General features: G+C 37.8%; 1 protein-coding gene across 1 annotated transcript; it reads right to left on the reverse strand.

Annotated features, from left to right (window-relative positions):
- Window positions 1-1331: 1331 nt before the first annotated feature.
- LOC122749721 (sulfotransferase 1C4-like) lies at window positions 1332-46060 on the reverse strand. The gene is made up of 7 exons (XM_043996212.1): window positions 45881-46060; window positions 29932-30054; window positions 22206-22303; window positions 17505-17631; window positions 14906-15000; window positions 7912-8086; window positions 1332-1648 (listed from the first exon to the last, which is right to left on the reverse strand). Exons 1-7 carry the CDS (start codon window positions 46056-46058, stop codon window positions 1536-1538), a joined length of 909 nt encoding a protein of 302 aa, XP_043852147.1. The 5' UTR covers window positions 46059-46060; the 3' UTR covers window positions 1332-1535.
- Window positions 46061-61162: the final 15102 nt, after the last annotated feature.

The raw sequence follows: 61162 nt of genomic DNA on the forward strand, positions 1-61162 counted from the left end.
TGGCACACGGTAGACCCCAAAGCTAATTCAGTTATGGGCTTCATTAAGAGAGGCAAAATTTACAAGAAAATGGAGTTAATAATCTTTTGCCCTAGTCAGGCAACTTCTGAACCATTATGTCCAGTTTTGGGTGTGACATTTTAGAGATAAAATTGATAAGCTGGAGAATATTCAAAGGAATCAATTATAATGATTAATACCCTCAAGTCCATATTATATGAAGATCCAGGGTAGCTTGGTGACACAGTAGATAGAACACTGCCCCTGAAGTAGGGAGGACCTGAGTTCAAATCTCATCTCAGACACTTACTAGCTGTGTGACACTGGGCAAGTCATTTAGCCACAATTGCCTTAAACATCCAGGGCCATCTCTAATCATTCTGATATATATCTTGCCAGTGGAATCAGATGGCTCTGGAGGAGAGAGTGAGATTGTTGACCTTGTACAGCCCTGCCTTACTTAAATCCAATTCAGTGCAACTCATGACATTACCCTGCTGTCATGATTCTCTTTGAGAACGAAGGACAAACAACAATACGAAGATCCTTTGAAATGGATGGTGATTTCTTGCCTGGAGGAGAGGAGAGAATTCAGGGGGATGTGATTCCTCCCCGCCCCAAGCTGTTGAAAGGTTGTCACATAGAAGAGGGAATATATTGATTGTTTTTGGCCTCAGAAAGCAGAACTAGGAACTATAGGTGGAAGAATTTAGACTTGGTATCAGGAAAAAATTTCTGATAATTGATGTTGTCAATGAGCTACCACAAGACATTATAGGTTTTACCCTTATTGAAAGTCTTTAAGACTGAATAACTCTGTGTCAGGTGGATTGTATTATGGAAACAAGTTCATTTTGGGGTACATATTAATTTTAATACTATATGGCTGCTAAATTCCTTTCCAACCCTGAAACTTTGTGATTCTAAATTTTATTCCCTAAATTAATTGTAGTGGAAAGTTACATGAAATCAGTATCCATAAGGATCAGGATGGGTTTATTTATGTAAAATAAAACCTTTTTGGTACACAGAGAACCAAGGAATCTCTGAATCCTTCCTTTAGATTGGAGAGTGACTTGGCAAAAGTCATTATGCTTTCTAAACTTATTCTTTATTTTTCATCTTGGGGCTTATTTATGGAGTCTATAGCTACAAAATGGTTATATATAAATTTGGTGGACTGTAAGTTATGGTGACAATCAAAGAGGCTAGCAAGATAAATATAAGTAAATATACATATATATATCAATGTACATGCCAGAAATATACTATATTCAACTTTATTATGAGTAGTATCATGGAAATGCACCTACATTAAATATCTAGGGAGAGGGACATGAAAAAATAGGATAGTTCCTGGGATAATTGGAGCCAGTGAAGACCAATCTAAAAAGGGCAAGTTAGCCTAAAATTTTTACTTATTTTAAGTCATTGTTATGAGAATAATGTGTAGTTAGTAGCAATTTCTTCAACTTTAAACCTTTGGGTGAGTACAAAATTCTTCATCATTTTGTCTCAATCCCAAATTTTCCTTCTTAGTATTCCATGGAGAAAGAGAGTGTAGTATCAGCCATCTTTTCCTTATAATCTTCATTAAATCTCTCATTCTGAGCTACAGTGAAATGATTTTTCCAGTCTCCAACCACACCTAAAATATAGCAACGAAAGTTTTAATAAGCATATTTAATAAAAACAGATGATTCTAGATTCACATGCTACACTGTTATAGTGCTACCTTGACATCAGGAAGACAAAGCTTCAAATCCCAACTCTGACACCAGACATGTAATGATGAATTTAATCTTTCTGAGCTTCAGTTTCCTTTTTTTATAAAATAAGGATACTAAACCTGTTAGTACCTACCTTATAGGTTTATTGTGTGATTGAAGTGAGATAATATAATATATGTAAAGTGCTTTGAAAACTTTAAAGTGCTGTATAAAGGTAGATAATTACTATTATTTTCTTTCTTCTCAACAGCATGTTGAGTTTTCATAGCTATATTAATAGGAGTAAAGATTTAGAGCTGAAAGGGACCTTAGAAGCCAGCATGGGTCATTTAAGTGACTTGTCCACAGTCACACACATAATTAGTGACAGAGGCAAGATTTAAATCCAGGTCCTTTGACTCTAAATGTTGTCCCAATGAGAAAGGGAGATATTATCAGTCTTATTTTATAGAAGAAACTGAGGTTAGAGAGTTGGTCTAGAATTGAGTCTAGATTGCTACTCATGACTCTCTAAGATTATGCTGCTATCATGTTAATCATTAAGGATGCTATATATTATATATTATAATATATATATTATATATATTCTATCCCACATTTATAAACTGCTGGTACCAAAACATGGAAAGAGCAAGCCATTAAAAAAAACAACAATCATTTCTACTTTTTCTAAGAGCATGTTATTATGACTCAACTCATGTCACTTCCTACATGAGGCCTTTCTTGATTGTCTCAGCTGTTGGTGCTCCCTAACAAGTTATCTTTATTTTATTATTTATTTATTCTCTCTCTTCTCACTCTCTGTCTGTCTCTTCTCTCTCTCTCTCTGTTTCTTCTCTCTCTCTCCATATCTCCATCATCCATCTATTTATTTATTATTATCTGCCTTATCTTTATTTAGTACATATTTTTAATTTACCTACATATGCATTTCCATACTAGAGTGAAAGTTCCCGGAACACTTTTGTTTTTGTCATTGAATCCTCAGCATCTAGTGCATTATAGGATCCCTAGCACGGAGTGTAATATTAATCATACATACTGCTTAACAAATGCTTGCGGGTTGTTTGAATGCTTGAAAATAATCTTGTATAATAAGCTAACAAAATGTATGTGGGTTAAAAATATCTTTGGGGGGACAGCTAGGTGGCGCTCTATCTGCTGATAGAGCACCAGCCCTGGATTCAGGAGGACCTGAGTTCAATTCCGGCCTCAGACACTTGACACTTACAAGCTGTATGATCCTGGGCAAGTCACTTAACCCCCATTGCCCTGCAAAAAAACCAAAAACAAAAATAGCTTTGGGCTCATACAAACTAGCTCATGAGATCTTCATTGGTTTCACCCATACTGGTTGGTGGGACTGCCTCTCTCTATCTTCATTACAAGTATGTTAATATAAAAATGTAAGATATTACTATTAATAATTAAATAGTTTTCATTAATAGCAACATACCCAATACATGCTAAATTTTAATTAATTAAAAAAACAAGATTCAAAATATGCTGATTTTTATTTTATGGGAGGGAAGGAAATAAACATTTATTAAGCACTTACTGTGTGCCAGTCACTGTGCTAAATACTTTACAAAAATTAACTCATTTGATCTTCACAAAACTCCTGAGAGTGGGTGTTATTATTACCCTCGTTTTACAGTTAAGGAGACTGAGGCAGACAGAGGTCAAGTGACTTATCCAGGATCATACATCTGGTAAGCATCTGAGGCTGGATTTGAACTCAGGTCTTCTTTATTCTAGGTCTGTTACTCTATGTATTTATGCCACCTACTTGACTTTATTTTAAAATTTGGTTCATTTAAAAGTTCAGACTCTTGTTTATGAGATGTCAACATTTTTTCCTAAGTGGATTTTTTATGAATTTTCCTAAAAATTTCATGCAGAAAATAATTCACATATGTGGATGTGTATTTAACAGGGGTGTTTCACTTTTAAAGTCAACATGAATGATGGTAATAAAGAATTATAAGAAAAGGAGTTTTGGGTAGAATATAAAGAATTAAGATTTAATTTGATTTGGGAATAGCAAATTCATTACTGAGTAATCAAATATTTTAAGGAAGATAGTTAAAGGACTTGTACTTTCCATATCTGGCTGCTTGAACTTACAAACTGTCTTAAAGCAAAATTAGGTTCAGCTGTCCATGGATCTTTATGCTCCTTTGACAAAAGGAAAGGATCTCTTAATAAATTCAAAGTACTATTGTTGAGAGCCCTAGGGATCAATGCTGTAATCCGAAAGAAGAGGTATTAATTATTCTACCCAGTAGAAATCTTAACTGGAGGTTATTATCAGTTATATACCCTGTTAACTAACAGGCTAATTAAGGATAGACTACTTCCCACTCAATGCTTTGCTTTTTGCTCTTGTGACTCTCTCCTTATATTGCTTCATTGGGGAGGAGAAGAAAATGAACTGTGCATTCTTTGTCTTTGGTTGACACTTATAAAACATTTGAAGTTGGGCCTTGCTCAAATAATGTGGGCTAGCACTATAAGGGACTTCACAGCCCATTTAGTTCAAACCTTTCATTTTACAGATGAAAAAAAACCCAGAGGCCTAGAGAGGATGAATGACTTGCCCAAGGTCACAGATAGTATTTAGGATGGGGTATGAATGAAAATCCTTTGACTTCAGAGTTAGTGAATGTTCTTTCCTCTGTGCAATTCTGCCTCCTCTGTATTGAGACTTGGAAAGAGTTGCAGGACTGGGGAGTAGGGTATTTGGAATACCATGATGGGGAAGGGTGGGAAATAACATAAAATACCAGCCCATAAATTTTGAGAAAAGAAGAGTCAATGAGAAGAGGTAAAACAGCCTTTGTTCTGCAGCCATTTTCCTGTGATAAAGCTTAAATGAGAAGGCTATTGGAGAGGGGTAGATTCGCAGGGTCAATGTGAGAGTAGAGGATGGTGACAGGGAAGTGTGGGTAGAGGAGGTGTTATCATATCAATCTACATTGCTGGTTGCTGCCCTTTTGGGGGAGTCAGAAATGAGCTGAGGTACCTCTATTTCCTGAGTTCCCCATCTGACATGATGGTGACCCTTTGACAGCCCATGAGAAAGGCAGCGGGGGACACAGGTCATTTTCTAAATTAAACATTGAGTGAGAGTTCCTAAGGTGCCTGAATTATGTCAGTCAGGTAACTTCTGAGTTTGGGACATGCTTACAGTTAGGTTGGAGATAACCTGGATTTGGGAAAAGTCATGGGTGACTCGCCTATGTGATGGCTGTTTTAATGAATTTCAAGTCTATTTCCTTTTTTTCCTTTGGCCCTGAATAGGGTATACAATTTAGCCATGTTTCTATGTGAGATAATTACTTCTTGATCCTGCATTTTATATTTGATTTTACTCTGTAAGTGATTTTGTTCTATAACCATATTCTGTATTCTATGTAACAAACCTAAAGCATCTTCTCTGTCTCTTAGTGAAGAAGCTCATGTGTGCAAAAATTAAAAAGAAAAACTCCATTCTCAATAGTCTAATAAAAATGACACACAAATCTTGTGTGTTATACTTGAGAAGCTGGATGAACTGACCTCCCATCTTTAGCAATTAAGGTGCTCTTATCTATTCTTTAGGTGCCAATGATTCTCTACACCTGGTCCTTATCAATACTTTCAGGATGCAGTTGGAGATAGAGAGAGGTGATGTCCATTCCATTTGTGGACCATGACCACTTTTTTTTTTTGCAGACAATGGGGGTTAAGTGACTTGCCCAGGGTCACACAGCTAGTAAGTGTCGAGTGTCTGAGGCCAGATTTGAACTCAGGTACTCCTGAACCCAGGGCCGGTGCTTTAACCATGACCACTTTCTTTGATGTAACAAAAAATGAGCCCTCACCCCTGTGATGCTGGCCAGCAATATGATTTGTTTTGTTCTTTGCTCTGTTTATAAAAATGAGTTGCATCTTCAATTTTGGGTCTTCTGTGTAGAGGAGGTGCCATCCTTTATTAAGGTGCACCCATCTTTTATTATCAGGTCACATGACCCTGTTAATAAAGATCTTTCTTGGAGAATTGCCTCAGTTTACCCCTTTGTTAAATTTCACATGTGATATATGGTTGATTCTAGAATGCTATATTCATGTGATAAATGTTTGTTGTAATACAACAGACTAGGGGTGAAAGTGCGGTTATTCATTTGAGTGGGGACTTGAGCCAAGAATTTAATTGGATAAATTCCTACTTGAACCCTATTCCCCAGAATAATGCAGTGAGTAGCTGCCACCCATAAAAGGGGCAGATTTGGGGGTTAGAGGCAATTCTCTATAAAACAGAGAGCTTGGCATTCTCCCTAATTACCTTCCACTAGTATTTGTCGAAGTATGCTAGAGTGAGCATGACCTATCCAGCATTTAGCTAGATGGTACAGTGGATAGAGTGCTGGGCCTGAAGTCAGGAAGACTCATTTTGATGAGTTCAAATCCAGCCTCAGGCACTTGCTAGATGTATGACTTAGGACAAGTCACTTAACCCTATTTGCCTCAGTATCCTCATCTGTAAAATGAATTGGAAAGGGCAAATTGCTCTACTATCTTTGCCAAGAAAACCCTAAATGGGATCACGAAGAGTTGGACATGACTGAAACGAATGAACAACTGAAGTATTGGGTAATCGGGGAGTAGCACTTCTAGTGGCTAAAATCTATTCAGTGCTATGTAATTTACCACCATTCATTGAGCATGATTTTTTTTTTTTTGGTGAGGCAATTGGGGTTAAGTGACTTGGCCAGAGTCACACAGCTAGTAAGTGTTAAGTGTCTGAGGCCAGATTTGAACTCATGTCCTCCTGAATCCAGGGCCAGTGCTCTATCCACTGCACCACCTAGCTGCACCTGAGCATGATTTATTAATAAGAAATGTTTTAATGCTCAAATAATTCCCCTCCCTCCCTTCTTCCCTCTCTTCTTTCCTGCCTGCCTCCTTAGGTATCTAGCAAAAGTTTAAGATACATTCTCCTTTATCCCATTAGACATTACTTATCGATGCATTTTCCTTTTTTACAATGTGTGTAAGTGATCAGTAATTCTAGAATAAAGCAATGTTTTCATTTGAGTTTAACCATATTTTATACTTTGTGCTATCTCTAGTTTGAAAGATAGAAAAGTGCTTATGAATTAATATTGGTATTTAGAATCTTGAGCAACTTAATGGGATAGTGGATAGAGAGTTGCCCTAGAAGCCGAGCCAAGAAGACTTGAGTTTAAGTCCTCCCTGTGACACAGTCTGGCTGTGTGACCCTGGGCAAGTCACTTCAGTATTCTGAGGGACTGTCTGAGACTCTAAGTTGCTGAGAAAGTGCTGAGCTGCGCTGATGGTCAGGATTCCCTCACCTAGGAGTTTCCTATACCAGTGAGATCACCAATCCAACACAGTACAGTTCCTAGTATGTACTAGTCACTAGAGGTTGCATAGTGGATAGAGCTCTGGGTCTGTATTCAGGAAGGCCTGAGTTCAAAATCTGTTCTCAGACACTTTTTGCTGTGGGATCTTGGGCAAGTCACTTAACTCCTGTTTGCCTCAATTTCTTCATTTGTAAAATTGGAATAATAAGATCACTTACATCCCAGGGTTGTTGTGAGGATCAAGTGAGATAATAATTGTAAAGCACTTAGCACAGTGTCTGACACTTAGTAAATGCTATATAAATGTTTATTTTTGGGGGCAGCTAGGTGGCACAGTGGATAAAGCACTGGCCCTGGATTCAGGAGGACCCGAGTTCAAATCTGACCTCAGACACTTGACACCTAACTAGCTGTATGACCCTGGGCAAGTCACTTAACCTTCATTGCCTTGCAAAAAAAAAAGTTTATTTTTTATTATTATTACTACGGCTAGGTGGTATGGTGGATAGAGCACTAGGCCTGGAATCAGGAGGACCCAAGTTCAGATCTGGCCTCAGGCACTGATTAAATGTGTGACACACTGGGAAAATCACTTAACTTCTCTGTGCCTCAGTTTCCTCATCTGTAAAATGAGCCAGAGAAGGAAATGGCAATCCCCTCCAGTATCTTTGCTAAGAAAACTCCAAATGGGGTCATGAAGAGTTGTTTATGACTACTCACTAAACAAGTTATTATTGTTATTATTATCATTCATTTAAAGCATTGACAATAATCCAGAAACTTAATTTTCTAAGTGAAAGAACATACATTACCTTTCCTCATGAATGGGGAGATAGAATGATTCATTGAAGAATCGTATGTATAGTTTGACATGGGATTCTTCTTCATTACATTAAATGAAGTATAATAGATAATTTTATCTAAAACCTTTTCATCCAGGTTTTTCCCCAGGAATTTCATCACCTTCCCAATTTCACATTTGGGGTTCTGCAGAGAGAATGGAAGGAGAAATGAGAACTTCTTTATTCTACATTAAGATCAAATGTCATAGCTGGCATACCAGCAGAACACTATTCATCGGAATTGCAATGCATCTCTTTACAAACCTGTTGCCTCTACTTACATGTTTTTCTGAAGACCTAAGTCAGTTGTGGGGGTAACTGAGATTTGTTAAAGGAAATTCTTGGGCAATGCCAATTCCATGAGAAGTGAGCTTTTGATTCTTGCTTTGTGCTTAATTTGTAAACTTACAATTTTATTTTAACTTAAATCCTCTTTTATGCAGCATATTCATGATAAGGGAAAGGGTTGCTGTCCCACAGCTTAAGAGGTATATATGTAACAGTCTTTTTTTCCTGTGTGGAGAGGAGGAATCAATCCTTAAGATATTAGATGTTTTTCTTCTGCCCTTTGAGAGGTACCAACCAGGTGGCACAGTGGATAAAATACTGCACCTCGAATAATAACAACAATGATAATAATGAACATTTACTATTTATTTACTATATATTTACTATATGCTATGCACCATGCTAGGTGCTTTACAATTGTTATTTAATTCTCATACCCACCCTTGGCGGAGGTACTATTATTTATCCTCTTTTTACAGATGGGGAAACTGATGCAAAGAGAGGTTAAGTGACTTTCCCAGGTCAAACAGCTAGTACATATCTGAGGCCAGACTTCAATCCTGGTCTTCCTGACTTCTCTATCCACTACACCACCTAAGTTTAAATACTGCCTGAGAAACAAGATTAGCTGTGCAACACTGGCCAAGCCACTTAACCTTTGTCTACCTCGGTGACCTCATCAGTAAAATGGGAATCATAATAGCACTCACCTATTATTGAAGATGGATCATGATGATATTTGTAAAGTGTTTTGCAAATCTTAAAGCACAATAAAATTCCATTATTATTATTATCATTATTATATCCCTTACTCCATTCCAGGATTATCTATTTACCTTTAACCTACTCCATCCTATAATTCCCAGGCTACCCATGTTTTTGATTGGCAATTGCTTCAGTAGGAAGAATAGAAGAGATTTTCCATTTCAGGTAGGATTTGCACAAATTGCAAGGCATCCTTGTTGCTGGTGCCTTTAGGTTGGCTCCTGATCTGCTTTCCTGATTTGGATTGGCTTTAGTTACTCATTACTACCATTTATACTATAGTATAGACAGATATCATCTATAAAAATAACACTGGGTTCCCATCCATAGCTGGTTATCTATACTGGCTTATGAATTGTATTTCAGACCTTGACACCTCTGAATTTCTGAGAGCAGTTTTGTTGTATGAATAAGTGACTTCAAGACCATTTTTTCCTAGGGTGTCTGGAGATCTCCTTCCTTATTCCTGGTATTGTGAAACCTTTAAGTTATGTTCCAGGGGTTAAAGCACCTCCTATTGACTGAGTCTAAGGACATGAACCTTTATCTTTATAGGGATTTTCATTGGGGTCCATATGTTCTTGGGGGAGGGAGTTAGAGCCATATTGTGGATTAGTTTAGTGGGATACCTGAAATCACTGGCAAAACTTGTCAGAGTTAATATAATTTTGAGGTAATATGTTCATTCTAAGCTGGGTATGCAGCCTACTCTTGACCAATAGGGGCAAGCACAAACCACCATCATATTCCAAATGGGAAGATAATGAAGTGCCTCTGGAGATGGAGGCAACAGCAGGACAGAGACAAAATGGGGATGGAGGAAAATATAAAAGAGGAAAATCTAGTCAATAGTAATGGAGAAGAGTAGCTAGTGAAGAAATTTAGGATACAGACAATTACTACATTATTCAAATGTTAGAATGAAAGGCCATAGAAAAGGGTTTGTAGAGACAAGGAATTAGAACTAACATAAAACCTGAAAAGGGATGGAGATGATCATAAACCTAAATACAGTGGGAATGAAAATGCTGTGTTTTAAATGGATTGAGTTGAGTGTCCCTGGGAAAGAGCCAAGGGCATTTTCTCTCCCCAGCAGATATATGATGTAATGAATGGCAGAGTGGTTCCTTGGGAGCTACTTTGTTGTATGTTACTAATAATACTTGAAATAATAATATAATATTAATATAATTAATATAATATTATAATATAATTAATATAATATAATATAAAATAATAATACTTGAAATAATAGGCCCTTGAAAGACACTAGAAACTTGGATTTTTAGAACACTTCTTGGTTCTAGGTTTTTGTATGTTGCATTCCCTATTTGGAGGAACCTAATTAACCTGAACACAAATTAAAATTTTTAGGAGGTACAGATTCAAGGCAATGTAGGCCACTTTGGATTCATATTTAGCTTATACAGATTGCCTTGGATAAATTATTTTATCTCTGGGCATCAGTTTCTTCATATGTAAAATAAGGAGGTTAGACTAGTTAGTTAGACTAGACATTTGTTCTCAAAGTATAGTATGTGGACCCCTGGAGATTATTTTTAAAAAAAATTTATTTAAATTATTTATTTAGAATTTTCCCCACCTTACATGTAAGAACAAATTGTAACATTGATTTTTAAAACTTTGTGTTCCAAATTGTCTTCCTTCCTCCCTATCCCCTACTAAAGAACTCAAGCAATTCAATGTTATACATGTGCAGTCATGCAAAACATAGCAGACAAAAAGACTTTAGAAAAAAGAACTAACAACAAAATATACTTCCATCTGTATTCAGATACCATCAGTTCTTTCTTTGTAGGTGGATTGCATTTTTCATAAGTCCTTCAGAGTTGTCTTGGATCATTGCATAGCTGAAAATAACTAAGTCATTTGCAGCAGATCATCTTAAAATATTGCTGTTATTTTGTATACAGTACATTTCACTTTGCATCAACTCATGTAAGTCTTTCCAGGTTTTTCTGATAGCATCCTGCTCATCTTTTTTTTAATAGTAAACTATTTACAAAGTACTTTAAAGGGAGATTTCCTTGCAAAACACCCATGAGGTTGATTATTGCAACAATAATAATAGCTAACATTTATATAGTATCTTTTTAAAAAAATTAATTAATTTAATTTAATTAAAAAAATTTTTGTGGGGCAATGAGGGTTAAGTGACTTGCTCAAGGTCACACAGCTAGTAGGTGTCAAGTGTCTGAGGCTGGATTTGAACTCAGTTCCTCCTGAATCCAAGACCAGTGCTTTATCAACTGTGCCACCTAGCTGCCCCTATATAGTATCATATACCTGACAAAGAATTTTCTTCCCAACATCCCAGCAAAACACTATCATCATCATCATCATCATCATCATCATCTTACATTGCTCTTGCCTCTGCTTCAAATTTTCCCCCCAGTTACTATTGCTGTTTCCCTCCATCCTATTCACCCCCCATGATATTTACTCTATTTCTATCTTCTTTTACCCTTTACCTCCTCAAAAGTGTTTTGCTTCTGACTGCCCCTCCCCCAATCTGCCCTCCCTTCCTTCACCCCCCCCCCATTCCCTTCCCCTCCCACTTCCCCACAGGGCAAGATATATTACTATACCCACTTGAGTGTGTATGTTATTCCCTTTTTGAGCCAATTCTGATGAGAGTAAGGCTCGTTCACTCCCCCACTCCCCCACCCCCCATCTTCTCCTCCACTCCATTAGCATTTTCTTGCTTCTTTTATGTGAGATACTTTACTCCATTTCACCTCTCCCTTTCCTTTTTTCCCAGTGCAATTCACTCACCCCTTAATTTTATTTTAAAGATGTCATCATGGGGTAGCTAGGTGACACAGTGGGCAAAGCACCCGCCCTGGATCCGGGAGGACCTGAGCCCAAATTTGGCCTCAGACACAAGTCACTTACCAGCTGCTTGGCCCTAGGTATGCCACTCCACCCTGACTGCCCTGCAAAAGCCAAAACTAAAACACAAACAATAAACAAAAAATAAATGCTTTACATATATCACCCCTTAATAATCAATTCCCACCTGTAACCTCTGTCTAAATTTATTCCTTTCAGCTGTCCTACTACTGAGAAAGTTCTTATGAGTTAGAAGTATCATCTTTCCATGTAGGAGTGTAAACAGTTTAACCTTTTAATCTCCCTCATGATTTCTTTTTCCTGTTTAGCTTTTCATGCGTCTCTAGGGTCTTGTATTTGAAAGTCAAATTTTCTATTCAGTTCAGGTGTTTTCTTCATGAATGCCTTAAAGTCCTTTTTTTCATCGAAGCTCTATTTTTTCCCCCCAGAAAGATTATATGCAGTTTTGCTGGGTAGGTGATTTTGGTTATAATCCCAATTCTTTTTCCCTCTGGAACATCATATTCCATGCCCTCCAGTCCTTTAATGTAGAAGCTGCCAGATCTTGTGTTAACCTGACTGTGGCTCCACAGTACTTGAATTGTTTCTTTCTGGCTGCTTTCAATATTTTCTCCTTGACCTGTTAGCTCTGGAATTTGGCTACAGTATTCCTGTAAGTGTTCCTTTTAGGATCTCTTTCAGGAGGTGACTGGTGGATTCTTTCAATTTCCATTTTACCTTCTGCTTCTAGAATATCAGGGCAATTTCCCTGACAATCTCTTGGAAGATTATGTATAAGCTCTTTTTTGATCATGGTTTTCAGGTAGTCTAATAATTTTAAAGTTATCTCTCCTAGATCTACTTTCCAGGTCAGCTGCTTTTCCAAGGAGATATTTCACATTGTCCTCTATTTTAAAAATTCATTTGGATTTGCTTTATTGTACCTTGATTTCTCATAATATCATTAGCCTCCATTTGTTAAATCCTAATTCTTAAGCAATGATTTTCTTCAGAGAGCTTTCATTTGGCTTTTCAAGCTGTTGACTTTTTTTTATGACTTTCTTGTATCACCCTCATTTCTCTTTCCATTTTTCCCTCTACCTCTCTTCCTTTATCGTCAAAGTCCTTTTTGAGTGCTTTTATGACCTGAGACCATTTCATATTTTTCTTGAAAGCTTTGGATGTAGGAGCTTTGACTTTGTTATCTGCTTCTGAGGGTACATTTTGATCTTCCTTATCACCAAAGAAACTTTCTATGGTCTGCTTCCTTTGCTGTCTGTTCATTTTGCTAGCCTATATTTTGACTTTTAATTCCTTCTTAAGGTGGGGCACTGCTTTCAGGATTCACTGTCCCAAGCTTCAGGGAGTCCCATGTTGTACGATTTAAGGAGAAGCACATTCTAGACTCCCCTGGTCTGTGCTCTCATCTGTAAATAAGCCCAGGCCTACTTGCTCTTTAACCCAGAAATAATAAATCTCTTTAGCTGTGGTTGCTAGCTCCTGTGAGTTTGTGCCCCTCCCCCAACTGGGCTGCAACTCAAGACTGCTTCCTGGTTCACAACTCGGGCAAAACAACAGAGTTTTACCTCAGTGCTAGCAGAGATGCTTGTAATCTCCCCCTGGCCAGCCAATTCAGCCCTCTCTCCAGACCGTGAGCTTAGTTCCAGAAGAAACCACCACTTCAGCCAATTCAGAGGCATGGCTTGCCTGGGGCTGGATCTGTGTTGGTGTGACAGTGGGGCTGGGCTCTACTCCCACCCCAGTAAAACAGATCTTTCCCACTGACCTTCTATGCCGTCTTTGGCTGCAAAATGATCTTACACCATCCTTTTGTGTGTTCTGCTGCTCCAGGAATTGTCTTATGGCATTATCTAGAGGTTGTTTTTGTGATCGTGTGGGGAACTCTGAGAAGGTACTGCCCTTCTTTCACCATCTTGACTTTGCCTCCTACCCCAAGTTCCCCTCCCTGGGAGGTTTTTGAGGCCCTTTCAGGGGGTTTGTAAGGTCAAATTTTTTTTGGGGGGAAATAGGGCAATGAGGGTTAAGTGACTTGCCCAGAGTCACACAGCTAGTAATTGTCAAATGCCTGAGGCTGGATTTGAACTCGGACCTCCTGAATCCAGGGCCAGTGCTTTATCTACTGCACCACCTAGCTGCCCCCAGGGAAAAGTATTTTCATAATAATTTGTTGTCGTTCAGTTGTTTTGGTTGTGTCTGACTCTTTGACCTCATTTGAGTTTTTCTTGGAATGATAGTGGAATGATTTGCCATTTCCTTCTCTAGCTCATTTTCCAGATGAGGAAACTGAAGCAAATAGGATTAGGTGACTTGCCCAGGGTCACACAATTAGTAAGCAGCTGAGGCCAGATTTGAACTCAGGAGGATGAATCTTCCTGACTGTAGGTCCAGCACTCTATCAACTGTGTCACCTAGTTGCCCTCTCATATTAATAATAAGATATTATTTACCTATGAAAATATTCTTTCCTTTTCCCAATACATATCTATGTGTGGCCAGATTTCCTTCATAGATGTCAACCAAACAACATATCACAACAGATTAAATGCAGAAGCTGTTTTCCATTAGCCAGATGTTACCTAGATTTGCAAAACTATGTTAAAAAGTGCCATTCTTTTCTCTATTATGTTTTGGTTTGGAAAATGTTTTTTTTTAAACAATGAAACTATATTATTTGAGTTAATGTGTAATGGTTTCATTATTTTAAAATAAATAAAATAAATATTTAAAAATTCTAATGTGGTAAAAATCTACAGACACTACTCACATTTTTTTTTTAAAACAGCTCTTTGGGGTCTTCAATAATTTTTAAGAATATAAAGAGAATATGCAACCCAAAGAGTTTACTAAGGCTTAGAGAGGTTACTTGAATTGCCCTTAGTCACAAGTTAGTAAATCAGAGGCAATATTTGAATTCAGGTTTTCCTGACTCCATGACCAGTTATTGTGACATGTTGTGTCTTAGTCTTTTTCATTAGTCTCATAAAATTGAAATGGTAGGTAGACTAGCTATATAGTCAGATTAAAAATTATTATATACTTTCTTAATGTCTTCATAGAAGAGGTAGAGAATGGGGTTTGTGTCTTTTGCTTTCCACCATCCTTTTACATGGTCATACCAGGATCCCCACACTCCTGAAAGAGAAGAACAGGGTTATCTTGGTTACAAGTAGTTAAAGACAGAATATTTCCTGCTACTTATTCTCTGGGACAAAAGGCAAAGAGAGTGCTTGCCGTAAGCAGACTTCGAGTATATGGTCTGTTCCTGCCTCATCTAGGAACTGACCTAGGCCTTGGTCCCTAACCCTGCAGACCCCATGTCCTCAGACTTTCTGGTTTAAACAATTGGCCTTGATTCTAACCATCTTACTGCTTTTTTCTTCTTTTTCTTCTGACATCTTGCATCCTAGCCTCTGCTTCTGGTGTTTAATGTTCAACTAACTCTTATCTTCTAGCAACCTTGGATAAACCTTGCCTGCTTAATGCTAGCTGGCTGGACTTGGCATTTGGAATACCCATGTGAGAGCAGGGTTGAGTCCAGCTAAAGTTATAAAACAAGATGTTTGCTTTAGACCTTATCTCTTCTTGTTGAGTACCTCACTTTTTTCATGCCAATACTCAGAACTTGGCACATGCAATATGCCTCCACACTTCCTTCCATCAAAATGTCTGTTTTACATCCCAGAGGGTCATTTTTTGTCACTTTAGACAGCAATATTACAATACCATTCAAACTAAGGCATTAGTGACAGAGTAATGCCAGAGGTATTTGCATTCCAGTGTTTGTAGGTAGACTATTGAGCCAGTCTACTGCTAGTGCCATTCCTCTGATATCACCTCTACTGTACCCTTCAAATATCTTGTATGTACATTGTTGTTTTCATATTGTCTCCCCCACTAAAATATGAGTACCTCGAGGGCAAAAACTGAGATTTTGCCTTTTTTATATTCCCTGCACTTAGCACAGTGCCTGGCATATAGTGAACACTTAAAAAAATGCTGTTGATTGATTGACTATAATGATTGACAAGTCCTGTCCTAGGGGGTGTGATATTTTTGAACATGGGGACTTTGGCCACATCTATTAAATCACAATATTTAGGTGGTTACCTATTTCACCTATACATAAATTGGTCTTACATGAATGATATTTTTAACCTGTTATGTCCAATAAGGTATTTATTGAATGGTTGAGTTGATGCTGCTCAGTCATCAGCTTTCTGACACTCCTTAAGGAATTCAGGACAGCTCTAAAGGCATGGATTATAGCTTTGGAAACCCCCAGGAGGTTTATCTTCAATACCTCAATGAATTTGTGATCTCATTGCTTTAAATTATCCCTTTAATAATACACATGGCAATTGACCCCTTCATCCCTCTCCACACTATGAGACTCTTGTCTATGTCTTGTGAATATGATACTGGGGAGTCTACTAGATATGCTGAGTAAAGGAGGGGTCCTTTTATATCTCTTGACATTGCCTTGATGTCAGTGGAGTATGTGGCATATTCATTAGTTAACTGTTTCTCTTTCTATATCTTTGCTTTTTTTCTGGTCAAACGTGTCTTTCATGATATGTTTGTGTAACAACTCCCATGCAATTAATTAAAATAATGTGTTGCAGTTGCTCACACCTATAATGTGCACTCTTTTTTCCCCCTTTGGGTGATTTTAAACTTTAAATTATTGGAGATTGTGGAAATCTTTGCCTTGTAATTGGAGCTGTATGAAACTTTGCCAGAAGAATAGGGTGTTAACAAGATAGACCTCAGTTTCAGAGAAGATTGAGGTCAATTAAAAAAAAACTGCCTAAAAACCTCTGTATGCCTTTATATGTGCACATATATTTGTAAAGCACATTTCAAACTTTAAACCACTGCATAAATGCTAGCTATTATTATTATCATTATAATTATGTGCTTACAGATGGGCTATGTGGATTGTTTGTCCAAGTGCATATCATATATTGGACTATAGACATTTTCTATCCTCTTGGTTTTTATTGTTAGGCTAATCTTTTGAATTATTAAGAATCCTATGGGGAAACTAGGTGGCACAGTGGATAGAGCACCGTCCCTGGAGTCAGGAAGACCTGAGTTCAAATCTGGCCTCAGACACTTGACATGTACTAGCTGTGTGACCCTGGGCAAGTCACTTAACCCCAATTGCCTCACCCAAGCCTCTTGTGGTTCAAAGAGGCCACATGGTTACTTTTCCAGGTTTTTATCCCTTTTTGATAAGAGGCGGGTCATTACACATCAATCAAATCTAATTGGTTCATGTAATTAAAGGTGGATTACATCAGGTCAGAAGGACTAAATTGTCCTTTTGATTTGGGAAAATATCTCAATATTTGGTAATAAATCCAAAGAATTTGGACCCCACCCAGACTGAGCCAGCTCACTTACTACTATCTTGGTGTGAATCTGAAGTTCCCTATGTTGGTCATTAATATTTATTTTCTCACAGCATGTAAACAGCTTTTCATTGAAATCCCAATTCTTTGGTACTCCTATCCTTTCAAGGTTCATTACCCATTCTATGGCAAATTCCAGGGCCCAGGTAAGTTCAGCTATACAACAGAAATACTGTCTTGCTGCAGGAGCTGGAGAAGCTGATTTTCCTGTAGCTCACTCACCCTTGCCTTCCAAGAATGTTTCAAAATACTCTTCCCAGCTTCCTGCATCTGGAAATATCTTATCCATCCTATGGAAATGGAAAAAGGACACCATGGTATCCTTGGCATTTCTTGCCACATAGATCATCTGGATTAGGTAGGAAGAAAAGAGAAAAAGAAAATGTAAGAGAGAAAGATAAACATAGAGCATTGTATTTAGCTTGCCTACCATGTAGGTAGGAAGAGAATGTGGTGGACATCTAGGGGTGTGCTGATGAATGTTTAACTGACTCTACTGAAAAAAAAAAAGTACACTTTTAATCTGTGTTATTAACATTTCTCCACCATTTTCTTTAGCCTAGAAAATGTACAAAATGATCAAATCCTGATTGTAGCCTTTCCTGATTTCTGAGATGTAAATGCTCACACTGAAAATTTAACAATCTTTTCTTATGAACAGATATGGGAGGGCTCCAGTACATGACTGTGTCCTTGAAGCCAGGAACACCTGGGTTCAAGTCCTGCCTGTGATACCTACTTGCTCTGTGACCCTAAGAAGGTCACTTAAATTCTCAGCAATGAAGGTAATTGTCTGAGATTGCCAGTTGCAGAGAAGATACTGATCTGCATTGGAAGAGCAAATTCTCTTATATTGATGTAATCACTGGCCCAATCTCTATTCCTAGTCCTATCATGTAACCATAACTTTCAAATTGTGTTCATTGACATATACTTTTACTTTACATTTATCCATAATTAATCCATGTTTCTCTAAAATAGACCAAAATGTGCTAGAGTAGCATGCCTTGCATAACATAAATGTTTGAAAAACTTAAGCTAAAACTGATGCTAATCTTTTGTCAGTGTATGTTTCTTCTGTGCTTTCCTCTAGTTTCTGTTGTAGTGTTGAGATATCCTTTGTCATTTCTACCTGCATATGGTCCAATTTGATTGGGCATGTAATCACAATGACAAGAGTGAACAGTTTTCCGTCTCCTAGAGAAGGTTGCAACTCTATTTTAGAATAGAATTTGGCTTAATGTATTATTTGGTGAAAAAATTAAACCACCCTGTCTAGGACACTAGAAATCTCATCATATTTTTTCATGTCAAGTGGAACATTAACTTGGTGCCATCATAATACTTGTAATCAGCTTAGTATTATATATGTTGAACCATATGTACATCATGTTCTATCTAGCTTTGCTTGGATTGGGGAAAGGGGTGGTGGCAAACATTGGCTTACATGGGGGAAAGTGCGGCCCTGAACATTGTAGGTTGGTGGTATCCTGGTACCTTCTTATTTTTCCAGTCTTCTTATACTTTATTCCCCTCTGTGCCATCTATAATTCAGCTACACTGGCCTGTTTGCTGTTCCTCATTTACAACTCTATCTCTGGATAGTGCATTTACCAAGGAGCTCTTCCTCTTCATTTGATCCATCCATCCCTGTTATCTTTCTAGATCTCTCTTCCCTTTTGTGGACAAATTCTTTGAGAAGGCCATCTACTTCCTTCCTTTCAATTTCTTCTTAGGCCTTTGCAGTCTGTTTTGCAACGTTATGATTCAGCTCATCTCTCAGCTCTCTCCAAAGTTACAAATGATCTTTTAATTGTAAATCTAATGGACTTTTCTCAATCCTCATCCTTCTTGACCTCTGTACAGCTGTTGACACTGTCAATCACTCTAATCTTTGATACTCTTTTCATAATAGGTTTCTGAGACACTGCTCCTAGATCTTCTATCTGTCTACTCAGTCTTTGCTGGCTCTTCATCTATGTTATGCTCACTTATTTAGCTTGGTGATCTTATCAGCTCCCATGGTTTCAATAGTCCTTTGTATGTAAATGACTCTCAGATCTACTGGTCCAGCCCTGATCTCTCTCCCCAACTACAACTCCCTATTGGACATCTCAGATTGGATGTTCCATGGACACCTGAAACTCAGCATATATGCATGACACCTGAACTGAGCCTTTAAGGCAGCTAGAAATTCTTGGAAGTAGAGGTAAGGAGAGAGTGTGGTCCAGACATGAGAGAGCCTGTACAGAAGCATGGAGGTCACCAAGGAGGATACCACTTGGCATTTGGAATGCCAAGTTTGGGGACTAGAAAGGGAGTCAGTTTGTATGGAATATATAATGCATGAGGATAGTAATATGTAATAAATTAAGGAGTTGTATTTTATCTTAGAGGAAATAAGGAAATAAAGAACCACTTAAATTTCTTGGATAGGGGAGTGTCATGGTCAGACTTGTTCTTTAAGGTGGTTATTTTGTCAGCTGTGGACAAAGGACTGGAAAGAGAAGAAGGTGGACATCAAGAGTATAATTAGGTGGCTGTTTCAAATGTTCAAAGAGGAGTGATTAAGGCCTGATCTAGGAAAGGTGGACATATGATTAAAGAGAAAGGGACAGATATGAGAAATGTTATAAAGGTAAAATCTACAAATTATTGCATTTCAGAGATGAGAGAGAGAACAGAATAGAGGACAATGATGAGGGTTATGATGATGGGTAACTGGAAATATGTATATCCTTAACAGAATTAGGGAACTTGGTGGAGGGATTATGACAATGAATTCCATTCTAAACATATTGAATTTGAGATGTTTATAGAATGTCCATTGGATATGTCCAAGTAGAAGTTGGTGATGGTGGACTGGAGTTCAAGAGATTAAAATTGGATCTATATAGGTATTTGTATAGGTATTATGCAAGTCATTTGTATAGGTATTATGATTAAGGAATGGGATCTGATAGAAATTATTGAGAGAGAGAGAGAGAGAGAGAGAGAGGATAGAAGCTGGCCCTGGACATAATCTTAGGGGATGTAACTATGGTTAAGTGGCAGGACTGAGCAAAGGAAATTGAGAAGCAGTGGTTAGATGGGTAACAGATGAACTAGGAGAGATCTGTGTCAGGAAAGCAAAGGGAACCCTTTGATCCAGTGGTACCACTGCTAGGTCTGAATCCCAAAGAGATCATAGAAGAGGGAAAAGAACCCATATGTACAAAAATATTTATAGAGACTTTCTTTGTGGTGGCAAAGAATTGGAAATTGAGGGAATACCCATCAACTGGGGAATGGCTAAACAAGTTGTGGTATATGAATGTAATGGAATATTATTGTGCTGTAAGAAACTATGAGCAGGAGGAGTTCAGAGAAACCTGGAAGGACTTACATGAACTAATGCTGACTGAGAGGAGCAGAACCAGGAGAACATTGTGTACATAACAGCAACATTGTGTGATGAACAATGGTGATAGACTTGGCTCTTCTCAGTGGTGCAATGATCCAAGACAATTTCAAAGAACTCATGAAAGAAAATGTTCTCAACATCCAGAAAAAGAACTGTGGATTATGAATGCAGATTGAACCATACTGTTTCTACTTTTGGGCTGCTTTTTTCCTTCTTTTTTGAAGTTTTTCCCTTGTGCTGTGATTCTTCATTCACAATATGACTAATGCAGAAATATGTTTAATGTGATTGCACATATACAACCTATATCACATTGCTTTCCATCTTGGGGAGGAGGGAGGGAAGGGAAGGTGGGAGAAAAATTTGGAACTAAAAATCCTATGAAAAAAATGTTAAAAACTATCCTTACATGTAACTGGAAAATAATAAAATACTTTTATTTAAAAAAGGAAAGCAAAGGGAAGAGAGAATACTTGGAATGATAGGAAGATGAAATTCTCTTAGATTCAGCAATTAAGAGATTATTGGTTGCTTGGAGAAAGTAATTTCAATTGGGTGGTGAGGTTGGAAGCCAGATTACAAATGGCTGAGGAGAAAGTGGGAAGAGAAGGACTAGAAGCAATGGACAAATTTTGACCTCTCCTTGAGAGTTAGGCTGTAAAAAGGAGGAGAAATATAGGATAATGACTTGTTATTTGAACTTCTATTGCTAACTAGGTGCTCATTAGCTAAATTTTCTCTCCAGTATGGAGATGAGTGTCTCAGACCTTTTCCCCTATGTGTTTTCCCCTGATACTACTAGCTTTCCTGTCTACAGAAAAGAGTGACTAGGGCACTTATCTCATTGTCTTGGAGTTGATGGTGGACCAGGCTTAGTTCCAAGCAAGGGGTAGAAAATGTGAGATCCTCTGAAAAGGAGAACGGGACTTTGGAGGTCGAGGTTACGACTGTGTGCATGTGCGTGCATGCGTGTGTGTGTGTGTGTGTGTGTGTGTGTGTGTGTGTGTATGTATGTGTTGGGGGGGGGCAATGGTAGAAAGGAGAGAATTATCTTTAGTTAAGGGCTTGAGAGCTTATGACACTGGAGCCATATCTAAAGGATGCCCCATCCTGCACCTCTTCTATTGGCGTTGGGGAGGGAGGTCATAAATCTGTTTGACCTGACTCCAGTATACCCCTGCACCCTTCCCACATTTACCTTTTAGTTGGGGTTAATTAGCAACTCCCCTCAAGCCTATGATACCAATTTTGTTCTCTCTCAATTCAGCCATGGCTAGGGCAATGTCTTACTTCCCCTACTCTGGTTATACCTCTGTATAGAGTGTCTCTGCAGACAGCAGAATCATAATGGCTTATATTCCTGGTTACAGCAGCCCTCTGGCATCAAAATCTGTTACTCTTGGTAGCTATGGCACTGTAGATATATAATTTGATCAAGTTTTCTGCATCTGCAACACATAGTCCCATCTGCAATGCTTTCCTTGCCCCCACTTCTTTCTTCCCACCATATTGACACTTACCTTACAGTTTTTTTCCCAAAAGGATGGAGGCAGTAGTTGCACAGGAAGATGGGTTTTTATGACTCTTGGTGAAGGCATTTTATTAGCCTGGTCCAGTCCTGCAAGGTAGTTTATTTTAATTCTTTCATTGCTTTGCCATTCAGTTCTATTTTCCTTTTGTAAAGAACGTGGAAATCAATTGAGTAGTTCAAAGCTAGTTTCTGACCTTTTGTACCACTCCCTTTATCTGCCGGGTATGCCATTTTCCTCATAAGAGTTCAAGAAGAAAAGCATAAACTATGTCTACAGTTTATACCCATGTGTATATCTCATACAACATAAAATTTTAGGGCCGAAAGGAACTTTAGAGATCATCCAGTACAAACACCTCATATGAGATTAGAAATTTGAAAAGTGGTAAATATGGGATTGGGGCAGGTAGGTGGCACAGTAGATAGAGTTCTGGGCATGGAGTCAGGAAGACCTGAGATCAAATCCTGCCTCAGATACTTACTGTGTAGTCCTGAGCAAGTCCTTTAACCTCTATTTGTCTCAGTTTCTTCAACTATAAAATGGGTTTAATAATAGCACCCATATTGTAGGGTAAAGAATCAAATGAGATAGTATTTGAAAAGCTGTTACACTGTGCCTGGCACATAGTAGGTGTTATATAAATGCTTATTACCTTTCTCCATTCCCCTTCCTTTGGTTATTTTAAACTATTTGGAAACCAGAAGAGTTACTGGTACAGAATTAGAATTTTACTAACCTTTTTAAATGAAGTATATTACTTACAGAAACCCTAAAGAAAGTTGTTTGTGTGTTTTAGGCAAATGAACAAACAGAAAGTCAATCCTACTCTCTAGACTTGTTTGTTTTCAAAGATATAATAATATAGGGGGTGGGAGGGAAGAAAAAAAGAAAAGAAAGGAATTTACATGATAATTTTATTATGTATTTGGAAGGAAAAGCAAAAGTTGTACATAGTTGATTTGCAGTTTCATGTGCAATCATTTTTATGATCAATTACCAATTTTTATATTATCAATGATTATATTATCAACAAATAATGATTATATTATCAATTTTTATTATGCTATATTATAGAAATGCTTCTTTTATTCCATAAGTTAAAAAATATAATAATGGACTTCACTGGGGTTTGCCATAGATGAGATTCCATAAAATCCATTGCATGTAGCCCTCCATTCATGAATGAGTCATATTTATGGGCTTATACATTTAGAAGTAGAAGGAATCTTAATAGTCATCTAGGTCAACTCCATCATTTAACAGATGAGAGAACTGAAGCCTAGAGAGGTTCTGTAACTTGCTCAAGGCACTAAGTTGCAGAGCCAGGTTGCAGATTTAGGTTCTGTGACTCCAAATCCTTCACAGTGTTCCTCCAGAAGTTTATCTCTAAGTGAGGTATTTGGAACTAATTTTTTCCCAGTAGAGAAAATTTGTAAATGATGGTTAGATTATTAGGTCAATCTACAGAAACTTATTCAGCCCCAAACATATTTGAAATGTGATACTTATATTGCATTAATGGAGAGCTGGTTTCAGAGCTAGCGAGACCTGGGTTCAAGTTCTCCTACAAACACTTCCTGGCTATGTGACCCTGGGCAAGTGACTTAACCTCTCAGTGATTTTGGCAGCTCTCTAAGATAGGGATTCTTAACCTTTCCTGTGTTATCAACTTCTTTGACAGTCTAGTGAAATTTCTGGACCTCTCCTCAGAATAATGTTCCTCAATGCAAAAAATAAAATACATAGGATTACAAAAGAAAACAATTATATTGAAATGCAGTTACTAAAATTAAAAAGAAAAAGCCTAAGTTCTGAAAAAGGTTAAGAATCCCTGCATCTAAGGCTATAAGGGGAAGGGAACAAGCCTTTGTTAAGCAGCTGCTGTATGCCTGGTACTATACTAAATGCTTTAAAACTATTTTATTTGCTCCTTACAACAATCCTGGGAGGTAGGTTCTAATATGGTCTCCATTTTACATTTGGGGAAACTGAGGTAGACTGGAAGTCTGAGGCAGAGGTTAAGCTACTTGCCCATTGGGGCCAGCTAGGTGGCGCAGTGGATAGAACACAGGCCCTGGATTCAGGAGTACCTGAATTCAGATCCAGCCTCAGACACTTGACACTTACTAGCTGTTTGACCCTGGGCAAGTCGCTTAACCCTCATTGCCCCTCAAAATGAAAAAAAAAAGAAAAAAAGGGGGGGAAGGACCCACATGTAAGTTACTTGCCCAAAGTCAGCTAGTAAGTATCTGAGGCCAAATTTGAACCCCAAACTATAAGTGACAGAGAAAGTACTAACTTTGATTGGTAAAGGAAATTTCTTCACTGATGGAATCACATCTCCCAGGCTCTGTTCTAAACTATATCTTTTTAGGGTATCATGAACAGCAGGACAGCTGTATGAACTGTGAGTGACAAAAGGTCACTCATAGCTGAGGGCTCTGTGAAAATGCCCACAGTAGTTTGAGAATCCTGGTCCTATATAACTGGGGGGTGTTTGTGTCCCTTTCCCAGGTTCTTTTTTGATGGATTCCTTTCCTTGCTAATGGGAAAATGAGGCACCTCAGAGTTATAATTCTGACTCTAACTCCTGAGGAGCATGTAGGAACAAAGAGTTAGAACTGAGTTAAAATGTCCAAGTACAGTTGAAGTTAAATTATGGAACTGCAAGATAAGCTAAGATATATTTCAAAGGATATGAATAAAGAATAGAAGTGAGGGCATGGGCCAGATGACAAACTGAAAAATACAAACAAAGTCTTAAATAGACTATGTTAAGAAGTTCTAAAGCACAGAATAAACTGAGGTTTGCAAGAAATGCTAAGGACAAAAAGTTTAGTTATGGTGTGTGTGTGTGTGTATAAAAAACCTCCAAACTTTTATTAAATACCTGCTATGTATACAGCATCATCCTAGAGGCATTTTACAAAGTGACTAATTTTAGTAATTATGTCATATCTGCTAACAAGTAGCAAGATAGATTTGTTAATTCTCTTGTCTAAAAATAGAGAGATGCTTGAAGTGTAGAGGTCAGATGTCTATAATTGGGGAATACAAGATGTAAACTTGAGTAGTATAAAGCTGCACTAAGACACCTTCAATACCCTGTACTAATAAAGGGAAATAGTTGGAATATATAGTATGGTATGAATGGGGCTTTAGATTTCACCAGGGTAAGGAGCTCCTTCTAGTTAAGCAAGATCAGCAATTGTTCAGCACCATATGTCTTGGAGAGTTACCTGAGAGGGCTGGATCACTCCAGGGTCCCACAATTGGGATGGGTCAGACATGGGATTTGAACCTAACATGCTGAGCCAGGTCAGCCATTCTATTGCCTACTCCATCCTGCCTCTATGCTGCTGAAATCACAGGTCCAGACTAAGAGAAACGTGTATTAGAGAGCTACATGAAATCTAGTTGGATCTAGTTAACCAGAGAATGGGGGAGGGGGACTTAATGGAAGATCTGCAATTTGAGGGAGGCTTTGAAGAATGGGCTAATTATTAATAAGCTTGTTAATAAGTTGAAGGTGTTTAGATAGGTCTTCCAGGCTGGGAAAGACCTGAACAAAGACAAAGATGGCAGAGAGAGCTCAGTATGTGTTCCAGAAAACAGGGTATGGGCTGGTTTGATTATGGAAACAATATGAGATGTTGGAATATTAGGGAGGCCTGAGATTGTGGAGGGCCTTGAAGAGTAGCCAGAAAAATTTAAACTTTATAGGGTACTTGACACTCCATCTGTTGGCTCCAGGCATTTTCTCTGGCTGTCTCCCATTTCTAGAACACTTAGTCTTCTCTACTCTGTCTACTGACTTCCTTAGTTTCTTTTGCATTTCAACTAAAATCCCATTTTCAAACAGAAAGCCTTCCCTAATCCTTCTTAATTCTAGTACCTTTCCTCTGTCAAGTATTTTCTGTTTATCCTATATGTAGCTTGCTTTGTTTGTGTGCTGTCTCCCCCATTAGACTGTAAGCTCCTTGCATTCAGAGATGTCTTTTACCTCTTTTTATACCCAAAGCATTTAGCACTGGCACATAGTAAAAGTTTTATAATTGTTTACTGATTAATTTTTGTACTGAGGAGTGACATGACTATATCTATGAAAAAATTATTTTGGCAGTGGTATGTAGAGATTGGTGGTGGAGAGTAGAAGGGGAAAAATCTATAGGAAGGTTATAGCAATAGTCCAGGAGGGTAATAATGTAGGCTTACTATGGGATAGGGAGGTAGCTAGGTGGCTCAGTGGATAGAGTGCAGGGCCTGGAGTCAGGAAGACCTGAGTTCAAATGTGACCTCAGACAACTTACTAGCCATGTGATTCCTGGGCAAGTTATTTAACCTGTTTGCCTTAATCCACTGGAGAAGAAAATGGCAAACCACTCCAGTATCTTTGCCAAGAAAACCCTATGGGCAGTATGGTCCATAGGGTCAGGAAGAGTTGGACACAATTGAACAACAAACAACAATAAGCTTTAGGGTGGTGGCAATTGGAACAGAGAGAAAGGAGATGGATGTTTGTGTGTTGGGGTCTTACAGAGGTGGAAATGATAGGATTTGGTAATTGATAATAGTAATTAATAATAAATTAATTTTAATGAATAGTAATAATAATAAATAGATGACAGTCAACAAGTTAAGTCAACAAATCAACTTATGTGCCTACAATGTTACAGGCATTATGCTAAGCTCTGGGGATAAAAAAAGGGCAAAAAACCCCAAACAAACCTAGTTCTTCTTCTTAAGGACATCACAGTCTAATGGGGGGGGGGGGGAAGATGCAAACATGCGGCATGCAAACAGCTATGTACAAACAAGATACATAAAGGATAAACTGGGAATAATACAAGTGAAGGGACTAGAATTAAGAGGGATAGGAAAATATTTCTTGTAGAAGGTAGGATTTTAGCCGAGACTTTTAAAGGACTTGAAGGTGATGGAGAAGGAAGGGTCAAAGATAACCCCTGAGTTAGGACATTTAATACCAAGTGAAGTGTGATTGCAGACAGACATAGTGAAGCTAAAAGTAGGAACCCATTTAGCCAATAAGCCTTGTCTTGAATGTGTTGAAACTGAGGTCCTCATAGTATATGTGGTTCATGCTGTCTAATAGACAGTAGGAAATATGATTCTAGAGCTCGGAGGAGAGTTCAGAAGTAAGCTTTTAGATTCAGGAGTCATTTCATAGAAGTGGTAGTTGAAACCAAGGGAGTGAATGACATTTCCAAGGAAGAGAAAAGAGAATAGAAAAGAAAATCCAGGATAGACCCTTGGGGAAATAGGTATGTTAGGGAGAATGAGAAGCCCATGGGCAAGTCAGAAAAGGAGTTGTTGTAGAAGTAGGAGCATTAGGAGAACATGCTATCTCCAAAACATCGTTGTTGGTGATGGGGGGAGTTTTCTTGGCACAGATACTGGAGTGGTTTGCCATTTCCTTTTCTAGCTTGTTTTATAGGTGAACAAACTTGAGGCAAACAGGGTTAAGTGACTTACCCAGGATCACACAACTAGTAAGTGTCTGAGGTCAGATTTGACTCAGAAGATGAGTCTTCCTGACTCCTGGCCTGGTGCTCTATCCAGTGTACCACCTAGCTGCTCTATTCCCTATTTAGAAGGGAGATGTTGCCAATAAAATAAAAATCTGTAGAGATTTTTTAAAAAAGAGATATTTTAAAAAGACCACTGAATTTAGCTAGTAGAAATTTATTTTTTTTACATCTAAGAGGGCAGTTTCAATAGAGTAGAGAAGGTGGAAGCCTGATTGCAGAGGGTTGTTGAAGAGAAAATGTGTAGTAAGGAGGTGAGGGCATTGGTTATAGACAATATTGTCAATAGAGTACTAGATCCTGGTACTAAATTACTAACAGAGAAATACACAAAAAGAATAAAACATTAAAAAATGCACAAGGAAAAGCCCAAGGGGACATAAATAAAGCAATTTTGTTACTACCTTGCTAAATTATATATGTATTTTAAAAAGAGAGCAAACAATATATAATAAGCTCACAGTTTCTTATATAAGTTTTCCTTTTCTTCTTTGTATATTGAAATATTTTATTTGTTGATGGATGTTAAACTCACAGTTAAAAAGAACATTTATTTAAAAAATTTATCAGAGAAGGGGAGGAGAGAGCTGGGATGATAGCTGGATATAGTAAAAAGGTCAAGATAAGATGGGCTTTTTTTTTTTTTTTTTTTTAGTGAGGCAATTGGGGTTAAGTGACTTGCCCAGAGTCACACAGCTAGTAAGTGTGTGTTAAGTGTCAGAGGCCAGATTTGAACTCAGGTACTCCTGACCACTGCGCCACCTAGCTGCCCCAAGATGGGCTTTTTAATAATTGAGGATACCAACTCCCCTTTGTAGGGAAGATGGGAAAGTATTTAAGAAGCATTAGAAGAGAAGACAAATATTGGAGCAAGATCCTGGAGAAAGAAAGAACTGATAAAATCAAGGGCACAAGAGGGATGTTTTACTTGGAGGATGAGATGGCTCCTCTCTGACCAAAGAGAGGGAAGAAAAACTGAGTGATGATGTAGAACAGAGGTATCAAATACCCTGCCCCTTGACCCATAGCATTCCCACTGTTGCAAGAACCAGATTAAAATATAATTGGGAAATATTTAATGAGATAAACAAAAAGACAACAAAACAGAGATAAGATTGCATTTTAGAACCAAGTCAACATACGAACACCTGGAAACTTTTTGTACTGATTAGAGGCCCCTATTTCTATTTGAGGTAGCGAAATGATGAAGAATAGGGTAGGCGAGCCTGGATTTGAGGATTACCAAAAATTCTCCTCGTCTTCTCATTAGAGAGGTAGGTTATTTAATATAAATGTTGGGGATGATAGTGTGGTTGGGGATGGTGGTGAGAGAAGAGGGGAAAATTTGGAGTAGGTGAAAGTTGTTCCATTTTGTGAATTTCTTCAGAAGAACAGGAACAGGAACAAGAACAAAGGAATCAGAAGATGGGGATGATTGAGGGAAGAGTGTATGGATTGAGAAATTAGGAATTTCAGGGATGTAAGGATGTGGTGCAATGTTTAGGACAACATTTGGAGTCAGATTTGCTTTCAAATTTTGGATTTACTACTTTCTTTCTATGTACCCTTTGGTGTTTTATCTATCTGGGTCTCATTTGTAAAACAAGAGGGTTAGGCTAGGTCCAGAGAGTTGGTCTAAGTACTCTCAAGCTTGAAGTTCTATGATCTAAAGTAGTAGCCAGTGAATTATATAAGTAGAAAAACAAGCATAAGGCTAGGTGTGGAGGTAAGTGAAACTAGAGTGGGGAAAATAGGGAAAATAGAGATGGGTCATGGACCATAGGTTGTATTAATGACAAAAGGTTAGGAGTGAAGGGATATGAAGGTCAGGATGGAGAGTAGAATTTTAAAGTTCCAGATTTTGGAAGTGGTACAATTCTGATATGATAGGGTCTATGTTGTGAGAATATTAATGTGTGATTAAAGTGGAGTATGGGTGGTCATTGGATTTATTTTATTTTTTTTAGTGAGGCAATTGGGGTTAAGTGACTTGCCCAGGGTCACACAGCTAGTAAGTGTTAAGTGTCTGAAGCCGGATTTGAACTCAGGTACTCTTGACTCCAGGGCCGGTGCTCTATCCAATGCACCACCTAGCTGCCCTGTCATTGGATTTATGAGTAACTTGTAGGTTGTGTTCTTAAATTGGCTACTGTTCACATTTGACTTACCACTATAAGGTAATCTTATCTTTTCAAGGAAAGGATTTCGTATTTCAGTTGGAGCTCGTCTTGTTTTTTCTGCATCTCCGTTGTTCTGTATCATATCTACAATCTCTTGTAGCCATGTTGTTCCTGGTAGGAAAAAACCAAAGCATTAAGAGCGAGAAATTGCTTCTCTAGACATAATAGTATTTCAAAGCATGGAAAAATGAATGTGTAATCAATGGTCTTGACAAAAAAAATGTCAAAAAGCAATATTTGACCCTGGAGATAAGAGAGAATGATTAGAACTCATTAAGAAGATGGAGGGTGGCATAGCCAAACAGACCTATGTTTTAAGGAAAATCACTTGACAGTTATGTGATTGGATTGGGCCAGGGAGAGTCTTGAGTCAGGGAGACAAATTATGAGGCTATTGTAGTAGTTCAGGTGAGAGATGATGAGGGACTGAACTAAGATTGTGGTTGTTTGAGAGATATTGTGCAGGTAGAAACTACAAGTTTTGGCAACTGAATGGATATGTAGGGTGAATGACAGTAAGTAGTCAAGGATGATATGAAGGGTAGAGGTGTTCTTGATAGAAATGAGGATATTTGGAAGAGGGTTGGGTTTTAGGGAAAATATAATGAGTTCTGTTTTGAACATGTTATATTTGGGATATCTTTGGGATATCCAGTTCATAATACCAATAGGTAGTTGGTGAAGTGAGATTGGTATTCAGGAGAGAGACTAGGACTAGATAGTTACAGTAGGATAGAATCCAGTAACTGGCCAGGGTTACTGTCTGAACAGAGGCAGGAAGCTTGCTCAGTTTCCATACCACTACTCCAACAACAAAAAAAGCAACAAGTAAAAATAGTATTAAATTGGGCAATGATCAAGAAATCCAATGAGTAACTACAGTGAATTCTTCCACTCCAGAACTATGCAAAAAGTCAACCAGAACTTATAGGCATCAGGAAAGGGGGCTCACTTATGCTTAGGCAAATAAACCAATCACCTCTCAGCATACTAGAGAACATCTAGAAACATGTGTAGCCTGCCATACTCAGTATTCAGAGGCAGCAAGAGTAGCAGGTTCCCCTGGGAAAGCTCCACAGTGGTTGGAAATCTAGAGTGGAGAAGTTGGAAGTGATCATGAGTAGTGATGTCCAATATAGTATGTCATGGAGTATTACTCAGACCTGGAATATCCCAGGCTTAGGGTCTCTGAGGTATAATAAAGGGACTTGAAGATCTATTGGTCTGAATTTCAAAGATCCAGGAGGATCTACAGGTTGTTGTAGAAACCCAGATGACCTACTTTGAGACTAAGGATTACCTACTTAAAACACAGCAAGAGGTAGAGTCTGGTACTGGAACTGAGTCTAGAGATAGGAGTAAACACAAGAATATGCAAATACAAAGAATTATAACAGATTCAAAGATGCTAATAAAATCCTACCTAGGAGAGAATAATTTCCTAACAATTGTAAGTAGAGACTGAGAAAAAAAAATATTTTTCTACAAGGGTTACATGCATACTTAAAAGAAATAAAAAAAGAAATAAAATAAGATTTAAAAAATGAAATAAAATCTCTGGAATAAAAGATTGGAGAGAAAGTGACAAATCTCACTCAAATAATAGACTAACAATTAGGATAGCTCAAACAAATCAATTTTTCCATGGTATAACAAGAAATAGGCCTGAATCAAAAGATTGAAAAAAAAGAAAATGTAAGGTTCTTGCTTTCAAAATCATATGTCCTGGAAAACAAGTCAAAGACAGATAATCTGGGAGTCATGAGATACCTTGAGAGAGAAAGAGAAATAGAAAATACACATGGCTCACTGCTCAAAAAAAAAAAGCCCCAAAAGGAAAGGCTCAGATCATCTTGTAGTCAAAATCTAGTTCTTCCATATCAAAGAAAACACATTGCAAACAGCCGGAAGGGATGAGTTCAAGTACCAAAGAACCAGTAAAGATTGCACAAGTAAGTCCTGAAAGCTTCTAATATAAATGAGAGGAAATCATTGGACCACAAAATTCTGAAAGGCAAAAGATGTGGGCTTACAACCAAGAATAAGTTATCCTGCAAAGCCTTCATCATTCTTGATCCTTGCATCTACCTTTCATCTCCAGTCAGTCATCAAATTCATAACATCCCTAATCTTCCATTCCTTCTGCCACCAGCCAAGCCAGACTCTTTTTTTTTTTTTGTTTTTTTTTGCAGGGCAATTGGGGTTAAGTGACTTGCCCAGGGTCACACAGCTAGTAAGTGTCAAGTGTCTGAGGCCAGATTTGAACTCAGGTCCTCCTGAATCCAGGGCCGGTGTTTTATCCACTGTGCCACCTAGCTCCCCACCAAGCCAGACTCTTAATTCTTACTTGATCTACTGAAATGACCTTTTGATTACCCAACAGCCTCCATTTTATCTTCTCCTCCATCTACCCAATACCCATTGTCAAATGTCATTTCATGCACATTGTCCTGCTGCTCAAAAACTGTCAGTGGTTCTCTGTTGCTCAAGAATGAAGTCCAAATTTCTTAGATTGACACACAAGGTTATCTCTACCTGGCCCTTACCTATATTCAACTGCTCCCCTTATATATGTGTCACAGCTTTAAATGTATTGTTTTCTTCCTTGGTCTTTGCTGCACCTACTTTTTTTTTTTTAAAGTGTTGAGTCTTGAGGGAAGTATGACAGTGTATGGGAGACATTACTCAGCTGTTGAGGAAAGAAGGTTATCAAATCACAGATTCACCTTCATCCAACTCAGTGTTAATAATAGAGGCTCATTTGATCCTTACCATAACCCCAGAAGGTGGGCACTATTATTATCCCTCTTTTACAGTTGAAAAAATTGAGGCAAACAAGTTAAGCGACTTGCTTAAAATCTTGAAGTTAGTAAATATTTGAAGCTGGAATTGGACTTGGATTTTCCTGACTCCAGGTCCAGTGCTATGTCCACCACACCAGCCAGCTGTCTCCTATACTACTTTTACTTGCCACCCACCCCAATTTAATTAATTGAGGATAAGCAGGGGTACCGCATCAGTTTTAAAAGTTTCCACTCATTCATCAAATATGAACTGTTAATTCTCTCTTTCTGGAGTTTTCAGACATGTGTTGGCATAGATAAGCTTCTTGTTTGGTTGATTTATATCTTTTCTGAACATAGGTGACTGGTCACGAGCTGTGAATTCCTATTTTTGGTGGCAGTTTAATTAGTTTGAGATGTCAGGAGCTCCTCAGTTGGACTGACTGGCAATAGGAAGGATTTCATGCATTGGAGAGGATGAAAACTAACAGAAAGGGAACTGAAGCTTTAAAGCAATCATCCAGAATCCTTTGGGATTTCCTGAGTCACTCCATTTGGCATTTTCTGACCTCAGCAAATATGGTGGATCAGTCAAGGGGCAATGACACTCTAGCTTGCAGTATCCAGATCCACCACCATAGGAGGGCAGAGTCAGGTCCCAGCATAGATATCTGGCATAATACAGGAGGATAATGGAAGCATAAGCCAGGAGCAGCAACCCCTACATGGGAGGCAGAGTTATGCCCCAGAATTTACAGTATGATAGTTCTCTGGCCTCTGGTAACATTTTGTCCTCATATAGGGTAGTAGAACATTTAGCCAGGCAGAATAGGCAGTGAGCACAAATGTAAAACCCAGAGGTACAGTCTAGAGGCAAACACTGTTCCCAGCGGTGCTAGCCAAGGGATTGTAGGTAAAGATGTGGATCCCATTAGTAGTGGACAGCAGTGGGTCCAAATGCAGGCTTTAGCACCGGTGGATAGAAACAGGAAGATGGGGTTCCAGTAGTGATGGACAATGGTGGTCAGGGGGCAGAAGTATATTAATGTCAGACAAGTGGGCACTTGAATGGAAAGTTAGAAAATGGATATCTAATATAGGCCATTGCTTACCAAGATTAAAACCAATTGATCCAGGTAAAGTAGTTCCAGGGCAGAGACAAGATGGTGGAGGAAAGGCAATGATCTCTTAAACTCACAACATGAATGCTCCAAAAAACCTCCAAATAATGCCATAGGACAATTCCTGGAGCAGCAAAACCCACAGAAGAACAAGCTGAGATAATTTTCTAACCAAAGACAGCTTAGAAGGGTGGAAGGAGGGGCAGCTAGGTGGTGCAGTGGATAGAGCACCAGCCTTGGATTCAGGAGGACCTGAGTTCAAATTCAGACTCAGACACTTAACACTTACTAGCTGTGTGACCCTGGGCAAGCCACTTAATCCCAATTGCCTCACCAACAAAACCCCAAAACCAAAAAATAAAGAAGGGCGGAAGGAGGGGACTGCTGTGCCAATACAGGAGTGGAGGCCAATCCCACAGTCATGCAGACCCAGATCCAGCCCCAGGCAGGCCTTGCCAGAGAAAGAGACCCCCAGAGCCTCTGAATCAGCTACAGTGACAGTGTCATCTGAACTGAGCTCACAGTCTGGTGAGAGGGATGAGTGGTTGGCCAAGGGAGGATTACAGGGGTCTCTGCTGGTGCTGAGGCAGAACTTGGGTTTTTCACCCCTGCTGGGAACCAGGAAATAGGTTTGAATAGTAGTGGCCTAGGTAGGGGAAGGACACAGGCTCATTGGAGCTAACAACCACAGCACACAAAGTTTTTTTGTCTGGTTAATTAACAAGTTGGTCTGGGGTTATCTATGGACCAGGGTACAGGCCAGGAGAGTGAAGAACCTGCCCCTCCTTAAATAATACCACTTGGGACCCCTCTGAAGCTTGGGACAGTGCAGCCTGGAAACAGTGCTCCACTTTAAGGAGCTAAAAGTCAAACAAAAGAAAGGCAAGATGAGCAGACAGAGAAAGGTGAGGACCATAAAAAGTTTCTTTAGTGACAAGGAAGATCAAGGTGCACCTTCAGAAGAGGATAGCAATGTCAGGGCTTCTACATCCCAAGCTTCCAAGAAAAATATGAATTGGTCTCAGGCCATAGAGGTGCTCAAAAAGGACTTTAAAGATAAAGTCAGAGAGGTAGAGGAAAAAATGGAAAGAGAAATGAGGGTGATGCAGAAAAGACATGAGAAAAAAGTCAACAGCTTGAAAAGCCAAATGGAAAAGCTCTCCGATTAAAATAATTGCCTAATAATGAGGATTATACAAATGGAAGCTAGTGACTTTATGAGAAACCAAGACACAGTAAAGCAAATCCAAATGAATAAAAATAGAGGGCAATGTGAAATATCTTCTTGGAAAAACAGATGACCTGGAAAATAGATCCAGGAGAGATCATTTGAAAATTATTGGACTACCTGAAAACCATGATCAAAAAAATCTTAGAAACAATCTTCTAAGAGATTGACAGGGAAAATTGCCCTGATATTCTACAAGCAGAAGGTAAAATAGAAATTGAAAGAATCCACAAATCACAGTATCACAGTTGTGATTGAGCAGTACATACTCAAAAATTGACCATGTATTAGGGCACAAAAACCTCACAGTGAAATGTAGAAAGGTAGAAGTAATAAACACATTCTTTTCAGATCATGATGCAATAAAAATTACATGTAATAAAGAGCCATGGAAAAATAGACTGAAAATTAATTGGAAACTAAATAATCTCATCCTAAAGTGGGTCAAATAACAAATCATAGAAACAATAAGTAGCTTCATCAAAGAGAATGACAACAATGAGACAACATACCAAAACTTGTGGGATGCAGTCAAAGCAGTTATTAGGGGGAATTTTATATCTCTAAATGCTTACATGAATAAAATAAAGAGGAGATTAATGAATTGGGCATGCAATTAAAAACATAGAAAAAGAACAAATTAAAAATTCCCAACTAAATACTTAAATAGAAATTATGAAAATCAAAGGAGAGATTAACAAAATTGAAAGTAAGCAAACTATAGAATTAATAAATAAAATTTAATTGTTATTATGAAAAAATCAATGAGAAGATGGCAGAGGAAAGTCAGTAACTTCTTGGACTCCCCACATGATCACAAAAAAAAAACCCCTCCAAATAATGCCATAACACAATTTCTGGAGTAGCAGAACTCACAAAAGAATGGCATGAGATTATTTTCCAGCCAAAGATGACTCAGAAGGTCAAAGGGAAAGGTCTGTTGTACTGGGGTGAGAGCAAAGCACAGCTCCATGGCCACTTGTGCAGATTCGACCCCAGGCTACACCAGAGGAAGAGACATCTGGAGCCTCTTAATTGGCTGTAGTGGCAACTTCTGAAACTAAGCTTACACTCTGGTGAGAGGGCTGAGCAGTTGGCCAGAGGGAGATTACAGGGATCTCTGCTGGTGCTGAGGCAGAACTTGGTTGTTTTGCCCATGCTGGGAATCAGGAAGCAGTCTTGAGTGGTGGCCCGGGTCAGGGAGAGGTGCAGGCTCCTTGGAGCTAGAAACCACAGCTAAACAGATTTTTTGGTTCTAGGTTAAAGAGCAAGTAGGCCTGGGCTTATTTACAGACCAGAGCACAGGCCAGGAAAGTGAAGAATGTATCTCTCCTTAAATAGTAGCACCTGGCATCCCCTGAAGCTTGGGACAGTGTATCCTGGAAGCAGTGACCCACTTTAAGAAGGAGTTAAAAGTCAAGATAGAGGCTAGCAAAATAGACAGCAAAGGATATAGACCACAGAAAGTTTCTTTGGTGACGAGGAAGACCAAAATATAACCTCAGGAAGAGATAAGAAAGTCAAAGCTCCTATATCCAAAGCTTCCAAGAAAAATATGAATTGGTCTCAGGCCATAGAAGTGCTCAAAAAGGACTTGGAAGATAAAGTAAGAGAGGCAGAGGGAAAAATGGAAAGAGAACTGAGATACAGGAAAGTCATGAAAAAAAAGTTGACAGCTAGAAAAACCAAATGGAAAAGCTCTCTGAAGAAAATAATTGCTTAAGAATTAGGATTGAACAAATGGAAGCTAATGACTTTATGAGAAATCAAGACACAAATAAAGCAAATCCAAATGAATAAAAAAATAGAGGGCAATGTGAAATATCTCCTTGGAAAAAACAGCTGACCTGGAAATAGATCCAGGAGAGATAATTTGAAAATTTTTAGACTACCTGAAAACTATGATCCAAAAAAGCTTAGACATAATCTTCCAAGAGATGGTCAGGGAAAATTGCCCTGTTTTCTCGAAGCATAAGGTAAAATATAAATTGAAAGAATCCAACAATCACCTCCTGAAAGAGATCCTAGGAGGAACACTTACAGGAATATTGTAGCCAAATTCCAGAGCTAACAGGTCAAGGAGAAAATATTGCAAGCAGCCAGAAAGAAACAATTCAAGTAATGTGGAGCCACAATCAGGATAACATAAGATCTGGCAGCTTCTATATTAAAGGATTGGAGGGCTTGGAATATGATATTCCAGAGGGCAAAGGAATTGGGATTATAACCAAGAATCACCTATCCAGCAAAATTGAATATAGTCTTTCAGGGGAAAAATGGAACTTCAATGAAAAGGAGGACTTTCAAGCATTCGTGATGAAAACACCTGAACTGAATAGAAAATTTGACTTCCAAATACAAAACCCTAGAGAAGCATAAAGAGTTAAACAGGAAAAAGAAATCATGAGGGAGGTTAAAAGGTTAAACTGTTTACACTCCTACATGGAAAGATGATACTTCTAACTCATAAGAACTTTCTCAGTAGTGGGACAGTTGAAAAGGATAAATTTAGACAGAGGTCACAGGTGGGAATTGATTATGAAGAGATGATATATGTAAAGTATTTATTTTTGTTTATCTTATTTTTTTCTTTTTTTAATGGGCAGTCAGGGTGGTGTGGCATGCCCAGGGTCAAGTAACTGGTGAGTGTCTTGTGTCTGAGGCCAGATTTGGGCTTGGGTCCTCCTGGATCCAGGGCTGGTGCTTTGTCCACTGTGTCACCTAGCTGCCCCATGATTACATCTTTAAAATAAAATTAAGGGGTGAAAGAATTGCACTGGGAGAAAAGGAAAGGGAGAGGTGGAATGGAGTAAAATATCTCACATAAAAGAAGCAAGAAAAAGCTAATGGAGTGAAGGGGAAGATGGGGGAGGTGCAGGGGAATGAATGAGCCTTACTCTCATGAGAATTGGTTCAAAGAGGGAATAACATACACTCTCAAGTGGGTATAATAATATATCTTGCCCTGAGGGAAAGTGGGAGGGGAAGGGAATAAGGGGGGAGGGGTGAAGGAAGGGAGATCAGATTAGGGGAGGAGCCACTAGAAGCAATATACTTTGAGGAGGGAAAGGGTAAAAGAAGATAGAAAATAGAATATATCATGGGGAGCAAATAGATGGAGGGAAATAATAATAGTAACTGGGAAAAACATTTGAAGCAGAGGCAAGAGCAACATAAGATGATGCTGATGCTGATGCTGATACTTTGCTTGGATATTGTGAAGAAAATTCTTTGTCAGGTATTAGGTACTATATAAATGTTAGTTATTATTGTTGTTGCAATTATCAACCTCATGGGTGTTTTGCAAGGAAATCTCCCTCTAAAGTACTATATAAATGTAGTTTACTATTAAAAGAAAAGATAAGCAGGATGCTCTCAGAAAAACCTGGAAAGACTTACATGAGTTGATGCAAAGTGAAATGTACTGTATACAAAATAACAGTAATTTTGTAAGATGATCCACTGCAAATGACAGTTATTTTCAGCAATGCAATGATCCAAAACAACTCTGAAGGACTTGGAAAAATGCAATCCATCTACAGAGAAAGAACTGATGGTATCTGAATACAGATAGAAGTCTATATTGTTTTTAATTCCTTTTTCTAGTTTTTTTTGTCTGCTATGTTTTGCATGACTACACATGTATAACATATTGAATTGCTTGAGTTCTTAAGGGTGGAGATAATGAGGAAGGAAGAGAATTTGGAACATAAAGTTTAAAAAATTGATGTTACAACTTGTTTTTACGTGTAATGTGGGGAAAATTCAAAATAAATAAATTAATTAATTAAAAAAATCAATGAAATAGATAAACCTTTGGCTAATTTGGTTAAAAAAAGAAGAAAAACAAATTATCAGTATCAAAAAATGAAAGTGGTGAATTCACCACCAATGAAGTTGAAATTAAAGCAATAATTGGGAAGTATTTTGCCCAATTGCATGTCGATAAATTTAATAATCTTAGTGAAATGAATGAATACTTACAAAAATATAAGTTGCCCAGATTAACAGAAGAGGAAATAAAAGACTTTGATAGCCCCATTTTAGAAAAAGAAATTAAACAAGCCATCAATGAACTCCCTAAGAGAAAATCTCCAGGGTCAGATGGGTTTACAAGTGAATTCTACTAAACATCTAAAAACAATTAATTCCAATACTATATAAATTATTTGGAAAAATAGGTGAAGAAGGAGTTCTACCAAATTCCTTTTATGACACAAATATGGTGTTGACACCTAAACCAGGCAGAGCCAAAACAGAAAAAGAAAATTACAGACCAATTTCCCTAATGAATATTAAAACAAAAATTTTAAATAAAATATTAACAAGGATATTACAGCAATTTATCACCAGGATAACACACTATGACCAGGTGGGATTTATACCAGGAATGTAGCTGGTTCAACATTAGGAAAACTGTCAACATAATCAACCACATCAATAACAAAACTAACCAAAATCATATGATTATCTCAGTAGATACAGAAAAGGCTTTTGACAAAATACAGCATTCATTCCTATTAAAATCACTATAGAGCATAGGAATAAATGGAGCTTTCCTTAAAATGGTAAGTAGTATCTACCTAAAACCATTAGCAATGATATTCCATTCTATTCATGTACCATAGTGGATTTAATTATTTCCCAATCAATAGGAATCTACTTTATTATCATTTTTCCTACTACAAAAAGTGCAGCTATAAATATTTTGGTGTACATGGGATCTTTAATTCTATCATTTACCCTCCTGAAGCTATGGGTCCAAAGTATGGGCATCTTAATCACTTAACAAAATTCGAAATTGCTTTCTAGAATGGTTGAACCAATTTCACAGTTCCTCTAACATTGGCTTTACCCATCTTTTTTCCTCTTTGCCAGTTTGCAAACCTCAAATTTGCAGTTCTCAATCCTAAGACTTGTTTGGTGTTTCACAAAAATGAATAAATGTGGAAAGCACAGCAACAAAACTCATTCAAGGGACAAGGCCATTATCTTCCTTCTTAGCCTTGTTCCTGACTTTAACAAGTATACAAGAACTAGCAACAATTTTTCTTATAAAAATAATACAGTATAATATTAGTTTCTCTAGAAATATTACCAATTTAATATTTAATATTGCCCATGGGCAGCAAGCTGGATACAGTGCTGGGCCTGGAGTCAGGAAGACTCATCTTCCTTAATTTAGATTTGGCCTCAGATACTTACTAGCAGTGTGACTCTGGGCAAATCACTTAACCCTGTTTTCCTCATTTCCTCATCTGCAAGATGAGCTGGAAAAGGAAATGGCAAAAAGTATTTTTGGCAATAAATCCCCAAATGGGGTCAAGAAGAGTAAGACGTGACTGAAACAATTGAACAACAACAAAAAATTCTTCTTGCCTAAAATCATTTACAGACTTTTCCCTTGGGAAAATGGGAAGAACAAAGGCTAGAGCCTTCTTTTAAAAGGGAGTTTTTTTTGGGGGGTGGGGCAATGAGGGTTAAGTGACTTGCCCAGGGTCACACAGCTAGTAAGTGTCAAGTGTCTGAGGCCAGATTTGAATCCAGGGCTGGTGCTTTATCCACTGAGCCACCTAGCTGCCCCGGGAGTAAAGGTTTTAAACTAAATTTAACTCTTTAAATGATATCATTGCTTCCCCACTCCATGAATAATTGCTCATCTGAAGACAGTGCCTTCTCTTTAGAAATTCAAGATACCCCTAACAGATAGGAACTGTTGAGGGGAAGTAGTCTAGGAAGGAACTGAGGAATGACTATTCTGGAACATTAACCCCAATTTGTATTTTGACATATATATATATATATATATATATATATATATATATATATATATATATATATATATATATATATATATATATATGATCTTTTCCTTGCTCAAGATTTATATATATATATATATTACCTAAAATTGTCTTAGGGCAGAGAGTCATGTTGAAGGATGTTGAGGCTATTCCACTTTGAATATCTTTCTCTCTGTCTCTGTCTTTGTCTCTGTCTTTTCCCCTGTGTCTCTTTCTATCTCTGTCTTTGCTTCTAATTCTTTTTCTCTCTCTGTCTCTCATTCTTTCTCTGTTTCTGTCTGTCTGTCTTTTTTTTTTTTGTAGGGCAATGAGGGTTAAGTGACTTGCCCAGGGTCACACAGCCAGTAAGTGTCAAGTGTTTGAGGCTGGATGTGAACTCAGGTTCTCCTGAATCCAAGACCAGTGCTTTATCCACTGTGCCACCTACCTGCCCCCCTGCCTGTTTGTCTTTGTTTCTTTCTCAGATATACTTTTAATAAATTGGTTTCTGGCAGATTTGAGATCAAAACTCACAGTATATAATTATTAGTATTTTTTCTTCTATCAGGTATTTGTTTTATTTATGTTCCCTTTTCACTACCCACTGTTTTCTGTGTATTTTTTTTTTTTTGGTGAGGCAATTGGGGTTAAGTGACTTGCCGAGGGTCACACAGCTAGTAAGTGTTAAGTGTCTGAGGCCGGACCTGAACTCAGGTGCTCCTGACTCCAGGGCCGGTGCTCTATCCACTTCGCCACCTAGCTGCCCCTATTTTTGTTTTTTAAAAACTGAAATTAGTTTGGTTTTTTACATAGTTTTAGTGAGTACATATATTATTTTTGGTTCCAGTTTCTTTACTCTGTTTCACTTCAAGTAAGTTTTTTCTCCCCATGTTTCTTTTTTTAAACATCTATTTAGCATTTTATTTCCCCACAATTACATGTAAAAACAAATTTAACATCCATTAAAAAAAAACTTTGTGTTCCAAATCCTCTATCTTCCTCCCTCCCCACCCCACGTTGAGAAAGCAAACAATTCAATATAAGTTATATATGTGTAGTCATGCAAAACATTTCCTTATTAGTCATGTTTTGAAAGAAAAGAGACAAAAAATTCAAGAAAAATAAAGTAAAAAAATTATGCCTCAATCTGTATTCATACACCATCAGTTCTTTCTCTGGCCATGGATAGCATTCTTCATCATAAGTCCCTCAGAGTTGTCTTGGATCATTGTACTGCTGAGAATAGCTAAGTCATTTACATCTTGCAATATTCCTGTTACTTTGTACGTGGTACATTTCACTTTGCATCAGCTCTTGTAAGTCTTTCCATGTTGTTTTCAGAGCATCCTGTTCATCATTTCTTATAGCACAAAAATATTCCCTCATAATCATATACCACACACACACACACACACACACACACACACACACACACACGGAGGGGGGGGAGGGGGCACCAGCCCTGGATTCAGGAGGAGTTCAAATCTGACCTCAGACACTTGACACTTACTAGCTGTGTGACCCTGGACAAGTCACTTAACCCTCATTGCCCCACCAAAAAAAAAAATCATATACCACAATTTGTTCAGCCATTCTCCAATTTATGGACATCCTCTCAATTTCTAATTCTTTGTCACCATAAAAGAGCTGATACAAATATGTTTGTACCTATAGGTCCTTTTTCTTTTTGTTTATCTCTTTTTGAATATAGACCTAGTAGTTGTATTGCTAGGTCAAAAAGAATGCATGGTTTTATAGCCCTTTGGACCTGGTTCCAAATTGCTGTACAGAATGGTTGAATCAGTTTACAACTCCACCAATTGTGCATTAATGTCTCATTTTCCCCATATCCCATACAATATTTGTAATTTCCTCTGCTATCCTATTATCCAATCTAATACATATGAGGTAGTACTCCCGAATTGTTTTGACAAGTTGGTTTTCTCATCTGTAATATAGGGAGAAATATGCCTGTAGGAAATACCATACGGGATCGTTGTGGTTCAAATGAGATATCAAATAGAAGGCACTTTGAAAATGAGAAGGCGTTATATAAATCAGTTATTACCTTAAAATTAAATTTTTTTTCATTTCCATAATTACCAAAGCAATGAAATACTTTCTTATGAAGTTATTGATAACTTGTAATTCTCTTTTCAATTCTGTTCAACCAGCAATCATTATTAAGTACTTGCTTCATGAAAAGTACTATGTTAAGTACTAAAGAAATAGTGACAAAAATGAAATAATTCCCAACTTTAAAAAGTTTCCCTTCTATTTTGTAAAACTTAGTGTGTTGCCTAAATGTGAAAATCATTGTTAATCATAATGGTAGCAGTAGGGTAAACCAGACTCTATCTTTAATTAATGCTTTTTTGTTAAAAAATACTTTCTTCTTAGCTTCTTGAAAATTTCTGTTCTTGTCACCAGTATTGATGTTTGTTATTAATATAGTAGGTAAGAAAAATTTAGAACTTATTCATATTTATTTTTACTTTCAATTTACAATCTGTAGATTTCTTGGGATTTTTCTATCTTTTCTTGGAATTTTTACTGTTCTACTCCTTGAAGTAGTAGTCATATTATTTTTGTATTATTTTTTATTATATTAGTATTATTTTGTATTTATATTATTATTTCAAGAAGCCCCATCATTCTTAAGGTTTTTCTCTTTGTTTTGTCCTCCAATCTGTTGTTTCCCCTTGTGTAAATTTAAATCCCAAGTTGCAGAAAAGCTACCTACCTGCATTGGAAGAATGAATTACTTCACTAGGTAATCTCTCCATATCAAGAAATCATGGATCTAGCCCCTATCCTGTCCTCTTTTGGTAGCTAGTTGGAGTATTGATTTGAGAAAAGAAATTAGAAGTTGGTAGAACAATTGGGAAGCTATCATGATGGTCTAGGTGAGAAGTGATGAAAATCTATGTATGAATGTAGGAAAGGGGATGGTGGAAGGCAAGAGAAATATTGGGAGCAGAACTGGTAGGACCTGACAACTGATTAGATATGAATGATAAGAGAAAAGAGTCTAGTTAACAAATCGTAGGGGTTAGTTAGATGGTAGAGCTCTCAATATAAACAAGGAAACTTGGAGAAGGGGTGCAATGTTGGAAGAAAATAGATTCAGTTCTACACATATCAAGCTGCAGAGTCAGGGTGTGTTCCAGGCAGTTGGTGGTATAGGACTGGAATTCAGGAGAGATATTTAGATCTATAGATCTGAGAGTTATTTGGTCCAAAAATGATATTTGTACCCATGGAAGTAGGTGAAATCACTAAGAGAATATAAAGAGAGAAGATATATGAGGACAAACTTGGGAGCATCTAAGACTTGGGGAATAATTCATTCAGCAAAAAAAGCTGAGCGTAATCAAACAGGTAGGGGGAGAAATCAGGGGAGAGCAGTATCAGAGAAGCAAAAGAAGGAAAGAGTTTTGGGGAGAAGTAGGCAACAGTATCAAAAGCTGCAGAGAAGTCAGGATGGTTATGGATTGGAAAATGGTGATTTGATTTAGCATTTTATGTATTAATTGGTGAATTATGGTAAAAAAAAAACAAAAAAAAATAGATTGTAAGGTGGTGAGGAAATGGAGCCAGCAAATGTACATATTTTTTTTCTAGAGGTGGGCAATGAGGTAAAGTATTGTGTTTAGGGGAGATAGTAAGGATTTAAAAAATGTTGTGGGGTAATGAGGGTTAAGTGACTTGCCCAAGGTCACACAGCTAGTAAGTGTCAATGGTCTGAGGCTGGATTTGAACTCAGGTCCTCCTGAATCCAAAGCCAGTGCTTTATCCATGGTGCCACCTAGCTGCCCCTAATAGTGAGGATTTTAAGTGAAGTTTTAAGGATATGAGATACCTAAGCATGTTTCTAGGTAGCAGGAAAGAAGGTAGTAAATACAGAAATATTGAAGATAAGAGAGAGAGAGAGAGAGAGAGAGAGAGAGAGAGAGAGAGAGAAAGGCAGAGAGACACAGAGAGAGACAGAGACAGAGACAGAGACAGAGGAAAGGAAGTGAATGGATCAGGTTTCAGAAAAGATTGGATGGGATGGGATCAAGGGCACAAGTTGGCTTTAGCAAGAAAAAAGGGCCACCTCTTTCTTAGACATTGGTATAATGGAGGAGAGGATGGGAAAAGGTTTAGAGGGATAGTGAGGTGTGGAAGAGGTGGTGGATTTCACAAGGGCAACCTAGTTTTCTTAGTAAAATAACAACTGAAATAATTTCCTTAGCTACAAGGGTGGTTTGAAGACACTGAGGAGGGAAGTTCTAGAAGCTTTGGAACAACCACTACAAGGAGAGTTATAATTAATCAGAGAATAATAATTGATAATAACCAAATAATTTCTCTTTCTCTTCCTTTCAAAGTTGTGCCAACACCTTAAGTCTTGCCAAGTCCTATCCTGTTTTAGAAAGATTCCTTTTTTTTTTTCTCCTTTGGGCTGTAAGATATGGACCCATGTGAGAATTGGAATGGCGCTCCCTACTGGACAGATATTGCAGGGAAGCTCTGCCATGAGGAGAAAGCATGTGATTTAGAAACCATGTGACTTTAGCGTCTGGAAGTTGCCTGGTGTCTGGAACTTACATCTATAGAACCACCTGTTAGTTGTGTCAATGAAAGTTACTAGACAATTAGCTTGGAACTGTGTGTGTGTGTGTGTGTGTGTGTGTGTGTGTGTGTGTGTGTATGGCTCTGTTTCCTCTTGGACAGGAGGCTTCTGGGAGGAGGAAGGAGGAGTGAGGTCTTTTCAGCTCAGACCTCGGCTTGGCTAGAGGGGAGATGCTGGCTCCCTTAGACAGATAGATGAAGGGGTCTTGACCTCTTTCTCTCTGATCACTAGCTTCTTATGCTCTTTAACAAATACTTAAAAGACTAAACTCTTGCTAAAGCTTCTAATTTGGGGCAACAACTCATTAGATTTTAGACATCATAGCTAGAATTTTAGGCCCTTACACCCAAGAAAACCTGACAAATTGTCTCCTATTTCTCATTACCCTGAGCCTAGAGACATACCTGATTTAGGATAGGAAGAAATGAGTATATCATCAGGTTTGGCTTGGAAGTCCCAGATTTCATTCCAGTAATCACAGGCTCCCTTCAGCAGAACAACTCCTTTCACTTGGGAAACTTTCCCTCGTTGCATCAAATTCCACTCCTGCTCCATTGTTTCTTTTTCCTTCTCCTGGAACATTGAGGCAGTTAATCAGCAGAAGGGAATATGCAGAATGAACTCAGGATTGTCACAGATTTATGGAATTTTCAGAATATGGAATCATGTAAATCTTTGCTTGTTTAATGCCACCTAAGGAAGTCTGGGAATAGGAACTTGGAAGAGAGTGAATAATAATGGAAAGCCAAAACAAACAAACATGTAGGTTCATTATTACCATTACTTCTTGATGGGCTCTGGGCCAAAAGTTTGATACCCTGGAGTTGTTTTTTCACTTGTCAAGTGATAGCACTACACTAGTAGCTATGGGAAGCCTACTTTTAGGTGACCAAGACCAAAGGTCTTGACTTCCTTCATTTACCATCAATCATCTCTCTCTCATCTCTCTCTCTCTCTCTCTCTCTCTCTCTCTCTCTCTCTCTCTCTCTCTCTCTCTCTCTCTCTCTCTCTCTTCATCTATTCATTTATTTATCTGTTTATCCACCTACCCATACATTAACTTATTTATTTATTTGATTAAAAAAAATTTTTTTTTATAGTTTTGAGTTCCAAATTTTGTCCATCCTTTTCCCTCTCCCCTTATCTCTTCCTTAGGTAGTAAGCAATCAGATATGGGTTATACATGTGCAATTATGTAAAACATTACCATACTAGTCATTTTGTACCAGAAAACTTGAATGAAAGAAAGTGAAAAATAGCATGCTTCAGTCTGTGCTCAAGCAATATCAGTTCTTTCTTTGGAGGTAGATAGTATGCTTCATCATTAGTCCTTTGGGATTGTCTTGGGTCATTGTGTTGCTAAGAATAGTTAAGTCATTCACAGTTCTTCATCAAACAATATTGCTGTCACTGTGCACAACGTTCTCCTGATTCTGCTCCCTTAACTATCTATCAATTCAAACACGTCTTTCCAGGCCTTTCTGAAATCATCCTGCTTGTTATTTCTTATAATACAATAATATTCTATCACCATCATATGCCACAGTTTGTCTAGTCATTCCCCAATTGATTGGCATTCCAATTCTTAGCCACCACAAAAAGACCTGCCATAAATATTTTTGTACAAATAGGTCTTCTCTTTTGAGTTGGCATCTCCTCCTCTCCTTTCAGATACCACCCCAGGACCTTCATCTACCTTCCCCCTCCCAAAGATCTGATTAAACTATAAATTGCACCTTTTTAGGCCTAGGCAGAATTTACATTTCAGAGGGACTTCCAGCCTAGTTCTCTTCATATTTATCACCCCTTTTATCTTAGGTCCCCCTGAAAGGCAGGCTAACCAGCATAACTAAGCAGTCTGAGTGGTGATTTCACCATACCAAGAAGTACAATGACACAGAACGTTAGCCCAATGTTCTACAGCACCTACATTTGCATACACAACTATAAAGCTGCAGGCCAGTACAAGAAATGAGGTGTACACTTGGCAAAGATATCATCAAAACAGCCAATAAAAAAGTTGAAGTTATTTGCACTTTTTGTTTTTGTTTTTCAGCTTGACTTATTTAGTAAGGATGACAAATACCGAGATGATTCTGTGCATACACATACCATTCCTAAATTATTTTACATTATTCCTTGAGTAAGTGAAACTTATGATACCTTCTTTAATAAAGTATAGATTCCTTAGTTTAGCATCAAAGCCCTTCATAGTCTGGATCAAGCCTATCTTTTCTGCCTTATCTTGTTTGATTCCCCTTCATCTACTCCGTGCTTCAGTGAATTTAAGAAAATGTTTACTAAGGATAAGATTTGGATTTCTGGACCATGGTTTAAATTACAGGAAAGCTAAATTCTTAACAAAGGATTCTGTGACATTTAAAAAGGTTTGAGAGATACAGTTTCTGGATTATTTAATCAATTTATTAATAAGGTCAGCAGGTTATTAATAAAAGGATAGTTATTTGGCCATCTCACTCAGATCAAAGACAATCATGGCAAGCCAAATCACAGTTCATATACTCTTCAAAACAGTTGTTCTTGTTTGTCCTTCATTCTTGAAGAGGACTATGACATGGAGAGGTGATGCTATGACTTTCAGTGAATTGGATTTAAGTGAGGCAGGGCTGTGCAAAGTCACTCGCCTCACTCTCTCCTCTAGAGCCATTTGGGTCCAGTGGCAAGACACAGGTCAGGATGACTGGAGATGACCCCGGATGACAATGGGGGTTAAGTGACATGCCCAGGGTCACACAGCTGGTAAGTATCAAGTATCTGGTGGTTCATCAAAGAGCAATCTAATTGGTTAACATGATTGAAGGTGGCCTAAATTAAAACGAAGGGTTCAGTATCTCTTGGATGGGGAAAGTATCTCTATACCAGACCACCCTAGATTAAATTCCTTGCAAGGTCAGGTGGGGTCTGACCAAGATGGAAGAGTGTGAATGCAATCTCATTATTAGTGATGTTTTTCTGAAGATGAACTGAACTTGTTAAAATGAGGAATTTAGAAAAAGAGGAGTCTCTGAATTTCCCCAAGATGGTTATTAATAATAATTTCTAACAACTGAGTATACCTCTGAAAGGCCATAAAAATGTATGTGTTTGGGATCTTATGAATTTAATCAAGAGAACTTTAAAATTGGAAAAGAATGGAGAAAAAGGGCTAGATACCACCGAGAGTACTTATAATGTAGGAAGGTAAACATCAGTTATGAGGCCTAGAAATTGATAGGAGTTAGAGGAAACTACAATAAAAATATGTCATAAGAGATGTCTACACAAATGCAGAAAGTATGCATAGTAATTAGTACCTTTCATTTCACAGGTAAGGAAATATTTTAACATTCAATTAAAAAAAATTTTGAATTCCAGATTTTCTCCCTCCTTCTATCACCTCCCTCCCGAAAACAGTAAGCAATTTTATATGTTATGTACATGCCATCTTGTAAAACATATTTCCATATTAGTTATGTTGTCTAAGAAGAAACAGACTAAAAGAAAGAAATAGAGAAAATGAAAAATAGCATTTTTTAATCTGCATTTAGAGTCCATGAGTTTTTCTCTGGGGGTGGATAGTATAGTTCATCATTAGTCCTTTAGGATTGCCTTGGATCATTGTAATGCTGAGAATAGCCAAGTCATTCATAGTTGATCATCATACAATATTGCTGTTATTTTCAGAGTCAGAAACAGGTTAAATATAAATTATTTCTTTCCAGGAGTTCTGTGCAGGAAAGTGGCCTGAGCTAATGCAGACACAAGGTCCAGCCAGTCACTCATCTCTGGGTAGCAGAGAAGTAGCATGTGATGGTGCAGAGATTGGACTTAAAGATAAAAAGGCCAAGTGTGAATCCTTCCTCAGACATTTAATAGCTGTGTGACTCTGGGCAAGTCACTTAATGTTTCTGAGACTCAGTCTCTTCATCTGTAAAATGGGAATAATAGTTGTACCTGTCTCACAGGGTAGTTACAAGAATAGAATTAGATAATATATGTAAAGCAATTTGCAAATCCTAAAATTTTTATTATTATTATTATCATGCAGAGTAGAGTATTAGGCAGTATGAATATCAGAGTATGAGGTGCAATGGATAGTTCAAATCTCACCTCAGACACTAGCTGTATAACCTTTGAAAAGCCATTTAATGGCTGTTTGCCTCAGTTTCCTCATCTGTTAAATGGGGGTCATAATAGCACCTACCTCCCAGGGTTGTTGTATCAAATGATATAATATTTATAAAGTGCTCAGCAGAGGATTTGTTACATGATAGGTGCTATATAAATGCTAGCTGTTTATTATTGTTGTTATTATTTTTGTAGGAAGAGAACTTCAAACAGATGCTCAAGGTTGTACATCTCAGTTGGGATTCAATAGAGAGGGTCACAGCAATTTATGAAGACCTCAGAGTAAAATTGGATTGCAGTGGGGGCTTGTTGGGACTGTATACCAACAATATGAACTTCGAAGGTGTGAGATAGAGTCTTGGCAGTGCACAAGGGTTCCCTGTGTGACCTTGGACAGTCATTTAATCTATCTTGGCCTTAGTTTCCTGATCTGTAAAATGAAGTAGTTTGAATTTAATGGTCTCTGAGGCCATTCCTGCCCTCTTGCCAAGGTTGCTGTTTTATTTATGCAAATCTGGAAGCTTAGGGTACAAATCTGCCTTTGGGGCAAGTCGTCAGTTTCCTGTTTCATTGCTGAAGTGGCAAGAAGAAACTGAAGTTCTCAATCCTGAAACGCAGACTTCTGGGGATTCTAAAGCTAGTGTTGAATACTAAAATGTGGTTTTTGTATCTGCCTGAATCCTACAAACAGATCAGAGAAATAATCTTTAATCTCTCCTAAAAATTAATAAACAGATCAGAGAAATTATATCTTATAATATCTCCCACCAAAAAAACCCAACTGATCAGACACATGTCTCCTACAGAACAAAACCAGATCAGAGAAAGACAGAAAAAACATAATATCAATTTAATATTTTGTTCAAAGAAGAAAGACAACACTACATGGTCATGTGGAGACTCCCCTCCTCTAAGAGAGAAGCTTGGGAGGACTCCCCATTTCTGAAGTTTTAGTCCACTGATTACAGGGTGTTGTCAGTTTCAATAGTATGATACAGAAATAAACCCAGAAGCAAAAAGCAGTTTAACAATTTCAGTTATAACAAGTATGGAGGGAATACAGAAGCATCATGATAAGACTACAGGATTCCAAAAAAGCATTTGGGAAGGATGAGGATGTTACCATAAGATAGGGACTTACTATCCTGAGGAAAAAGAAGTCACTAGGTAGGATCTTTTATCTGCTAGCTACCTGGGTGCAGTTTGGTGTTCAGTTGAAGGACATTTTACTCCTATAAACTCCTATTAACCCAGGGTTTCACAAAAAATACTTTTGGATAATAAGGTACCTCCATCAAATCCAGGTGATCCATATATTCATATTAACACTAGTCACCCATCATCTTGTTTAGCCATGCAGCTGTGCCATAGATCACTAAAATTTCTAGATCATTTTCTAAACTGGTCATAAATAAACCATATATATCTTCCTCAACCCTCATTGAATCATGACCACCTAAAAATAAATTTCAAGTTCCATTGCTTCTTATTCAAAGCCTTACACAATCCAGCACCAAGGTACTTTCCCAGCTTTATTTTATATGTAGTCCCTCCACACATTCAATTTTCCAGTCAAAATGGACAACATTCTGCCTTCTAGATATACACCATCCTCTGAAACTTTCCCCATGTTCCTACCTATGTCTGGAATGGTATTTTCATTTTTACACGTTAAATTTTTCCCCATTCTTTAAAACTTAATTCAGTTGTCACTTCTTACATGAAACCTTTCACAGTCAGCATTAACTGACTTCACTTGACCCTTTAACAGGCTTCATTTGATCCTTTGTTTTACAGCTCTATTCTGTACTTACATGGCAGGTTGGTAGGCAAAGCAAGAAACTTAGAGAACTTATTACTTTATAGAGGCTCAGAACTTTTCAGCAAAACTAAATTTCTCATCAGCTACTACACTTGGTTTTGACTCCCAAGCAGCATACTTCCACCCATCATGCTCCCACCACAGTGGTACATCCACTTTTTTCAGCTTCCTTTTGTAGATTGCTTTCCCTCGTTAGACAGTAAGCTCCTTGAGGTCAGTGACTGACTTTCTTTTTCTTTTTTGTATATCCAGTGCTTAGTATAGTTCCTGGGACCTTTGTTGTTTTTCAGCTGTTCGGTTGTATCTGACTCTATGTGACTCCATGGAATTTTGTCTATGGGGTTTTCTTGACAAAGATATTAGAATAGTTTGCCATTGTTTTCTCCAGTGTGCCCTGATTTTTTTTTTTTTTTTGGTGAGGCAATTGGGGTTAAGTGACTTGCCCAGGGTCACACAGCTAGTAAGTGTCAAGTGTTTGAGGCCGGATTTGAACTCAGGTACTCCTGACTCCAGGGCCAGTGCTTTATCCACTGCGCCACCTAGCTGCCCCTGTGCCCTGATTTTTACAGATGAGGAACTGAAGAAAATAGAGGTTAAGTGACTTGTCCAAGGTCTCACAGATAGTAAGTGTCTGAAACCAGATTTCAACTCAGATATTCCTGATTCCAAGCCTAATGCTCTATCTGCTGCCCTACCTAGCTGCCACATCTGGCACATAGTAGGTTCTTAAATAAATATTTCTTGACCCACTGACTGAAATGGGAAGATTCAAGAGTCACAGGATTCAAACTTTGGGAAAATCATTAAATCTTTGTGAGTCATAGCTCCTCCATCTGCAAAATGAGTAAGTGGGCAGGATGAACTCTCAGCTTTGTTATAGCTGTTACCCTATGATCCTAATATTGTTTGTTATCATTATCAGCATTTGTGCTTTTGCCATCAATTAGACTTTATGTCCCTTGAATGTAGGGATGGTGTATCATGTCAATTTTCTGTTTCCTTCTGTGCCTAACACAATGTGCTCTGTACAGACTAGGCAAGTGTTTTAGTTCCATGATCTTATGGAGTCTCTGTTCCTCAGTTTGCTTATCTAACATGGGATGGGTAGATGAAATGACTTACAATGTCTAAATCCATGACACTATGAGGCTAATACTTGGTAGTATCCTAGAAAACAGAATTATAAGTCCAAGGCAAAAAAAAAGTGAGCAACAAATGGTATCAGGCAAGAATGGAAGGAATATTATTTGAGTTTTATCAAAAAGCATTTGCAATCTGTCAGATTCCACAGATAGGCTCATAAGTTGGGCCATGTGACACTATTTCTAACCTCCTTGGTCTTCCAGATAGAAAGTCATTACAAACAACTTCTATGAGCCTCTACTATCTCCTGAATGGAAGATAGTTGGGAACTTCAAGGGTGAGAAAGCAGCTGGCATGGTAGTAATGTCCAGAGAGTCAAAACTGGTGGCAATATAATCACTTTTTTACATATATTAAAAAGGATAAAAATTTATACTTTTCCTTTTAAAAGTTACAATTTCCATGAACACAACTGTCTCTTTGATGGAAGATAAAAGCTCTATTAGAGAAGTAACAGACAAGTGGGCACTTTTCTTTTTTTTTTAATTTCTTTTTTTAATTTTATTTTTTAAATCACAAAAGTATTTTATTATTTTCCAGTTACATGTAAAGATAGTTTTCAACATTTGTTTTCACAAGATTTTTAGTTCTAAATTTTTCTCCCTCCCCAAGACAACAAGCAATCTGAAATAGGTTATATATATATACAATCACATTAAACATATTTCTACATTAGTCATGTTATGAAAGAAGAATCAGAACAAAAGGGAAAAACCCCAAAAAATAGAAGAAAGAAAAAATAACCAAAAACTAGAAACAGTATGGTTCAATCTGCATTCAGAATCCACACTTTTTTTTTTTGCAGGGCAATGAGGGTTAAGTGACTTGCCCAGGGTCACACAGCTAGTAAGTGTCAAGTCCACAGTTCTTTTTTCTGAATGTGGAGAACATTTTCCATCATGAGTTCTTTGGAATTGTCTTGGGTCATTGAACTGCTGAGAAGAGCCAAGTCTATCACAGTTGATCATCACAAAATGTTGCTGTTAATGTGTACAATGTTCTCCTGGTTCTGCTCACTTCACTCAGCATCAGTTCACTTAAGTTTTTCCAGTTTTTTCTGAAATCTGCCTGCTCATCATTTCTTACAGCACAGTAGTAGTCTATTACATTCACACACCACAACTTGTTCAGCCATCCCCCAATTGAAGGGCATTCCTTTAATTCCAATTCTTTGCCAGAACAAAGAGAGCTGCTGTAAATATTTTTGTACATGTGGGTCCTTTTCCATTTTCTATGATCTCTTTGGGATGCAGACCTAGTAGTAGTATTACTGGGTCAAAGGGTATGCACAGTCCTATAGCCCTTTGGGCATAGTTCCAAATTGCTCTGTAGAATGGTTGGATCAGTTCACAACGCAAGTGGGCACTTTTCCATAGATAGACAATCCATTTAAACAAAAATAATATTTCTATTTCTCACATATTGGAACATTTGCTATAGGTATGATTTATCTACTTCTTTGAATAAAAACACAACTCTTTTTTTTTTGCGAGGCAACTGGGGTTAAGTGACTTGCCCAGGGTCACACAGCCAGTAAGTGTTAAGTGTCTGAGGCCAGATTTGAACTTAGGTCCTCCTGACTCCAGGGCCGGTGCTCTATTCACTGCGCCACCTAGCTGCCCCCAAAACACAACACTTTATTGAAACATTTAAATTTAGGAAAATCCTCAAATGTGATCTGTAGAGAAAAGTAGGGGTACCCTAATTTGCTTAAGCCCCCAGTTATCCAGGTAACTAGAGGATTGAATGAGAACAGACCAACAATCCATTGTAGTGGTAAGGAGTGGACCCTCTGAACAGTTCCAGTTCATATCAGCTTACCTACAGAGACTCTCCCCTTGTCTTTGACTTAATGTTTATGTTCTAGGCTTAAACTGTCAGAATGCAAATAGAATGAGGAACCCAAGTGTTTGTGCTTGTCAGCTTGGCAGATTCCTGACTGTACTGACATCTTGCTAAGCAGGAACAAACAAGGCCATAAATCTTAGCTGCATCTCTAAAACTGTGACCCTGTTGTTTAAATATCCCCTTACTTGAGTAATGTGGGGGTGGGGGGCATGGTTTCTTTCTTAAGATTCCCCTTGCCATGTATGTCTGTCTTACTGAGGAGAAATAAAATGGGTACTTATTTACATAACTGTGCTTCACTCTGGTTTCTAATTTTGTGGGGGACAGATTTCTTTTATTAACAGATTAAACAATCCAGAACTTGTTCAGAGCTCTGTTGTATAGTTTAAATTGACATTGAATTTTCACGTCTTTCCTCATGTGTGTAAACTATACCATCATTTTCTTTTTATTTTAACTTCAAAAAGTATAATAAACATACAAACTTACTCCTCTCTCAGGTCGGAGGTATAATTCTCCTCCTACTTTGCACCACTTGACTCTTGGAGGAGGGGAAGATTATTAGCTTCATAACTTAACTTGGTTTCTGGAAAGCATAGACCCAGTTCAAACTCTACGCTCCTCCCCCACCAGCTCAGGCGTCCAGGCATACTGGCTTCTCAGGACTTTCTTGCCAAGCTGGTTCATTGCATGTCACACTTGCACTCCTGGCTCCAAGGTCACTGTTGGGGGGACTTGTGACCTGGATCAGGGGGCTAGGTCACCCAAAGAATTGGAGGCTCATCATGAATCTTGTAAAATAAAAAGAGATTTATTAGGAAAGAAGAATAATGGCTGGGGAACAGATCAACATGGTGACTGTCCCACTTTCCTATAAGTCATATAGTTTCTGAAAGACTTTTGGACCCAGGGAATTGCCCATTTGTAATAAAAGAATAGCATTTAAAAATGTACCATCTGTCCCACTAAGCTCCCTCTTTAGAAATTAGAGATACTGTTACTCTATCTTTAAGAGCCAAATAAAATGTTACAGAAAAAGGCAGTTTGAGTTGGAAGTTTGGTTACTAATTGAAAATGTCTTGTGATGAGGGACTTCTTCATATCGAGTCAGGGAGAATTTTTCTCTCCTTTCTTTACTATGTAAAGATCTATGAGATAAACTTGGAAAAGACAGGGAGGTCAGGAGAACCTTCTTTCTTGTGGGTACTGTCTTAACCATTAGTTTATAAGGAAACATAAAGATAATTCCATGAAGAGTCTGGGAGGAATGGCTGGCTCCCAGGGCATTTTGGAAAGAGTATTTCCTGTGTTAACTGAAGAGATTAGAAAAGAAAAAAAAATAAGATAACATTTCCTGAGAGACTGAATTTAACTCTTATCTTGAGGAGAAATATGTAGTGGAATCTTGTGAAAATTTAATCAGTATTTGGAAGGATAGAAATTGTGAAATTGTGCAGTTCAAAGGGAAATCAGCTACATGGCATAGTGGATAACATGCTGGACTTGGAGTGAGGAAGACTTGAGTTCAAATCCAGATTCAGGCATTTAGTTGTGCTACCCTGGGCAAGTCACTTGATCTTTCTTAGACTCAGTTTCTTCCTATGTAAAATGGGGATAATAATAGCACCATATGCACAGGGTTGTTGCAAAGATCAAATGAGATGACATATATAAAGTACTTTGTAAACCTTAAAGCCCTATGTTAACTCTAGCTATTATTTTACTGAGACTTTGAAGTAACTCTGGCTGTGATCTTTCCAATAGTCAGAATATTGTGAATAATTATTTTTGCTTATTGTTGATTTCATTTGCATATATATTTAGTGTATATATATACAAAATTAATATTAAATAATAGGAGATGAAGGAATTTACTATAAAGAGAGATAGTAGTAATTACTACTTGGGAAATTACTATTGGGAAAGGAGGCTTCTCTTATTAATATTTAATGAAATTGAGTAGTGTCTTGAGCTAATTAATTAATGAGAAAGCAGTTGTAATTTTATTAATTCAAAAGATACGCAAATGTACCTCTGGATTTCCCTAGTATTCAAGATAATATGATTAAATATGGAAACAAGTTATATAGCAGGTTATGTATGAGGTTGGCAGATTTGTATAACCTTATTATGTTTTATCTCCTTGTTAGAGAAGTGGTTTCCTAGAATATAAAATAATCCTAATATATTAATATGCTCTATTATGTTCTAAGAAATAAATTAATCACAATATGTAAAGTTGATTTATACAAGCACTTTTATGCAACAATGACATAGGCAAGTCTTTTATATCTGTAAAAATGGAGGATACCCATAGGTAATAACTCTTTGGGAATATGTATAGATATTCTCATGGGTGGCCAGATTTCTGAAATCATCTTGTTTTTCCTCTTTTCCTAACATTCTCTTCCAGTCTAATGGAATGAGCAAAATTTTGGTAATAGAAAAGAGAAGTTCAAATCTATGATAGTTTACAAATTGGGAAATACCATAAGAATTTTCTTGATGTAGACAATCCTTCTAATGGTACAGAATGAAACCTATCTATGCTTTCTCATCTTGAACTGTCCCTATCTATGTTCATCTATACATTCTCTATAGGGGGATATTCCCAACATGCTAGAGCCTCCTGTTAGTTCTTTTGTTTATTTTTGTACTTTAAACATTCATTTAAAAAACTTTTGAATTCCAAATTATCTCCCTTCCTTCCTCTCTCCCCCCATATTGAGAAGGCAAGCAATACAATATATATTGTACATGTGTGGTCATGTAAAATATTTCCATATTAGTCATGTTGTGAAAGAAAGACCAAAAAACTCAAGAAAAATAAAGTAAAAAAATATACTTCAAATCTGTATTCAGACACCATCAGTTTTTTTTCCTCTGGGGATGGGTAGCATTTTTCATCATAAGAGTCTTTTAGGGTTCTCCTGGATTACTGTAATCCTGAGAATAGCTGTCATTCACAGTTTATTATATTAGAATATTCCTATTACTTTGTATATAGTATATTTCACTTTGCATCAGCTCATGTAAGTCTTTCCATGTTTTTTTCTGAGAGCATCCTGTTCATCATTTCTTATAGCAACAATAGTATTCTATCATAATCACATAGTACAATTTGTTCAGTCATTCTCCAGTTGATGGGAATCCCCTTAATTTCCAATTCTTTGCCACCAGAAAATAGCCACTATAAATATTTTTGTATATATAGGTGCTTTTCCTTTTTTTTAAATATCTTTTTGGATACAGATCACTAGTAGTGGTATTTAGGGACCTGCAAGTTTTCAGTTCTTCCAAGGTGGTATGATCTAAGGAAAGGTGTGTTTGCTACTCTCCTGGCCTGTGCTCTGGTCTGTGAGCAACCATGAGCCATCTTTTCTGCCTTGGAATTGTGAGGAGAGTACCCACTTAACTGCAGCCAGGTGCAAGCTCATGTCTGTCAGAGGGTTCCATGATTCAAAACCAGGTTAAGAACCCTTTTTGAACTGTATGTTTACGTGTAGTTAGGATATGGAATCTGAGTGGCCTGGAAACAGGAGTCATCATGTCTTCACAGTCAGGTACCAGAAGCGAACTGGATCTTCTGTTCTCTAAACCATTCTTGGAATGTCCATAACATTGATCTACCCGATGGTAAAAACACAGTATTCTCAAAATACAACATGAATAGATGGATGCTGGTTATTGTTTTGAGGTTCACAATATCATAATAGTTTTCATAATCTTACTGTGAATTGCAAACCATCTCATACCTCCCAGGAAGGGAAGGAAAGGACAGGATTTAGAAGGGGAAGGTACAACTAGGGGAGGGCATGGCAGGGTAATTGTGTTGTGAGATCAAGAAGGAGGTAACTGTTGCTAAGATCCCTAATGAGGGTGCTTACCTCTCACTGTTTCTGAGGCTGTTCATTCTGATATGGAATTTCATACATGGACACAGTGTGACTGTTACTTTAGACATGAATATGTTCACAGAAAAGAGATATGGAGGGGCAGCCAGGTGGTGTAGTGGATAAAGCACCGGCCCTGGATTCAGGAGGACCTGAGTTCAAATCTGGCCTCAGAGACTTGACACTTACTAGCTGTGTGACCCTGGGTAAGTCACTTAGCCCTTATTGCTCAGCCCCAAACAGACAAAAAAAGAAAAGAAAAAGAAAAGAAACATGGAGAGCTTAATTTTCATTCAGGTTGGCCGCTCTGGGGAGTCTGGTTATTTGGGTTACTTTGTCCATGTTTCTCTGTTTGTGTTTATGAGTTGTATATGTTTCTGGTAAAAGTACTATGCATTGGCCTGTGCTGCAAATGTTTTGTGGCTTTAGGTGAGATTTTTTGATACTGATTTTTAATCTGCTTAATTTCTTCTTATTATTATATCCCTTCTCTTGGTTTAAGAAGACCTACTTTACTTTTCCACTTCTTCCTTTATTTCCTCTCATATTTTTAAATTTTTGCTTATTTAATTTCTTCCTTTTAATTTTTTCAGCATGTCTACTATCCATTTGATTTGTTGTTGTTTAATCATTTTCGGTCATGTTCAAGTCTTCATGACCTCATATGGGTTTTTCTTGACAAAGATATGGGAGTGGTTTTCCACTTCCCCCTCCAGCTCAATTTTACAGATGAGGAACTGAGGCAAACAAGATTAACTGACTTGCCCAATATCACACAGCTAGTAAGTGTCTGAGGCCAGGTTAGAACTCAGAAAGATGGTCTTTCAGATTCTAAGCTCAGTGCTTTACCCATTCCTGATTTTTTTTCTGTAGAGGATGACATTTACACTTGAAATGACAGAACAACAATCACTAATAGGGAATTGATATACAAAATAAGTAAGAGAGTACTTCATTGACCTTGATGAATTCAAGTAAACTGGCTGAAAAGAACTTGTATCTACAGGGCAGTTAGGTAGTGCAGTGGATAAAGCACCTGCCCTGGATTCAGGAGGACCTGAGTTCAAATCTGGCCTCAGACACTTGACACTTACTAGTTGTGTGACCTTGGGAAAATCACTTAACCCTCATTGCACTGCAAAAAAACCCAACACCCCCAAAAAACCCAACAACCCCCAAAACCCTTGTATCTAATAGGGTTGGGGTTGGCCAGCGAAAGAGGAAGTTTCTACATTGGAAAGTATGGCCATGGATAAGAAAATTGGCGCAAGACTGGATATTTTATCAGAGGTAATATTTTCTCAATATATCTTTCATGTACTCATAAACACACCCAGTAACTATTTGAAAATACAGTGATAGAGTAGAAACAGAAGGTTAGGGAAGGGTCCTTGACCCCTGCCTAGACATTCCTCCTCCAAATTTACCCTCTGCTCATAGGAAACACAAAGCCATAAAGCACAATTACATTTAGCAATCTAGCATCTTTTACTCAAGCAATCATAGTAGAACTGCCTGAGGGAAGAGAACAATCCTGCCTTATTAATATAAAGATTCATATTATTGTATCTCATAAGTTTGTATTTTTAGAATTATAGAAAAAAATCCAGAGGAATGTTCTTATGTTGATATCACCCAGGTTTAAGTCCTATATAGATTAAGTTCTGACCCATTGAATTCATTACCTGGCCTGGGGATGAAAATAGTTAGAAATCCACCTTCTCAGCCCAGTCCTTCTTGATCCCTGCCCCTCCTGAAAGTGTCACCTAGTCAGGCCTTGAATATGTTGCTATCCTCTGTTCCTGCTATTCTATGAATTTAAGTGGCCTATAAGCACCTTGATAGCATACACTGCCTTATATGTATGTTCCCCATAACTTAGCATAGAACCTTGCACATAACAGGTACTTAATGAATGTGTACTGAATGACTGATAGAACCGAGAGGATTTTTTTTGCTTCCCCCCAGCAAAAGGGGTTCCTCATTTCCTCAACTCAAACACCAATTAGATCACAAGGAATAAGTAACTTCATTCTCACTAGTAAACATGACCAGATCATTCCACCTGGTATATTTACTAGCAGCTCATGCTTAAGTCTGGGTCTACTTCTTCTGGAATGTAGCATGACAGAGTGGAAAGAGTTCTGGCCTTGGACTCAGAGGAACTAGAAAATATTCTACCACATGCTATCTATATGACCTTGAGCAAATAACGTAATCCCATCTAAACCTCAGTTTCTGCTTTCATAAAATAAGGGGGTTGGGGCAAGACATTAATAGATAAAAGCATAGATGGAAAAGAGAGTAATAATTTTTTAATTGGCTGAACAGGCAGTAAGTAGTAGAGTTTGGATTAAAATTCTGATTTTCTTGAATAAAAAGACAATATTCTTGCTATTACACAAATAAACTCTTCAGCAACATTTTAGTATCTGATTAAAATTAGACCAGTATTGCATGTATAGACTTTTTTCATTTCATGGATATTTCTATTTAGTAACTGTACTAATATGTATAATTATACTCATGATAGTATTATTTTTTAGGCTAGGAAGTTGAGGCACAAAGATGATAATTGACTTGATGAAATATATTGGGGGAACAATAAGAAGATAGTTCTTGGTCTTAAAACCATGGTGCTTAGGGGCAGCTAGGTGGCGCAGTGGATAGAGCACCGGCCCTGGAGTCAGTAGTACCTGAGTTCAAATCCGGCCTCAGACACATAACACTTACTAGCTGTGTGACCCTGGGCAAGTCACTTAACCCCAATTGCCTCACTAAAAAAAAAAAAAAAAAACAAACCATGGTGCTTTGCTTAGTTTAATAAGACAAGTTCATTCACAAAGGCAGAG

This window comes from Dromiciops gliroides, chromosome 3 (genome assembly GCF_019393635.1).
Source record: "Dromiciops gliroides isolate mDroGli1 chromosome 3, mDroGli1.pri, whole genome shotgun sequence".
NCBI classification, from domain to species: Eukaryota; Metazoa; Chordata; class Mammalia; order Microbiotheria; family Microbiotheriidae; genus Dromiciops; species Dromiciops gliroides.

Excerpts from the sequence above, each read along its gene's own strand:
- LOC122749721 (XM_043996212.1), bottom strand. The coding sequence starts at position 46,058 with ATGTTCCAGGAGAAGGAAAAAGAAACAATGGAGCAGGAGTGGAATTTG. Across the intron at positions 22,304-29,931 it reads GATAAGATTACCTTATAGTG|GACTGGACCAGGCTAATAAA; the intron begins GTAAGTCAAATG and ends ACTACCTTGCAG. Across the intron at positions 1,649-7,911 it reads CTCCCCATTCATGAGGAAAG|GTGTGGTTGGAGACTGGAAA; the intron begins GTAATGTATGTT and ends GCTATATTTTAG.